This window comes from Gossypium raimondii, chromosome 8 (genome assembly GCF_025698545.1).
Source record: "Gossypium raimondii isolate GPD5lz chromosome 8, ASM2569854v1, whole genome shotgun sequence".
Taxonomy (NCBI): domain Eukaryota; kingdom Viridiplantae; phylum Streptophyta; class Magnoliopsida; order Malvales; family Malvaceae; genus Gossypium; species Gossypium raimondii.
In genome coordinates, this window is record NC_068572.1 from 13,024,180 (window position 1) to 13,096,268 (window position 72,089).

The 72,089-nt window shown below is 33.7% G+C and overlaps 1 protein-coding gene and 2 non-coding genes across 3 annotated transcripts; 1 reads left to right on the top strand and 2 right to left on the bottom strand.

Annotated features, from left to right (window-relative positions):
• Positions 1 to 4,735: 4,735 nt before the first annotated feature.
• Positions 4,736 to 4,842, bottom strand: LOC128032335 (small nucleolar RNA R71). The gene has a single exon (XR_008188462.1). It is a non-coding gene; the product is annotated as a small nucleolar RNA R71 (small nucleolar RNA).
• Positions 4,843 to 26,054: 21,212 nt separating this feature from the next.
• On the top strand, positions 26,055 to 56,565 carry LOC105790855 (callose synthase 3). Its single transcript, XM_012618643.2, has 44 exons — positions 26,055 to 26,177; positions 26,298 to 26,335; positions 26,588 to 26,833; positions 27,625 to 27,725; positions 28,775 to 28,899; positions 29,015 to 29,108; positions 29,268 to 29,378; positions 29,455 to 29,571; positions 29,678 to 29,770; positions 34,715 to 34,806; positions 34,987 to 35,113; positions 38,463 to 38,600; positions 38,737 to 38,813; positions 38,892 to 38,979; positions 39,531 to 39,656; positions 39,744 to 39,861; positions 40,657 to 40,991; positions 41,077 to 41,129; positions 41,219 to 41,279; positions 41,567 to 41,648; positions 41,735 to 41,784; positions 41,882 to 41,968; positions 42,353 to 42,487; positions 42,593 to 42,687; positions 42,770 to 42,854; positions 42,930 to 43,090; positions 43,221 to 43,344; positions 43,441 to 43,541; positions 43,640 to 43,784; positions 44,155 to 44,306; positions 50,136 to 50,245; positions 50,328 to 50,453; positions 50,570 to 50,638; positions 50,799 to 50,985; positions 51,076 to 51,226; positions 51,789 to 51,908; positions 52,063 to 52,181; positions 52,261 to 52,344; positions 53,843 to 53,955; positions 54,043 to 54,272; positions 54,353 to 55,150; positions 55,239 to 55,289; positions 55,412 to 55,597; positions 56,070 to 56,565. Exons 3-44 carry the CDS (start codon positions 26,647 to 26,649, stop codon positions 56,316 to 56,318), a joined length of 5,853 nt encoding a protein of 1,950 aa, XP_012474097.1. The 5' UTR covers positions 26,055 to 26,177; positions 26,298 to 26,335; positions 26,588 to 26,646; the 3' UTR covers positions 56,319 to 56,565.
• Positions 56,566 to 70,630: 14,065 nt separating this feature from the next.
• On the bottom strand, positions 70,631 to 70,736 carry LOC128032142 (small nucleolar RNA R71). The gene has a single exon (XR_008188271.1). It is a non-coding gene; the product is annotated as a small nucleolar RNA R71 (small nucleolar RNA).
• Between the last annotated feature and the right edge of the window lie 1,353 nt (positions 70,737 to 72,089).

Consider the following 72,089-nt stretch of genomic DNA (forward strand, 5'->3'; position numbering starts at 1 on the left):
TAAAACTTATGTGTAAATAACTTTACCTGTGCAATCTATTTATAGGAGAACTATAAGAATCTGGTTGAATTAGTAAAATACATATAATACTTATATGAAGAAAAACAATCCCTAATTCTACTAGGAGAGAGAGAGATTAACCCTAATTAATTAAACTATGGTTACTACCACTCATACATATTATGAGGGGTTTTGGGCCTTTCCTATATTGGATCTAATTATATGTGCTTCTTAGACTTTTAGCACTGCACTTTATAATTTAATCCAGCCTAGTACATGTTTTTCTATTTCTCAAAATAAATATTATTTATTAAATTAATTTAAATTAATAAATTTTCTAATTAAATAATTTTCTCAATCCAAGTTGAATCAAAGAAAGACTGGGTTAAACAACTGTTAGTATCTATTAATGTTGAAAAGTCGAAAAAGGATGTAAGTATTCCAAACTATGGCTTTGTGGTAGGAAGCACATAAGTGAATGCTGGAAGAAAACGGGAGCATGTTTCCAATGTGGATCTTTAGAGCATATCACTCGAAATTGTCCAATAAGTGTTAATGATATTCCTATTGTTATCTAGAGATCTGCTCCTGCAGCTAGAGGTCGGAGAATTGACTGTGGTGGTTCAGTTGAAAAGGGTAGTTAGTGAGGAGAAACCGATTCAATAGTATACCTTCCCCATCACATTTTAAGTAAATTTCGGGGGGAGGAATTGTAATGACCCGAAAGTTAGTGGTGTCGAAAAATGTGGTTTCGAAATCTCATTTCCTTAGTTCAAGTCTGTAAATATTAAATATTAATATTTACGAGGTTAATATAGAAATATATTAAAGTTTGGTCTAGTAATTTTGTTGAATTGATAGTTAATTAAGGCGCAAGGACTAAATTGTAAAAGTCTTATCACTATAGATTTTTAATTAGCGAAAGGACCAAATTGGTAATTAAACCAATACTTATTAAATAGATAGTGGAATATGATGTTTGAATCCATTTATAATTGTTAATGAAAAATTAATTTAATATAATTAAAATTAAGTTAATTTAATTAAGTAATTAAGGTTTTAATTATAATATAAAAGATAAAATGGTGGAGAATTATCATGTTCTTCTTCACCACCATTCGTGCATAAGAAAAAAAGAAAAAGAAAAGGGTTTTGAGTTTCAAACTATTCGGCCCTTTAAATTGCTAAGTTTTCAAGTCCTTATAATTTTTATGTTTTTGATGTCGTAGGAGCTTGATTTAGCTAGCCTACTTACCAATTTGCAAAACTGTTGAAAATTTTGAAAGTTTCCATTGTTGATTTCTTAAATAAATTGGTGTTAAATTGATAGATTTTAAGCTTAGATGTGAAAAAGAACTAGATTGTAAAATTTAATTGTTAGTTTTGTTCATAATAGACCTGTCCATGGACCGGGCGGCCCAGCCCGGCCCGACGGCCCGCGCGAAATATGGGAGGGTTCAGGTAAAAATATAGGCCCGAAATATGGGCTTAGGCAAAAAAAAGAGGCCCGTTTAAAAAATAGGCCCCGAGCCCGGCCCGAATATAATAAATATATATATTTTATTTTTATCTTTTAATTTTAAAATACTTTAAAAATATTTTTTTATTTTTTTATTTTTAAAATATTTTTTTGTGTTTATTAAAAATTGGGTCGGGCCGGGCCGGGCTCGGGCTTATTATTTTTTTCCCGAGCCGGGCCTAAGAGTCAGGCCAAAATTTTTTTCCGGGCCCGGCCCGACCCATGGACAGGTCTAGTTCATAAGGACCAAATAGAATAAAATGTAAAATTCACTATAGGAATAAGAAATAGGAGGTTCTGTAACGCTCAGTTTGTGCAAGTGTACACAATCATTCAAATAATAAGTAAGTAAATGAGTTATCGTCTCCATAGGGACTGTGTATGTTAATTGGCTAGTTGTAAAATTATAAGTTAATAATTTGGTGATAAAAACACAATAATTTGATTGATGATGATTAAACTAGATTAATTTAACTAGATGCAAAATTAATCCCTAATGCAATTTTAATCTAAGTATGCAAATTATCTAAATGTATGAATGGATTTAGCAGCACAAACACAACTTCAACAATCAATAACATGAATAGGCTAGGATAACTACATTAGTCAACTTGATTCATTTTCATCATGCTTAACAATGTTCGGAAAACATTCCATGACAACGCGATCTTTCATAAGTTTGGAAACCAAATTAATTCCTTTCGGAATCTTTTACTTAGTGAAACATGCATTTTACTGATCATATTAAACTAAGAGTTTCTTAGTATTTATGTGAAGTAACAGGGACGGGTTATGTTTGAAACAGTTTAATCACATAAACCTAAAAACTATGTAAGATAATAGCGCTCGTTAAAGTTATTATGAACCTTCAATTTAGAATAAATTTACACAAATTTGGTTTATTTTCGACAGTTTTACACAAAAGGTGAAAATTGGCTCAGTTGACACCTCGAGAGGCTTGAACCGTTAGGACAATGTTATGCATCAAGTGATCAAGAGTAAGGCCAATAATATTTTCCAACCATGGATGGTCCAAAAATATATATTAAAAATATTTTATAATTAATTTTGATCCAAAATTAATTGGGTTAAAAATTAATTATAAGCTTAAAGATGAACAGAGGTCTAATTATGCTAAGTAAAGAAGACTGATCCACTTAACAAACGGGGAAGCCCAAACCGTCCATAGAGCTAACCCAATCAGCTGATTTTAGCTGATTTCAACACTTGCAAAACAACCCTTGAAGTTTCCTTAAAATCCTATTCAAACCCCTTCACTTTTCGTGCCTTTAAATTTTTGCCCCTAGCTTAAAATAGCAAGTTTGAGCCATTCAAACTTGCACCATATGTGGCTGGCCTAGGGAAGAGAAGTGTTTACTATTTATTTGCTATTTTTAGCAGTCATTCCCACCTATAAATACCCCTCTTCCCTTCCTCATTGAACACACCCTTCATTTCCCACACATCTTTCTCCATTACTTGTTTTTCTCTCTTCCATTCCCTTCCTTATTTTCCCATTTCCCTTGTCGATTTCCCTCTTGAAAAAGAGCCTTATTCCACCTTGAAATAGCATCATTCAATTGTTCATAGATGCCCCAGTTCAACACAATGAGAAATACTTGGCTTCAGAGAAATACTGGATTTGCTTCCTAATTCTCTTCTCTTTAATTTTCTTGTTTATGTTGTGATCATGAATATGAATAATTGTTTTCTCTTTTTTTTGTTCTAATTAAAATGGATTAAACTAATTCGTATTAGATTGATTGCATTATGTCCACTTCAATTATTAAAATCATGTTTGTGTTGTTATAAGCCTTGGTAAGTTCTTCAATTAAATAAAATCATGTTTATGTTATACTTGCATTATAAAATGTAAGGTAACCAATGAATTAATTATTAAATGATTAAAATTATAATTAATTGACACAATATTTAATTGGTGCATGTTTAATCTTCTAAGGTAGCTCAAGTTTAAATTAATGACGGTAATAAATCGTACATTAGCCTTGCATAACTTGCAAAATTATTGTGATTAAACTGTTTCAATATATAAATATATTGTTACCTCACTTAATCTTATATATGCTTATGAAGATTGATTAATTATTTGCATTGGCATTGAAAAATGTTCAAGAGATTGGTTAATTTAGTAAGTATGTATTTGTAGTAGTTAACAAATTACCAAGTTGTTGTGAAAATATTTGTAACAACATGAACATGGGTTTAATAATTCTAAGTTAACGAATGTAATCGATCTAGCACAATTATTTCATATTGATTAAAACTCCTCTTCTTGAAATCGTGCTTTGGAATTTTTACTTTTTATTTCTATTACTTAGTTAATTTTTAGTTTTTAAATCACTTCTTCACAACAAAATATTTTTTCTATAACCAAATTGTTTGATTTACATTTCATAAATATTTTTCATTGACAGTCCCTCTGGGTACGATAACTCGCATTTACTTGTCACTTTATTACTTGTTGCGATTGTGTACACTTTCACATTTCCGTCATTCCAAGTTTTTGGCATCATTGTCGGGGACTGTTTTAAAAGACATTATTTTTTAAATTGTTAGTTTTGCATTTTAGCCTTTTTTTCTGTTAAATTTTAATTCCAATATTTTTTTATATTTTTTTGTGTTTGTTTCAGGTGTTTATGAGTATTGATCAAATTATTGACTTACTCACGTAGACCCTGAAATTGAAAGGACTTTCAAACAAAAAAGAAGAAAGTGAAGAGATGAATTTCAACAATCAAAACCTAAAACAAGGAGGAGCATTCTCTTATAATACTCACAATCCAATTATTGTTGTCGATGACAGAAACTGCACCATTTGACAATATGCATTCCTCTCTTCAACGAGCTCAATTTGAGTATTGTGAGACCTGAAATTGAGGCACCGCAATTAGAACTAAAGCTAGTCATGTTCCAAATGTTGCAAAATACGGGTCAATATAGTGGGATGCCTACTGAAGGTCCACATCTTCATCTTTGACTATTCATGGAAGTGAGTGACTCATTCAAACTAGTCGAGGTGACCGAGGACGCATTGAGACTAAGATTATTTCCATACTCATTAAGAGATAGAGCACGAGCGTGGTTAAACTCCCTATCGTCAGGTTTCATAACTACACGGCAAGAGTTGGCTGGACGTTTCTTAATGAAATACTTTTCTCCATTTCTAACCGCCAAGATCTGAAATGAAATCACTTCATTTTCTAAAATGAAATCACTTTATTTCAGCAACTTGACGAAGAATCTTTATATGAGGCATGGGAGAGGTTCAACGAGTTCTTACGAAAGTGCCCTCATCATGGCATTCCTTACTGCATTCAAATGGAGACTTTTTATATTGGTCTCAATATTCATACTAGAACAATGGTGGATGCTTTAGAAAATGAAGCCCTTATTTTTAAGTCTTATAATGATGCTTACGAGATTATTAAAAGAATTGCTAGGAGTAAGTATTAGTGGCCAACCAACGGAGCAGCCTTAGAAGGACGAGTAGCAGGAGTACATGAAATAGACACATTGGCTTCTTTGGTAGCCCAGGTATCCTCTATGTCTTCTATGCTTAAGAAAAAAAATATTTTCAATGGTAATCTGACCAATCAGTAGCCAAACTAGTTCGAGAATATTTCTTGTGAATACCGTAAAGATAGCCATTTCTTTGAAAATTTCCCATCGAATCAAGAGTCAAAATATTACATGGGAAATTATAATTGGAATGGTCTGCAATCAAATTCTTACAACACTTCATGGCAGAATCATCCAATTTTTCCATGGAGTAATCATTGGGCAGACCATAGCGACTCTTCTATGCCCTCTCAACCAAATTATCCACCAGAATATTCTCAGCAAGTGTAACAAACCCTACCAACTGAATCTTCAAGTAATCTTGAGAATATGCTGAAGCCGTACATAGCAAAGAATGATGATCTAATCTAAAGCCAAGAAGCAACATTGAAGAATTTAGGAAACCAAGTAAGACAGCTAGCCAATGAGCTCAAAAGTAGACCCTAAGGTATTTTGCCGAGCATCACAGAAAATCTAAGAATTTCGGGTAAAGAACATTGCAAAGTAGTCACTTTGCCAAGTGGAAAGACATTAGAGCCCAAGGTGGTTGAGGTTTAAGATTAGCCTATTGTAGCTCAAGATGAAGAGGAAGTTCAACCAAATGTTGAAACTCCTGTTTCACAGAAGTCAAATTTGGTGATCCTTGATAAGGTAAACTTTCAACCAGTCAGTTCTGATAATCTAACACCTTTGTCAGATACAGAGAAATTGCCACATAAGAGCTATCTTGTCAAAGCTAAATTTCATCACCACTATATCCTTAATGAATCTAGAAGTAGTAACAGGATAATCAGTTGAAAGAAAATTTTGATGACAAGGTGACTTTTAATGACTTAGATGCTACTAAATCCCAAGATGTAGTTGAAGATGACTCAACTATTTCCTAGATGGAATCGCTGGCTTCTACAGAATTGGAGCTCAATTCTTTAGACGATCTGTTAGAACAAATTCTACTGGTAGATTTTCCAAGTGATGATGAAGACAAGGAATGTTTGGATTTGTTAGAAGCTAATCGAAGGAATTCACTCAAGAAGTTCCACTCGAACCATTAGAGTTATCATCTCAGGAGTATAGGCAACCAAAGTCATTGATTGAAGAGCTAGCTAAATTGGAATTAAAGATTTTGTCTCCTCATTTGAAATATGACTATTTGGGTCTGTCTTCGACTTGACCTATCATTATTTTAGTTGAGTTCACAAAAAATCAAGAAGAATAGGCACTTGTGGTTTTGGAAAGTCACAAGAAGGGTACTGGATGAATTATTTCATATATTCGAGTTACGAGTTGGAGGATTTGTAGGAATTACAGGAAAGATCATTTCGAGTTTTCTTTCCCTAATAAGATGTTGGGTAGATTTGATGGGAAAGAATATGATTACTTCCTAGATGGGTATGGTTGGTATGACAAATGACCATTTGACACCACCATGGTTCATGACGATCCAGAATAAAATGGAGGGAGTGATCTTCTCTTTCTCTATTGTTATTTTATATTTTTAGTTTTTTTTTCTCATTTGAATAAAATGGTAAACTTAGATAAAATTTCTTTTGGGTCATTACTTAATTAAAATTCTACCTAGGAGATTGGGGCTTAAGCGGGACCATCTGTGACCCCTCAAGTCTTTCCTAGGAGTTTAATTTAATGTAATTTTTTGAAAAATGTTTTTCTAAGTAGCCCAAAGAATTTAAGCATTTGTTTTGTTAAATAAAGGTTCAACTTTTAACCCAAGCATTAATTTCTCTGAGTTTTTTTAGTTTACTTTTAGAACAAGAGCTTAGGATCCAAAAATGAGCTACCATTGGGCTTAAGACACTACTAGGAAGGGAAATATTTAACCCTTTTCCACACAACCCTATAGCCCTTACCTTGCTCCACTGCCACTCTCAGGTAGCCCCATACACCCCTTAATGACGTAGTGCTTAACTCCCTAAAACACCACCCCAAACACCTTGGTTCGAAGCCACAAACTACCGCACCTAAATAATCCTTAAAACTACCACCCTTTCCAACTCTAAGCCTTACCATCGGCTACTCACCTAGCTACCCAATATAGAAATTTCCCTTAACATAATTTCTAACTCCAACACCAAGGGTCCCTTCATCTAGAACCATTCCACAAAGTGAATAGTCTACTATAAAGGCTATTATGCAACATATGTAGTGGTAGCAAGAATCTTATTAGAGATATTCAAAAATATGGGATGACTTAATGCTTTTAAGAAAATCTTTCACAACCCGTTTATTTTTGTGTCTAAATTTCCAGACTTTATATTCGATCCATAGACTCCAATGTCAAAGAAGGAACGAGGCGATTCAAGAAAAAACAAGGATGATAAAGCGAAAGATGAGTCAAATTCTGAGGGGTCTGCAAATAAATAAAAGGGGGGATCTTGTCTCTAATTTATTTTATTTTATTCCTAAGGATATTTTAAGTTTTTAGGCTTAGGTTCTTTTAGATATTTCAATTTCTTACAGAATAAAACAAGAGGTTGAAATCATAAAAATTAAACAAGTTGCAAAATAAGAAGTGTGGCAATAGATATGTATATGTCTAGGATTGGATTTACTTAGGAAAAGCTTGGTATTTAAGCAGTCAAACTTGACTCACCTCCTTTTCCTTAGGTCCTACCTGGTGTATACTATCTATTCACTTATATATTTTCATTCTCTCTATTGTTTTTAACAATGGGGACACTGTTCATTTTAAGTAGGGGGACCAAAAATTGAATTAGTTTTTTTTTTCAGAATACAATATTCTTATAATTATGATTAAGTTATATTTTGTTCAAAAATTTGATTTTTTTGTTAATTATGCTAAACTTCAATATAAATAAAGTTCTATTATTCTCAATATAAATAAACTTCAATATTTTAGCTGAACTATGACATAAATTTTATTCTTAATAAAGTTTGTAATTATACCATAAAATTTTTATGACTTTAGGAGAGCTAGACATGCATGAAAGTTTGTCTCTAGAATTGACTTAGTAATTTCTTGAGGTGAAATCCTATGAAGCATGGAATTTTGAAAATGACTTATGCAAACTTTTTTTTGGATCGTTTGAGCCTTTCAAGCTAACCTTAACGAATATTTATCCCTTGAAACCCAACTTTGAAACTATATGGCCTGATTTTATTTGAACCATTGCAATATTATGCCATCACTTCTCTCATAATTATCTCTAAATTATCCCAAACATTAGATTCAGTCTATCCAAAATATTCTCCGAAAATAAGTTTGGGGGAGTTGAAAGGAAGTATCAAATGCTCAAAATTTTTTTTACTACATATAATAATATGTAACAGCCCATTTTTAGTGAAATCAGAATAATGGTTTCAGGACCACAAACCCGAGTCCGTAAGAAAAATTATTTTAAAATTATTTTATGGTCTACCGTATGATAGAAATATCGTATAAAAATTTCTTTAGGAAAATTTTACCAGTTACATGATTAATTGATAAAAGGACCGAATTGCATAAAATAAAAAAGTTGAGTTCTAGTAGCTATAAGTATCAAATAGCTATGGAATTCAAAATTGGAGGTCCTTATATGGAAAATATACCATTAAGAGGAGTTAGTAGATAAGTAAGATGATTCATCCATGATAAATTAAGAAAAGAAAATTACTAAATTGGAAAGCAAAAATAATAAAAGATGATAAGTAATTAAATAATGAAAATATCATCTTTTTCATTATCTTTCCCAAATTATTTTATGGAAACCCTAGCTAAGAGAAAAGAACTCAAGCAAGCCTATTTGGCTTAATTGGGTAAGTAATCTTGTCTCGTTTCTAGTAATTTTTATGTTTCCTAGATTGTAATAACTTAATCTAGCTATCTCGGGGATTAATTTGCAAAATTATCAAAGCACTAGGGTTTTTCCAAGGATGAGTATGTATGAATTATGAAATTTATGGTAGTAAATTGTAAAGTTGTAAAATTCATGGAAAAATTCTAAATTTTATGAAATGCATGGGCTGTAAATGTTATATGTAAAAATTAGTTAGGTTTGGAATAAGGATTAAATTGCATGAATTTCATTTTCCGTGCCTAAGGACGAAATCGTAATTTATCAAAAGTATAAGGGCAAATGGTATTTTTGCCTAAAATGTGAATTGGATTGAATTGAATATGAATTGATGTTAAATTCATTTATATAGATCCGGATAGACCAAATACAGATTTAGAACGAGGAAAAGAGAAGATATCAGATTTGTAGATAACAAATACACAAACATTTGTCGAGGTAAGTTCGTGTAACTAAATTATGTATATTTATATGTTTGAATTGAATGTTGTATATGTGAATTGTATAAATTTCATAAATATATAAAATTGATCACATATTCGACAATACTCGATAAATATTAAGTCCCGTTTGAGCAAAAGAAATTCGATGGATACAGGGTTCCCGAAATGGTTGTGGTCTTACATATATTGCGGACACACCACATCTCGAAAGAGCGTTCCGATATTTTCCCTCTCGAGCTTCTTGTTATATGGTTCTTGCGAACTTCACGTTAATAGTTCTTCGAAGCATCACGATTGGTTGTGATTCTGCATGTGTTGTAGACACATCACAACTCTTATGAGCGTCACATTATATGGCTCTTCGTGAGCTTCCCGATATGACTCGCTTAAACTTCTCGACATATGGCTATCCGGAGCTTTTCGATTAATGGCTTTTCGGAGCTACCCATTATTGGCTCACATGAGCTTCCTGATTATGGATCTTATGAGCTTTCCGCTATACAGCCCGGATATGCTTCCCGTTACATAGCTCACATGAGCTTCCCGTTATATGGCTCGAGAGAGGGCTTCCCGATTATGTGCTTTAATGAGCACTCCCGAATATGAATTGATGGATTATAGATTTGATATTTTAAATGATTCAACTGGTAAAGTTTCGATATGAGATTATATGAATCTGAGATAAATTGTTACGAGTTTATACTTGAAATACAAGGATATGATTTGTACATGTTTCATGAATACTTGACGCGAAAAGTATAAGCATATGGAAATAGATTATTGATGAGCTCAAATAGGTTTCTTGATATTCATGTGAATTACATGACTTAAGTAACATGTTTGATAAGGATATGTGTTAGGGCTTTTGGCCAAATTGCTTGAATATGCTTTGAATACTTACCTTAATGTAATTGAATGGTAAGTAAAATTTCTCGTTATACGAACTTGCTACGCATAAAATGCTTACTCTATTTTATTTCCTCTATTTTATAGTAACTTGAAAGCTCGTTGGATTGGAAGGTTGGCGGAGATATCATCAAACTATCCATCGGCTCATCTTGGTATATTTAGTAAAACAACTTTAGTTATAATGGCATGTATAGGTTAATTAGTCAATGTTGACACATACATGTTTGGATGTAACTAGCCATTTGAAATGGCTTGAGATTGATATATATATTGATGTATATATGTACGTATTATCTAGTTAATGTGTATGGCAAAAAGATTGAAGTTGAAGTGAGTATGGATTATGTATATGAATATTTGATCAAGTAGGTAAGTAAGTAAATTTGTATACTTCGTTATATGAAGTAATATATAATGCATAAGACTTGGATTTGGCTTGGTTTAAATGTTTTGAATTGGCTAGGGAATGTGTTGAATTGTTAATGTAGGTGCAAGGAAAATTTGGGTGAGAAAAGTGGCCTTGGAAATGGCCTATTTTCGTCCATGCGAGCAGAGACACGGGCGTGTGTCTCAGCTGTGTCTGACACAAGACCTAGCACATAGTCATATGTTCTGGCCGTGTGTCCCCTATATCTTAAAATTTTCAAAATAGAATGCTCAGAATTGATCACATGGCCTGGCACACGAGCATGTGGCTTGGCCGTGTGACCCCTGCACCTATACACGGCCTAGCACACCGGCGTGTGACTTGGTTGTATGACCCAAGTCAGAGAGTTACACTGGTACGGACAAGGGTTGGGACACGGTCGTGTGCCCTATTTCGAATACCCATACAACGTGAGACACGGGCGTGTCTCTTGGCCATGTGAGCCACACGGCTTGACCACACTGGCGAGTGTCCCCTGCACCTTGGAAAAATTTTAAGATTTTGCAAAAATTTCTCTAAGTGCCCAGTCTAGTCCCGACTTGTTTCTAATGCATGTTTTGGGGCTTAAGGGCTTATATAAGGGACAATATGAGCGGTAATAATTAGTTTCTTATATATATGTTAAATGATACGAAATATTTATATTTGATTTGTATATTCTGGTAATACTTCGTAACCTTATTTTGGCGACGAATACGGGTTAGGGGTGTTACATAATATGCTCAAAAAAAGGAAAAAAGAGAGCATATGTACTCAAAAGAATATAGATGTACAAAGAGCATTTAGACTCAAAATGCAAAATAAGTTGGTGAAATTGAATGAATTTATTCCGAAGGTCCGATACAAGCTGAGTCTAGGGTTTTTCCTTATTGGACGTAATTATTCCCATAAGCTTTATTTCATTTCCAAAAATCACGTCTTTCAATATTCTTCTTTCACTCACTCTAAACCCTTCTTCAGTGTGCCGACTGTGAAACAACCAGGCAACCATTTTTATTAACTTTCTCTTCCCTAAGTTGATACCTTTACACCTTTAAATCATCTTCACCACAAAACAAAAAAAATATGACAAGAACGAGAGGATCGGTCAAGAAAGCTACCAAGCCTGTTGAAGAACACTCATCCTCTGCAATTGCAGTTCAGGAGTCAGAATCCTTCATGCTAAAAAAAAAGGAGTCAGTGATCTTTTAATTGAAAGCAGTCAAGGATCGATTTCAAAACAACATCTTAAAGCGAAATTTCCACCCATAACAGGGCATTCTCCTTTCGCAACAGCAAGACTTGGGCAAACAAGTTTCCAGAACCATCTCTAAGTTGAAGTGGGAAACTTTCTGCATGCATCCTAGAAGCTATTCTCCTTCATTGGTATGTGAGTTTTACACTAATCTTTATGACCATGAGTTGGAGTTTATCTTTGTTCGTGAAGGTTTAATCTCATGGGAAGATACAAAAATCAATGAGCTGTACAGCACTAAGGTGGATGTCGACAAACACTCCAAGTTTATTGAGGACATCACAGACGACAAAAGGGACCTCCTGGTGAGGGATTTATGTGTCGAATAAGCATTCTGGACGGGTCCACATCAAAAGAATTATACGATGCACCGTCGCTTCCTGGCACTGCAAAGTAAAATCTGGTTTCATTTTGTCAACTGCAAGTTACTGCCATCCACTCACAGCACCGCAGTCAACCTCAATAGAATGTGCCTCATACATTCTATTGTCAAGGGCAGAAGGATTGATGTCGGTCTAATACTCGACCAAGAAATTGCTGACTGCACTACAAAGCAAATTGTAATTTTGGTTTTCCCATCATTAGTGATGCTACTGTGCCAGTAGAAAGGGATCATGCCCCGTGATGATAAAAAAGTCTTAAAAAATAAGAGCCCGATCAATGAAGCATCTATTGAAAGAATGACTCGTGGCAAAGATACGTCAACAATAAAGGAGGAAAAGACTAGAAACACAATGAAGGGAAAAACCAAGGCAAAGACTAAGAGAACAAACCTAACTGTAGAGACATCGTTGTTGCGCAAAATGAAGGATATCGAAAAGTTGGCCAATTCCATCGGCAATAAGCAGATCAAGCTTGTCGCGATAATAGAGGATATGGACAGATCACAAATTTTGTTCTACACTTATACCAGGGCCTATAACAATTTTATTGTAGCCACATTACGTTAGTTATGCCTGACCCCACTCCTAGAAGTTCCAGTATTCCCACCGATTATCCGAAAGTATGAACCTTCCATCGAGGAATATGACCTAGGGGACCTAGATAAATCGAGAGAATACCTTTCCATTGTGCACATCTATGATGTTGAGAAAGAAGAGGACTCAAAGGACGTTGAGGAGTGTATGCGAAAGATTGATAGCCTGGTCGAGGGTGACTTCCTTGCTGGTCAAGAAATGCCTGCTGTTGAGGAGGAAGTTGATGTGGGAGAGAAGAAAGTCTATTTTTTCGTTGTGAACGAGATGGTTGAGGAAGAAAATATTGAGAAAGAAGCTATTGAGAAAGAATCTGCTAAGAACATTGACAATTCATTGGCGATAGTGGTCTATACCAGACCACTCAAGGTGACCCCTCCTACACTAGAAGTAGCCGATGATACCGGGGCAGCACCAAAAACTGAAGAGTGATCCGAAGACTGTGCGAAGCCCAAAGAAAAGAAGAGAAAGTGCTCCAAAGACAAAAAACACAAGAAGGAGGAGAAAAAGAGGAGAAAGAAGAAACATCGTGCAACCACATTGATGGTCGAGGAAAATTGAGTTAGTTTATTTTAAGTTTTAGCTATAGTATTCATGCATTACATGTAGCTGTAATTTTCATTTTGTTAATGAACAGTGTAGTTGTATTTTTATTATCATCGCATTTTAATCTTAGTGCGTTGGGGACAATGCAAACTTTAAGTTTGGGGAATGCATATGGGGTTTAGAAATATATCCGCATTTCAAAAAATATTAATATTAATGAAACATACAAGGTTTATTTGTGGTCAATACAAATGTATTGAAAATTTTTGTTACATTCGATGCTTAATTCTTGAATCATGTGAACTATCAATAAATGAGTTGGATAAATTTGACTGAATGTGGTATCTTCAATTCTTTGATGAATGATTTAGGTAGCATTAGTAATGGATGACTAGTAGCATTCCTTGAATCTTGAATGAATCTGCCTTTTATAACTACTCATATGTATATATTTATGAATAAGAGACACTCCAAAGTGGGTGTATTGTGAAATGTTAAAAAAGGACACTCCAATGCAAGCGTTAGAAAAATGAATCTGGCCAAAGGCTCTCGCTACATAAGTGTGTGTCGGTGTAATTACGTATTCTCTGGGGGTTTATTGCACTCCATCGTCACTTCTCAAGAACAAGGGTATGGTAATTCAACGATATCCCTTATTCACAAAAAAAGACATATACTGTACAATAAATGTTGTATTGGTAGATAGAATTTAAGATTTAAAGCATGTACTGGTTTTAATGTAGTTGCAATCTTATTCATTCATACTTATGTATTTTCGATACAATATTCTGTAATCTGAATGTGACTCATTCATTTGGATTTTAGGTGATTCAAGTTTCTAGAATGAACATTTGTCTTAGTGAATTCTTGTGTAGCCTTGCTAGTTTCTATTTTAATTGAAGACAAGTAAAAACTAAAGTTTGAGGGTGTGATAGTACTAGAAAGAACATAAGTTTTCTCTCTACTTATTGGTTAATTTGTACCCATTTAATTATTTTAGCACATATTTTAGCATTTTTAGTTCAGTAAATTACATTTTATAACTTAGGGGATCTCAGCCTATTTATCCTTAATTTTGTCATATTTTGGTATTGATGTCGCTGCATGACTAATTTCAGATTGTGCCCAGAATTGTCGCTGCACCTGACAGCTATCCATTATGGTACAACTAACTTGTACGTACAGAGGCAGCATGATTCGGATGAAAGGACACCTGGGGTATTTGGGGAAAATATATAAATATTCGCAAAAGAAAAAAGATAGAGCTTTTTTTAGATTATCTTCTTCAACTTACCTCTTGAAGCTTTCGACTATGGCGGCTTAAGCTCCGACGGGTGAATCGACGTGAAAAGGATGCAGACTAGCTCTTAACGAGGAGCCCTAAGTGCGACACAAGGAGGAATAGACATATCCAAGTCGAGTTGTCTAGGAATAGTATTCTCCACTTGTTTCTTTTATTTTCCTTTTCTAAACGCTGGTGATTACTTTCTATTTCAAGTTAGTTTGGAAGTACACATGATTTCTGGGTTAAATGTTATTTTATTCAATATTGCTTCTACGATTTAATCTTTGGGTTTGAATATTTTTAGCATGGAAATGTTATTACGGTCACTGACGTTGGAAGGTGCAGTGACAGTTCAAGCTAAAAAGCATGAAAACAGAAGTTGCTTGAGGATTAGAGGAATTTAATCCATTTTGTTCTTAATAGTGTTCCATTGCCAACATCGGAAGGTGGGGTTAATGTGCATGTTTAAGTCTTAGATTAAATATAGAAGTTAATCTTGGTAAGATATTCATTACAGTTTAATGCATCAACCATCATCTATCCTTTTTACCTTGTGAGCACTTAGCATTCTTTTGAATATTCACGTTGGGGATCCTAGTTTCTCACTATCATATTTTATCTTATTATTTTCAAGTTATTGCTCGAAAACTACTCTCACAATTTATCTCATTTTATCTATTTATTGCACTGACATTAATAGACAAAAGACAACCATCCTCGTATGATCAATATTCCACAGACTCATATCTATTTACTATACTTGCATCAGTAGTGTATGCTTGCACATTATTGTTATGACGTTAAACAGTCGATCATTGACATTTTTGGTTGATTATTATTATGTCTTAAATGGTTGATATGATTTTGGACTTTTAGGAATTGATTGATATTTGATATTATGTTATTGGTTCTGTCTTGGCTTGAATTATTGATGATGTTTTAAACTTCAAATATGGTCATTTTGTTGTTGAATATTGAGTGGTGGATGCATGTTGAAGTGATAAATGTTTGAATATGTTAAATATCCTATTTTGTTGTGATTTTGGGTGAAATGTACAGAGGTATCGATAATCGGGGCATTTGATGTTGAAACAAATGTGCAAGAAGTTAGTAGCTTAATTTGGTATCGATGCCCTTCTTCGAGTATCAATACTCCGGATGAAAATGTAGATACTTTTGCTTTGTATTGATAATTTTGCTTGGTTATAAAATTTGAGGAGAAACATAATGCTAAAATGGTATCGATTTTATTAATGGTTCGACAACTATCTTCGTAAATATCGATACCTGCGATTTAGTATTGATACCGACGTGATTGTCTTTGAAAATTTATTAGATGGTTCCTAAGCACATTTTTAAATTGTTCCTAATGTTGATTAATGGTTGTTAAGTCATTTTGGATGCTGCCTAAAGCGATTTACATTTAATACTCCTATAAATGTTTGAATGTGACGACTATTGTACGTAATTGAGACTATGTAAATATGTATGAGTTTAATGTTTGATGTAGCATCCTATTACTTGGGCTCGGCAACCGAGTCGAGTATAGGGTGTTACAAATATGTTCCTATTTTATGTCATGCTAACCATTACATCTGTAACACCTCGATACCCAACCCGATCATCGGGTTTGAGTAACTGAATGTCACATTTGTTGTTGCAGCAACTTCCATTAAGATCGCTTAATTTAAGATCGTTTAAACACTCAAACAATTCATAATACAGTATTACACATTAAAAAACCTTTCCGAGACTCAATTGAGCATACGAAAACCCAATTACTAAACCGAACATGAAAATAGGACCAATTTGCACAAATTTTAATTTTATGAACATGTATCGATACCCTTTATAGGTAATGATACCATTTTTAGTTTCGATGTTCAGAAAAATCAACTTAAATCAAATGGTATCAATACTAATCTTATAGTACTGAAACTTAACTCTAAGTACTGATATTGACACCTTTGTATGGATAGCATTTTATGGTTCGATGTTTTGCCAAAATTTAACAAAAGCCAATTGTATCGATACTTTTGTAAAGTATCGGTACTCTAATATAAATTATTGATACTTTAGTTCGGTATCAATACCATTTTGAGATTCTGTTTCTTGAAAAAATTTCTTGAAAAGTGCTAATCGATATCTTTACAAAGGTACTGATACTTTAGTGTCGAATATGTCAAAATCCTCCATTTTGGTACCCATTTCATGTCCAAAACAAACCTATTCAATTTGGTGCGTATATGAACACTTAAAACTTGCACAAACCAATTGAAAAGGTACCTCACATTCAAACTCAACCATTTCTCAATCAACCAAAATATACAATCTTCAAATAAGCACCTAATTCCCACCATTCAATTTAACATTTGATCATACTAACTCATTCATTCTATATTCCCATTTCAATCATGCATGTTCCTAATTTATCAACCTTCAAAATTTAACATAAAAACCAAGACATACCACTTTACAGACCAACTTGCAAAACATAGTTATATGTCATTAACCAATTCTAAATTAAACATCACAACATAGCAAAATACAAGAGACTTCACTAGGTACATGTCAATTAAATAACAAAAGAAAATCACCAACTTTCTTGAGTTCAGGATTTCGTCTAGATGCTGATGTCAATAATCAAGATCTCATATTAACCTAACCTGCGCACATAAAACAAAACTGTGTGCTGAGTAATAAACTCAGTTGTATTTCAACAAATCAAAGATCAATGCAAGTAAAGCTATTGTATGCAAATCATGTTATCAATTACAACATTTATATTCTATGAATCAATCCACACAACAAAGGTTAAGTTGGGAATATTCACATTAACATATCAAATTTCAAATAGGGTCATTTGATTCATTCACTATGTACCAATCTTCTGGTTCACATAATATTTCACAGTAGTAGTTCATTTTAAATACCATTTTCACATTTTTATTTTGAGTCCCTATTAACCTGAGTCGGACTCGAACGGAAACGCGGATCCAACCAACACACTAAATTGGCACCCAGTGTCTCATTAAGTGATGCCAAAGTAATTAAATTGTGCCCTACGCTCATCGATATAACCGAAGTATAAATGTGCCCAGCACTCATCGACTCGTAGTCAAAGTAACTCGTACTAACCTGTACTCGATCTATTCTATTGCATACCAGTTATATCTAACTCTGCCCGAACAATTAACAGGGTAACAACCATTCAATTTACAATTATAATCAATTCACAATTTATCATATTCAATTCATTAATCAAATGATCATTTCATTCATATAATAGCATGAATCAGTCCAAATCCAATTCAATTTCACATTTTAATCAATTTATATTGTTTTTCTTTTTATTCAATTTAGTCTTTCATTTCAAAAATCAACATTTTCATGCCAATAAAAATCAACTTATCAATCCCAACTCCCCTCAATATCTTACTATGTTATACTATGCAGTTATGCAACAATTTAAACAATTTGAACTGTAGAAATACAAACTTAAAACTCCGAGCTATTCGTTGACGGCTTTAGCTTTTCCCTTCCCTCTCGAGGAATCTAGGTCAACATTAGCTACGGATTAACATAAACATACAATGTCATTAATATTCAATCAATTTCACAATCAATCATCATTTTATACAAAGTTTGTATTGTATTCAAGTCAGTCCTTAAAACTAGGACTAACATATCTTTCAATTTAAAGCTCAAATTCAACATCTGATTTCATTATTTCTCATTAGGGACCCCCTATTCCTCATTTCTATAAAAAATTATAGTTTGTCCATTTTAATCCCTAATGTACAAAACTATCAAATAACTTCACAGTTTAGTCCCTTTTCAAATCTAATCTTAAATTCAAGCAATTTAACACCTAAAACTTCAAGAAATCATTAATGGTAACTTTCTAAAACCTGAACAGTTTCACAAATTGATGCATGGGCTAGCTAGATTAAACTCTCATAATCTTAAAAGTATGAAAATTACAAGAAAATGACTAAATTGCACTAACTATTTTTTGATTGAAAGTTTTGAAACCCTACAATTACATTGAGCTCTTGTTTCTTTTATTCAATTTCAATTTTGAGAGTATGGAGAAGATGAAGTCTTCTATTTCCTTCCACTATATCTGGTTATTTTACAAATTATTATTTATTTCATTTTTACCAAAATTATAATGAAATTAATCAACCTATCATTCCACTATATATATTAAAATGGTATATTTGTCATTTTAATCTTTATTCCATGTTTTTAATTAAAATCTATAGTAATTGAACTTTTACCACTTTTACAATTTAGTCATTGTACCTTAAGTAGCCACTAATTTTACAAAATTACCTATCCAAAATTCAATTCACCCATACAATAACTTTGTAAATATTTAATGTTCGATTTACAAAATTGGGGTCTCAAAATTAAATTTTTTGACACCACTGAATTTAGGGTTGTTACAACATATTCCTTTATGAAAAGTCAATTACTATCAAATAGTAATCAGGTCGTTCATCAAAAAGAAAAATGACCCGTGGCCACGTATATTTTCATCTATCATGTAATGGCAATGAGAGGATATCATTTACCCATTTCTTGGGTTATGAATTCCCGTATTGTGAATGATGCTACATACTGTAGAAGTCGTATACCCAACATACCAACTTTTGATTCTTTATATATTCGAACTCAGGCTTTTATTTATATCAAAGTATACGAGTCACACATACATTGTCAATCATTCACTGAGGATTAAGGTATGTCACACTATGAACGTCACAAGTGAACAAATCTATTAACAGATTTAGGATCTATTCTACTTGGGTCATATGTAATGTACTGTCAATCTAGTCAGTCACATCTATGTCTCTATCTTTTGGGAGTCATTTACTTTGATGCCCAAGATAAAACATCTCCCCAATTGGACTTGATACACGGCATATTAGTCTTTCAATTGATTTCTGATTCTCGATTAGACTAAGGACATGTTTAGATTCAACTACGAATATAAGTTGTTGTTTTTTTGTATTAAGATCCTACTACATAATACTGCTTAGTATTAGTTAAATATTAGACAATTGGCAAGCTAATATTTGCTTCTATTTTATTTTGCGTGCAAAAACCATTGAGGACAATATACAAAAGGAATTAAAGTAATTCATGAGTAATTTTATTAAACCAGCATGTTCAAAAAAATTACAAGTATACAAAAAAATATACTATACTTAGGGCACCTGATTCAAAAGGTAATACTTCAAGCCGATTTTACCCTAGACACACCCCACGATAAGTATTATAATGCAGGACTTCACTAGGGAGATTTCCTTAAGAGGATAACTACTCATATATGTTACTCGTTGAGATTGTCCCATGATGATTCATATGTAGTACATATTTATGATGGGTGTCTAGTTTATGCTTATGCACTAAAGATTATTCTAGTTAAGCAACTTCCCACGAAGCTCTACTTAAGTTAGAATAGTGACCAAAAGTGAAACGATTATTAGTATGTGTGAATGTCTAATGAATTAAGTTCACGTATTAATTAGATGGAAATCCATGTTCTTACTAGTTGGTTAAGATTGCCCTACAATAACTTAATTTAGTGAGTGTATGAATTATCATTGTAATAGCTTACAAATGTTTTCAAGGTTTAATGCATGACACATGCATTATTTAAAAGCATATGTATGTTGCAAAATTTTGGAATATTTGCTTAAATACATGATAATTAAGGGATGGACATTTTATTTTTCAATTCAAAAATTACACCAACTCCCTCAATTAATATCCTAACTAAGAACAAACTGAATGGAAGCTGTTGACACCATTTTTTGGATGAAAATGGGGTCGACTTGGGTTTTGGAAAATGAAAACGAAAATGGGAGTCGCCACCAATCCTTTTTGATAAGGTGTGATTGGGTCACCTTGAAAAGTGGTTGTTTTTAATAAATGATTTGATTTTATTAAAACAACAAGTTTGGTCCACGCAATTCAGAAAACGGGTTCGGGAGTCGGTTACGCACGAGGAAGGATTAGTACCCTCGATACGTCCAAAATTGGTACCTAGTTGATTACTTAATGTCTTAGTGTCGAAAAACTGAAAACTTTAAAGAGATTTAAAATACGATCCTTAAAAAAACACGAATGGCATGGATTAAAATTCAAGAGGATATTTGGCAATTTGGTTAAACAAGAAATCGAAACCCAGCACCTTAGGGTACGTTCCTCGAATTTCCAAACGCAAAACATTGCCTTATTTTGAAATTTTTTGAAAGGATATTTAACTATTTGGTTAAACGAGAAAAATCGACACCCAGCACCTTAGAGCATGTTTTCTCGAATTTCCAAACGCAAAACATTGCCTTATTTTAATATTTTTGAAAAGGATATTAAGCCATTTGGTTGAACAAGAACAATCGACACCCAGCACCTTAGGGCATGTTTTCTCGAATTTTCAAACGCAAAACATTGCCTTATTTTAGAATTTTTAAAAGGATATTAAGCCATTTGGTTAAACGAGAAAAATCGACACCCAGCACCTTAGGGCATATTTTCTCGAATTTCCAAACGCAAAACATTGCCTCAATTAGAAATATTTTCCTTTTTTTTTGAAATATGATATTTATATGCATGATGGAATAATAAACATGATTATGTAAAAAAATGAACAAAAACGAATACTAAATCAATCATACATATATCATAGCAAATAAATAAATAAACAAATTATAGCATAAAATGAACATATAAATAAATACATAAAAAATAAAGGAAGATATAAGAAAATTATAAAATATGAAAAATGAGCATGTATATATTATAAAATATGTATATTTTAAAGTCATTAAAATAAAATAAAAATGAGCATGTATATATATTCGTGAAGAAAATGAGTACATAGATATATGTAAATAAATATATATAAAAGTAATATATATATTAAATAAATTATATGATATATATATATATATATAAGCACTTATATACATTTATTATAATATAATACGGCACATATATTTAAAATATAAGTAATTATTAATGGAAATATAATAATAATAATAATAATATTGATATTAATAATAATAAAGATGATAATAATAATAATAATGGTAACATTAAAATAATAAAGTTAACAAAAATTGACTAAATAATAAAAAACGCTAAAAAAGGGATTAAATCGAAATGAAATAAAACATATAGGGCCAATCTGAAATAAAGGAAAACGAAAAGGATCCAATTACGGCGCGCGTAAAAAGGGAAGGACTGAAACAGAAAATAAACCCAAAGTTCTAAAACGCAGCGCCTCAATGGACTAAAATGAAACAAAAGTAAAATCTTAGGGCTAAATCAAAATAAAAGAAAACAACAAAATAGGACCAAATTGTAATGCTTTGAAAAACAGGAGGAACTGCGCGCGTAAATAAACCATTTTAAGAAAACAAGCGGATCTTCCCCTCTAGGTCGGAAACATCAGCTAAATCAGGCCAAAAGCAGGCGTCGTTTGGCACCGACCCTAAGGGTAAAACGGTGCTGTTTTGTTCAAGGTATTTAAACCCTATTTTTCTTCCAAAAAACCATTTCAACCATTATTTTCTCCAAAAAAAACCAAAAAATCCCTTCCTTCCTTCTCTCCTACATCCGGCCTTTGGGGATCGTCGGCCCACCGCATCACCATCGGTGGCCGAAAAATCAAAATGGTAAAATTTTTATCTTTTTTTTATATTTTTCGCAAATATAAACTGTATTTAATATATATATGTATGTATATATGTATAAAAATAATATGAACGAGTATAAAAAAAAAGTAGAGATGCGAAAAAAATGAAAGAAAAAAAACCACCTTTTGATTTTTTTTTACTTTTATTTCCTTGAAAATGTTACAAAAAGAAAAAGAAGAGCATCCCCCCTACGTGCGGCGCGGCGTCAGAACGGTGGCGGCGACAGAATGGTGGCGGCGCCGGGCTAGAAGACCCTAGGTGCGGCGCACCTAGGGTTTGAAATTGTTTTGTTTTTTCTGTTATGGGTTTTGGGCTAGGGTTTGTTAGTTTAGGTGGGTTTTGGGTAATGGGCCTAGTTTGGGTTTGTTTGCTGGGTTAGTGTTTTTGGCTATTGGGTTATTTAATTTTGGTAATGGGCCCGAGCAAAAAATGGGCTTGTACAGAAACAACTATAAAGATTGGAAAAAAAATCTCGATATTGTCCTAAGCTATGATAAACATAGGGTAAGAATTTGTTAGAAGGAATATAATAAGATAGCTCGTTACTATATACTAGCAAGTGTGACAAATACCTTACAAAAACAACTAAAGAGTTGTGATTCCACTAAAGCGATGATAGACAAAGTAGAGCACACGTTTGGAGGCCAAACTGTTTTGGTTTAATAGTCTAGGATAATTAATTTGATGGTTGCTCAGTAGAAACTCGACACTCTGATCAAAAGGTCATATGTGTTAAAGTATGCTCAAAGACCAATTATGAGATGGTTGTAATTACATACTCATTTTACCTCGTTATTAATATAAGCAATGCCATTGTTATTTCAATTTCTTTTTCTATGTATATAAATAAATTGATTAATAATAAAGTCTTGAGAATAATATGATTATTCTTAAAAGGTCCTTAGCCAATTATTATTGTGGGCTTAGACTATAATGATGCATTAAGACTAATGTGTAGTTGATTGATGACAAAGTGTTGTCATTGACATAGGGATGTCAAAATCAATACATAAGTATGTGTTAGAGAACAACATACTAGCCTGACCCACCATGAATATGTTTCTTGGATTATTATGCAATAGTCACAAACATTACTCATAGTGATAACTATGTATATGATCTTCAGACTTGAGATCATCATTGTCTCGACATCGTGGGTTATATATTTTGATACAGTCAAATGTCTACCGTAACAGGTTATACTATAAATATTGATGTTGGGTATACCACAGTCCATGTAATGAGATATGATTGATCATCTCCTACATAATGGGAGTAATATATTAGGTCACTTGATAAAGTGAGACTAGAAATGTATGACCATACTCAAATAAATTGATATGATATATCACACTTATTTGTTTATTGTAGTCTATTCAGAATATCAAGAAATATGAGGTTGGACTATATAAGTGTGACTATATCGTGACTTGTGTCCAATCTAGGTATAAAGGATAAAATGATATGACATATGAAAATGTTTATCATAAAAAGGTTATGTCGAATCACGACTTCTTATAACTTGGATAACAATGATGCATTGTAAATAATGGTTAACTTTATATTAAACAATCCACTAACGAAAGCTGCCCATTTTATTGAGGTTTAAATGCGTGGAAAATATAAACTATGAAAATTATAATTGTAAATAGTAATTAACTTTATATTAAACAATCCACTAATGAAAGGTTCCATTTTTATTAAGGTTTAAATGCGTTGAAATATTTTTGTTTTTTAAAATTTAAAATTTAGTTTCTATACTTTAATTTTTGAGATTTTGAGTTATTGTAATTTTTATTTAAAATTATTGATCTCTTCATGTAATTTTGTTATTAAATTTAACGGCGTCAAAGATAAAATAAAATTTAACTCTCAATATTTATATTTTTGTCAATTTGATCCTTACCCTTTAAAAGTACATAAAAAGTTGTAAAAATATTTTTTATATTTTAAATAAAAACAAAAAAATTATAATTTTTAAAAAATAAAAAAAATTATGAAAAATAAAAACTGTTTAAAAATAAAAGAAAAATTAAAATATAAAAATCCAAAATTCAATGTTATCTAAATTGGATCGGACTGGCCAATCAGATCAGTTGGACCAAGAACCAATCGGGGTATCGGTCTGGAAAGGTAAAAATTGGTTGACTCGCGTATCAATATGGATTGATTGAACCAAGCTAAAAAATTGGTTGAACTAGTAGTTGAACTGATTTTGAATTAGTTTGACCAATTGGTTCCCAAAATGACTAGTTTGGTTGGTTCAAAGCAAAAAAGTTATTAAAAAAAATATTAAAAACTGTTTGAGCTGGTTTTTTTTAGCTCGATTCAACCAACTGGTACGAGTTCATGGGTCAATCGATTTTTTTACTTCTCATAGGACCAATAGCCTGACCGATTCCTGATCTAATCGATCTTAATTTAGATAATATTGAATATTGAATTTTTTTATATTTTTAAATAAAATATTTTTATTTTTTATTTTTAAATAATTTTTGTGTTTTTTTCCATATATTTGATTTTTTTAAAATATAATTTTTTATTATATATATTTTTAAAATATATATAAAAAATAAATTTAAAATTAAAAAAAGCTTTACATACTTTTAAAGTGCATGGACCAACTTGACAAAACATATAAATATTGAGGGCTAAAAAAGTTTAAAATTTTAAAAAACCTGTTGAGCCATAATCTAGTACGAACTTGTTGAGTTGAGCTAAAAAGCCGTTGAACTGATTTTTATAATTTTTTTAATAATTTTATTTTAATAATTTATTTACTTTGAATCTGTGAGATCGGTCATTTTGAGAACAAATTGGTTAGACTAGTTAGAAATATGTTCAACTGTCGGTTCAACCGATTTTTTTGGCTCGATGTAACTAGTCTTTATCAATTTACTAGTCAACCAAATTTTTACCTCTCACTCAACCAATACCCAACTGGTTTCCAATCCAACCAGCCCGACTGGCCAGTCTGGTATAGATAACATTAAATTATAAATTTTTTATATTTTTAAAATAATTTTTGTTTTTTCAATTTTGAAGAGTTTTAAAACAATTTTTTTAAATTAAAATTTTTTTAAAAATAAAATTTTAAGTTTTTATTTAAAATATGCAAAAAAGTTAATTTTTAAAATCTTTTAGAATTGTTAATGTGTTTTCAAAGGATAAAAATTAAATTGACAAAAAAAATTATAAATGTTGAGAGCTAAAAATATTATTTTACCTTTTGCATCATTAAGTTTAACTGCAAAAGAATTTCTGTGTGATTGTGGGGTCCAGTTGGAAACAGAAGGACAAAGCAAACAGACAATCATCTCCAACCGTTGGATCTGATCTTATGAAATTTTTTCTTTTTAAGATGCTTACCTCTTTCTTTTAATCAAACTTCTAATTTACTACCAATTCAATCTTTTTCGCGCTACCTAACAAAAAGGGGAGAATTCTGAAATTACTATACATTATCTCTCGTTGATTTTCCTTTTCCTTTTCTAACACCGAGGATGAAATATAGTATCAGTAAATATTGAATAATAATGAATTTACTGAGGATAAAATGGTCCTTTCATGGTTTTGAAACGGCTACTTTTTCTTTTTTCCCAATAACTTTACTTGAGATCATAAAGAATCTTACCACTTTTTGGAAATTTGAATCCACTTACCAGAAAGACCTTAGGTGTGGGTTGTAATGTAGACTTGTGTTTTTTCTTAGCTTCACTCTCTGCTTTGCTTCCATTGAGGTTAAGTAGCTTAAAGTAGCCGCCCTTCTGTTTCTCACTCTAGAATGCAGTTTTTCTTTCTAATTTTCTCCTCACATTACCTTTACTGTTCCAGTGTTTAACCTGTTCCTATTTATGCAGATGGTTTAGTAGCTTAAAATCTTCTTTCTAGTGATCTGGTACTTCACTTTCTTTTCCCAGCTACTTTATTTACCTTTGCCTGCTCTGTTAATTTTTACTTGGCGTTACTGTAGTTTCTTTGCTCTCACCCGTCTTTTTCTTCTCTTTCGAATGCTAGATTTACTTGCTTTTGCTTTCTTGGCTTCTGAATTTTTTGTTTTGTTTTGTTTGTTTAAGTTGAGCTAGGGGTTAAATTTTGGTTCTGATGTTGTACTTATATGTTTCTAAAAGGATGTTTTTTTATGTCGCAGGGAAGTGAGTGTTTTCCTTTTTACTCTGTTGAGATTTTGAGTGGAAGACGAGGGCAAAAATGTCCTCTAGCAGGGGGTCAGATCAGTCACAGCTGATGAGGCGGATCACCCGAACGCAGACTGCTGGTAATCTAGGAGAGACCGCTTTTGACAGTGAGGTGGTGCCATCTTCTCTTAGCGAGATTGCACCCATTCTCCGTGTTGCCAATGAGGTCGAATCAAGCAACCCAAGGGTGGCTTACCTCTGTAAGTTTTTTATTTAGTTTGCTTTCATATATGATTATGGTTTTTGCGTGATTTTTACTTAATGCTGTTACTTGCAGTATTATTTTAATGTCAGTTTCTAGCTGTTAGTATGAGCTAGGTTTATTCTGGAGCAGTTTTGAATAACAATAAATCTAACCAGCTTTGTTAACCCTTATTGTGCTGCTGGATATACATTCGGTGTTTTTTGCACATACCTGTGAAGATATACATAATGTCTTGTCTCTTGACATGTTGGTGCATGCTGTTTTCTACTTCACTGAGTTAATTATTTTTGTAGTACTTTTGCTTTTAGTTGCATCACTTTCTTGTTAAGATACTTACTCTGGTTAGGAATATATACCTAGCTAGCTTTTGGCTGTTTTGTTTAAAAATGGATTTTTTGGACCTATTGTTGCTATATTAGGAGTATCTAAAAAAATATAAAAATGTGATCTGTTATTTCGCCCAAATGGTCAAGAAATAATACTTTTTCCCGTCCTCAAGATCTTAATCATACTTTTTTAGAGTGTCGGTAATTTAGTGGATGTTTGACATCACTACATAGTTTTGCTTTGGGGCTGATATATAAAATTCCTTATTTTATGTTTGTAACATACTTTTTACATCTATAAGCATGTTTATTTATATGTCTATTTTCAGTAATAAGCATCTTGGAATAGCTTATTTCTTTTCATTCTTGCTCTAATCTGCTTCTTACTTCATGGTTACGAGCTGTGTGATTCTGTTATATTGTCTGGAGTTTTAAGTAGAATTTATGGTATTCTTTGTAGGCCGATTCTATGCATTTGAGAAAGCTCACAGGTTGGATCCCACTTCTAGTGGACGTGGTGTTCGCCAATTTAAAACAGCACTCCTTCAGCGTCTTGAAAGAGTGAGTATAGTTGTGTTTTCATCTAAAGATTTTTCTTAGCATATATTTGAAGGGCCTTTGAAATGTAGAAATGTTTTTGCAATTTGGGTAGATTAGTGTGACAATAATGGTGTGCTTTATAAGCATTGGGGTTTAATTATCTGTGGGCAAATAATGAATCATCCGTTCACTTTACTTCTATCACACCGTCAAAAAATTGTATTTTGTTAAACATGTTCTTGGAGTAAGAGTTATCATACAGAAATTATAATGCTTTATACAAGGGAGGGAGAACATAGACTGTTTTATAATAAATTTTGTTGTTGTTGTTAGAATTGTTCTTTAGAACTTTGGGATCACTTGAAAGTCGGTTCCAGGCTTTTGGCTTCTTTCTTATGAATGTGATTTACCATTCCTGCAGTTTGTTTCTGTTTTTTGGGAAATCTAGGCACGCCAGAAGGTTTTTCACAAATTGGCTAATTGAGAATGAGCTTATCTGCTTGTTCAATTTCACTTGTATTAGAATTCCTCTGAGGCTCTATGTTAAACTAGCTCTAAATTACTGTCTCTCTTCTTCCTTTCTCTCATGCATGGGACGCATCTGTTGTAAGCTTGTTTGTCCTTTTTGCTTTATGAATTTTTGTTCTTATCTCTTTTTATGGAAACTTATGTTAGCTCATACATAACTTTGCATTAGATGCTTTGTGCTGATAAGCCCAAGGGTGATTATATTCCAACAGTGATTTGTGACGTGAGGCTTAGTTGTGACAATAGACATTTATTGTTCATGAATCATGACAAATTGCTTATATTTCCCTGGAACATAGAAAAGGACATGCAATATTTGTTTAAAAATCATCATGAGCTGGAATTTTCAAATTAATTTATCTGATACTTAATGGCTTTAGCAAAGCATATTATTTTGTTTGATCTTATGTAGTTCTTAGAAGTTTCCAGATTAGACTATCAAAGCATCCTTGCATGTTTTCATTTGTACATGTTTATACTTCTAGTTTCACATCCCTTTTTTGTTATTGTTCTCATGAGGAGATATGATCTTGTTATTACAGGAGAACGATCCAACTCTACAGGGAAGGGTTAAGAAAAGTGATGCTCGTGAAATGCAAAGTTTTTATCAACACTATTACAAAAAATACATCCAGGCCTTGACAAATGCTGCTGATAAGGCTGATCGGTAAGTCATCAGATTACATGGTGATATTTTTAATATTCAACTTATTTGGATGAGTTTTTGTGGAAATTTTATTCGAAGTTTTTCATTTGATGGTAAATTTTTTGTTCCTTTGTAGGGCACAACTCACTAAAGCATACCAGACTGCGAATGTTCTTTTTGAGGTTTTAAAGGCTGTCAATTTGACACAATCTATTGAAGTTGACCGTGAGGTACTCTTTTAGATTTCTTGACTTGTTATCATTTTTTGATGGTGTCTTGTTTGATGTAGATATCTTTCACTAGCTAAGATTAATTTGCTAGAAAATTATGAACTACTAATTTCAAAATTCTATATGTGAAGGAGGTTATAATTATTAGGGTTTATGCAGATTTTGGAAGCTCAAGATAAAGTTGCAGAACAAACACAAATTTTGGTCCCCTACAACATCCTTCCTCTTGATCCTGATAGTGCAAACCAGGCTATTATGCAATACCCTGAGGTATGTTTTGAATTTGTATTTTTGAACTAAAAATTTACTTCTCCCTTTTCTCATATTGTTATTTACCAAATTGCAGATCCAAGCAGCTGTTTATGCTCTTCGTAACACAAGGGGTCTTCCATGGCCCAATGATCACAAGAGAAAGAAAGATGAAGACATTCTAGATTGGCTTCAAGAAATGTTTGGGTTTCAGGTGAAAAACGAACTAACTAGAGTAAATTAACAATAGAATATTGTTTAAGAGTCGGTTTAATATGTTTTTTGGACCTATACTCATATCTCAGTTGTGATTTCTTCAGAAAGATAACGTGGCAAATCAAAGGGAACATCTGATCTTATTGCTTGCCAATGTCCACATAAGACGATTTCCGAAGCCTGATCAACAACCCAAGGTGTGTTTGTTAAGTGGATAACTTTGTTTTCTTTTTCTTAATGAGCATGAACTTTCTATAACATATTAGAACGGTGATGGTTATGTTTATCCTCTTTTTGTCTTACATATTGCCAATTTTAGCGTTGAATTTTTATCCAAAATATGGCTCTCTCTCTCTAATATATTTGATATTTTGGTTAAATATATTGGTGTGGTGAAAAATTGACCTATATTAACCGATATTTGAAAGTTTTCAAGAGAGCACTTAAAAAACTACTATATATTTTATTAACTAAAAATTGAATTTAAATAGAGAAAAGAGTCATAACCTAATTGGGAAAATAATTCCCTTATTGTAATAAACTACTAAAAGATAAGGAAAGTAATTTTCTTATTCGAATAAACTACTAAAAGATAAAATAAAATAATCTTAGAATATCTCAAATGATTTATTCTAAGATTTATTCCAAGATTTATCTACCTAAACACCCTTCCTGAAGTTGGGGCATATATATCAATCATGCCTAACTTGCTTACAAGAAAATCAAATTTAAAGAAGCCTTTGGTGAGTATGTCAGCAATCTGTTGTTTTGAAAAAACAAATGGCATGCACACTTGGCCTTCTTCAATCTTCTCCTTGATGAAATGTCTATCAATCTCTACATGCTTAGTTTTGTCCTGCTGGACTGGGTTGTGACTTGTGAGCAATACTAATCGCAGCTTTGCTATCATAGTACAACTTCATTGGTGAAATTATTGGTTTTGTGCTCTTCCATAATTCTTTTTAACCACTTCATTTCACAAATTCCTTGAGCCATTGATCTAAACTCAGCCTCTACACTACTTCTTGCTACAACACTTTGTTTTTTTTCTTCAATCTTCTCCTTGATGAAATGTCTATCAATCTCTACATGCTTAGTTTTGTCCTGCTGGACTGGGTTGTGACTTGTGAGCAATACTAATCGCAGCTTTGCTATCATAGTACAACTTCATTGGTGAAATTATTGGTTTTGTGCTCTTCCATAATTCTTTTTAACCACTTCATTTCACAAATTCCTTGAGCCATTGATCTAAACTCAGCCTCTACACTACTTCTTGCTACAACACTTTGTTTTTTGCTTCTCCAAGTCATAAGGCTTCCCTAAGCAAATGTACAGTATCCTGGTGTAGATCTTCTATCTGTTATTGAGCCTGCTCAGTCTGCATCTGTATAAGCTTCAATTCCTCTTTGTTCGGATTTCTTGAAGAATAAGCTCTTTCCAGGTGAACTCTTCAAGTATCTCAGAATCCGAAACACTGATTCTTCATGTTACTCCATTAGGGAGTGCATAAATTGACTCACTAAGCACACTGCAAAAGCTATGTCTGGCCTTGTATGTGATAAGTAAATTAACTTACCAAATAATCTTTGGTATTGCCCTTTATCAATTGGTGTGTTAGTTGGGCGGCAACCACTCATCCCAGTCTCTTTTAAAAGACCAATCACATATTTTTTCTAAAAGACCACAAGACCCTTCTTTGATTTGAGCAATTTCCATTCTAAGAAAGTATTTCATTGGACCCAAGTCTTTGATCTCAAACGCCAATGCAAGATGCTCCTTGAGACGTCTTATTTCTTCCACATCATCTCCTATAAGAATGATATCATCGACATAAACTATAATAACTGCTGTTCTTTAACATTATGTGATCAGCTTGCCTTTGTGAGTAACCTTATTTTTTACAACTTGAGTGAACTGTTCAAACCAAGCTCGAGGAGACTGCTTTAGACCATACAAAGATTTCCTGAGCTTACATATTCGAGTTTCAACTTTTTTTGCAAAACCTGGAGGAGGATCCATGTAAACTTCTTCAAGTTTCCCATTTAGGAAAGCATTCTTCACATCTAGCTATTGTAAAGACCAATCAAGATTAACAACAATTGATAAAAGAACTCTAACAAAATTTAATTTGGCTACTGGAGCAAATATTTCAAGATAATCTATCCTGTATGTTTGAGTGTACCCTGTAGCCACCAGCTGGGCTTTGTATCTATCTAAAGATCCATCTTGTTTGAATTTGATTGTGAACACCTATTTACAGCCCACTAATTTTTTCCCTACAGGTAATTCCTCTGTTTCCTATGTACCTGTTTTTTCAATAGTACGCATCTTCTATAAAATAGTCTCCTTCCACTCAGGAACCTGTAAAGCATCTTTCATATTTTTAGGTATTTTCACAGTATTGAGACACGAAACAAAGGCTGAGAATGTCGAAGACAAGGCTTTGTAGGACACAAAATTAGACATGGGATATTTGGCAACATTTCTAACACTTTTTCTTTTAGCAATTGGAATATCTAAATCAGAATATTCATTGGTTGGAATATGAGCTTTACCTGGACTTTTGACTAGATCTTGCGGTCGAATTCTTGATGATGAATTTGATGATTCTACTTTTTTGATTTCGGTTTCTTCTCGAGTAAACAATTAACTCCTTTGTTTGTTCTTTATTCTAATGATCAGACTCTACTACACCTTCATATTTCTTTTTATTAACAACATTAACATTATTAATTTTTGTGTTAATTATAAATTCGTCTTCCCAATTATTAGAATCTCTATGTTGTATATTCTTAATCTTTTCTTGATCAATTATAGAATCTTCTTTACTATAATTCCCTCCCTGAAGATTAGAATCAAAGTAAGATTGTGTTTCAACAAATGTGACATCCATGGTAACAATAATCTTCCTATCAATTGGATTATAACATTTGTAGCCCTTTTTATTAGAAGCATAGCCAATAAAGACGCATTTTTGCTCTAGGATCTAGTTTACCTTGGTTGTGAAGATGAACAAAAATTCTACACCTAAAAACTCGGAGGGATAAATTTGTGATTAATTTAGAGTTAGGAAAGTTATCTTTAAAGGGACGGAAAGGAGTTCTATAGTTTAGAGTTTTACTGGGCATTCTATTAATAAGATATGTAGTTATTAACAAGGCTTCACCCCAAAGATAACGTGGTACTTGACTAGTGAACAACAAGGCTCTAGTTACTTCCAATAGATGTCAGTTTTTTCTTTTTGCAATCCCATTTTGTTGTGGTGTATTTGTACAAGAGCTTTGGTGGGCTATTCCATGTTTGGTTAAGAAAACACCTAATTGGTCACTACAAAGTTCTCCACCATTGTCACTTCGAAATACTTCTATTCTCACACCAAATTGTATTTTCACCATAGCATAAAAAGACAGAAACACATTTTTAAGTTCAGACTTATCTTTTAATAAAATCACCCAACAAATGTGAGTATGATCATCAATAAATGTGACAAGTCATAGTTTTCCTGAAAAAGTTGAGACTCTTGAAGGTCCCAAACATCACTATGAATTAATGAAAAAGGTTTGGAAGCTTTATATTTTTGAGGTGGAAAGAATGACCGATGATGTTTAGCTAATTCACAAAATTTACAGTGATATGAAGGACTTTTATTTTTAAATAGATCAGGTAACAAATATCTTAAATAGTAAAAATTAGGATGTCCAAGCATATAATGCCAAATCATAACCTTATTAAAACTAGGAACAGAATTTAAATTAAAATAGTTGTTAGTTGATTTAGATAGTCGTCGTCAAGAAAGTAAATTCCACTAGATTTTTTAGCATTGCCAATCATCCTCCCCTAAACCATGTCATGAAATTTACACATAGAGGAGTCAAATATGACAATTCGAGGACTGAGATAATTTACTGACTGATATGAGATTACAAGCTAGATTTGGCACACGTAAAATATCATGTAAAACCAAGGAAGGCGAAATTTTAACAGTGCCTTTCCCGGCTATTGCCGAGAACGACCCCATCTCTACTTTCATCTTTTTGTTTCCTGCACAATGTGTGTAAGTTGAGAAACGAAAATGACTACTAGTCATATGATCACTAGCTTCAGAATCAACGATCCACATGTTTATTTTACAAGGCTTGACACTGAAAAAACAAAAAAATTAGTACCTGATTGGGCAAAAATTAGTATCAGAAAAATTCATTCGAAACTGTGGTGATTGAAAAAGATTGTGTAGATACTCTAATTGTTCCTTAGTGAATGAAGACCCTCCTAGAGAACTTTGACCCTCATAATTTTCATAAGTTGTTTGCAAAATGTTCTGCTATCCCCTGATTGTGAACTACGACCATTGCCACTTTTCTTTTTTTTCATTCGTCGGTTCTCCATGGAGCTTCCAACACTTTTCTCGAGTTTGCCAATATTTTTTGCAGTGATCGCACCAAGGTTTTTTTCTTTTTTCACTATCATCATTATTTTTAACAGTTACAAGAGCAGAATTATTATCATTAGCTTCAAATCCTGGCCTTATCATTACTTTTCTCCTTATCTCCTCTCTTCTAACCTTAGAAAAAATCTCATGAAGTCTTGGAAGCAATTTTTTTCCTAAGATCTGAGATCTCACTTCATCAAATTCTTTATTTAAACCAGCTAGAAATAAATAAGCTCGTTCATTCTCTTCTTTTTTCATAGCTTTTACACCATCTCCGGGACGCTCCCATTTATCATTATAACACTAATCTAGTTTTTGCCAAAGAGACATCATCTCATTATAATAAAAAGTAACTTTCTTTTTCCCTTATCTAGCTTTCCAGAGTTTTATTTTTAACTACAGTAAGTTTTTCTACACTTTTTCATCTTACATCTTTCATTAAGTCGTATCTAAAATAAGTTATAAATGCATCGAGAAAATTTATTGAAAATTTTAATTTGCAAAGGTTTATCAAAGCTGTAGTGATGATTTATGAACTATTATGGGAAAGCATAAAACAAGCAAATCCTTCGGACATAATCTAACTTCTCGAAGAGTAAAGATGCAAAATTCTTGATCTGGGTCGGTTAAAAATGTTTTGGATCTTATCTACTTGCTTGAATTTTGGTGCTTTTATGTGGATAAAAATTGTGACTTTTTTTTTCTTGTACAGTTGGATGACCATGCACTGACAGAAGTGATGAAGAAACTTTTTAAGAACTACAAAAAGTGGTGCAAGTACTTGGATCGCAAAAGTAGTCTTTGGTGAGATGCTAAACAATTATCAAGAAATAATATTTGGCTGGACTAGTCATCAATGGAAGCTTTTATGCTGCTTCGAGGATATTTTTAAGAGAAATGCATGCTATGAAATAAGTTAATATCAGCATAAATAGGTTTCTCATATTTTTCTGTCTTAATTCTTCTTGATATTTAAATGTGCAGGTTGCCCACCATTCAGCAGGAAGTGCAACAGAGAAAATTATTATACATGGGTCTGTACCTTTTAATATGGGGTGAAGCTGCAAACTTGAGGTTCATGCCAGAATGCCTTTGCTACATCTATCATCATGTATGCTCTAAACACTCTACCCCCCCCCCCAAAAAAAAAAAATGTGCCTACTCGTGTAGTTCTAAATAAGTGGGGTCAGGTTTGGCTATAATTGTATGGAGATAATAGTCATTTTCTTTGACCTTACTTCTCTTTCTTGTATTATTGGCATTATTTAGATTGACTTCCATAAGAAAAAATTAGCAACTGATATGAAGTTTGTTTTTTTACTCGTTAGAAATCTTGTTTTTGTGGAATTGGACATTATTACACTTGAATGTTTTCATTGGTGCCCTGGATGGTAGATGTTAAATTCGAATAGGTCATCCTTTGATAGTATCGCATTGCTCTCTCGCTATTTACAAGAGGTTATCAGACTTAATGCTGATGTGAGGTTGATAAAATGTTAGTTCTTTGTAGCCAAAACTGGTAATATGCTATTGGGGTTTTGAATTGCATCCGGTGCTAATTTCTATTAGTTTGAATGATGATTGCTGATAACTGATACATTTGTAAAATTGGTTAAGTCATCATGCTACACTCAAGTTTTCATGCATATGAAATTGCCATTATAAATGCATATAGCAGTCATTTTTAGTGATGAATTGAGTATTGTTATTGCAAATTGGCTTGCAAATTGGCTAAGTTTGGGTAGTGGTGTCTTATATTTAAGTTAATTCTTTTTACTTAGATCTAGTTGTTATTACTATTTCAAAGCCTATTTTGGTTGTTGCCTTGCTTGTTATGTTTGTTGTTACTACTCCATATTTTAATGATGCAAGATTGTTTAAATTGCTAATATTGGTAGTATACTTATAAGCGAGCATGTAAATAATATGTCACACATTGGCAAAGTTTCGAATTGTTGTATCTTATATTTAAGTTAATCCTATTCACTTTTATCTAGTTGTTGTTAGTATTTCAAAACCCATTTTGCTTGTTTCCTAGTTTGTTATGTTTGTTGTGCTACTCTCTCTATTTTTAATGATGCAAGATTGTTAAATTGCTAATATTGGGCCTACTACATATAAGAGAGAGTGTAAGTAATACTTCACATGTTGGTAAAGTGGTGTTTCATATGAGAGTACAAGTAATATATTTGCAAAATTTTAACAAAGTTGTCCCCCCATTATTGACCTTTCCAAGAGGGATTCTTTTGCCTATGCTTTACATTGATGCCATGAAGTAGGAGATAGGTTTTGTCCCCTTGTGTCTTAAACATCAAGTACTTACAATTGCATAGGCCTATCATTCCTAAATTTGAGGCAAATGAAGGTGGTGCTAAATACAAATTTATGATGATTAAATTTTGGAAGTTTTTGGGATTTTTAATTCGAATGAGATTGGTAAAAAGTGAATCTTAATGATTATGTTTGGGATCTCTTAGGGATTCTTTAATATGGTTGAGTTCTCATGTCATTCCTAAATTTGAGGCAAGTGAAGGTGGTGCTAAACACAAATTTATGATAATTAAATTTTGGATGTTTTTGGGCTCTTTAATATGAATGAGATTGGTAAGAATTGAATCTTAATGATTAAGTTTGGGATCTCTTGGGGATTCTTTAATATGGTTGAGTTCTCATGTCATTCTTAAATTTGAGGCAAATGAAGGTGGTGCTAAACACAAATTTATGATAATTAAATTTTGGATGTTTTTGGGCTCTTTAATATGAATGAGATTGGTAAGAATTGAATCTTAATGATTAAGTTTGGGATCTCTTGGAGATTCTTTAATGTTTTTGAGTTCTTATGATTCATTTTGAATTGGTTTTAAGTTAAATGCCATGTTATTATGATTGGACAAACTAATATAAGTTTTCTCTGCCCATATTTTAATACTGTTAGTGAAATGACGTTGTTTCCATCATGTAGACATAGGTGTCCAAGGGTTTACTGTTTGCCCTAACCGTTGGCCTGGCTTGCTTTGTGTGTTGGGGCTTGGGCATAGATATTTAGATTTGAGCTTATTCAAGATAGACAATTACATTCAAAATAGAAATAAGATAAAAAAATAATTTTAAACAATTTTAAACTAGATAAAAATTAATCATAAGATTACCTTAGTATGCCCTGACAAGTAGGGGTGTTCAAATAGTTAACTGAACTGAACTGTATAATAATTTAACCGTTAACCGAACCGAAATATTTCTTTTAATTCGGTCGGTTTTAATTCGGTTCGGTTAACTGAATTAACGAAAATTTATATGTTTCTGGTTTTTTGGTTAAAACAAGTATAGAACATATAAAAAAAACACATTGATAATGTTCATTTGTCTTTAAAGTTAACCGAATTAACGAAATTAACTGAAAATTTAAGTCTTAAAACACTACATAATTAAGTTTGGTTAATTACCCTATTTTGAACCGAATTAATCGAAAACCGAACTTCCAAAAAATCATTAATCGACTTCCGACCGGTTAATCGACCAGTTAACCGAATTAGATCGGTTCGGTTGGTTAATTCGGTTTAACCAAAATTTGAACACCCCTACCTGCAAGCTTGATGGCTGGTAGAGAAGCAATCTTAGATTGATGATGAAAAAAACTCCTAAGATTACGTTATTATGTCTTTGCAAGATTGATGGTCGGTAGATAAGCAATCTTGGATTGACTATGACAAAAAAAGTGCCAACAATTAATGGTAATAAGGTGGATTTTCTACTGAGAGTGTTGTGATGTGGCCTTTTCTGAGTTACGGCAGCGAAGAAGTGAATGGAGAATATTGTGATTTTGCAGAATATGTGAATTGTAATGTAGTATCAATTGGGTAAGGTCCCTCAACCGACTACCAAGATAGTCGGGCATGAACCTTTCCACTTTGAACTAATAGATTGGAGCCGATGATTGGCTGGTGATAAAGAAAGCTGATTGGTTAGCTTTGGTGAATAAAAGTAGGCCTTGTTTCAGTCGAAAAAAGGTAAAAAGTTGGAGCTATATGAAGATCCAAGAATTCATTTTAGCGGAAGGGTAAAAGAAAGAAAAAAAGTCATTGTTATTAATAAGTAATAACATGTTTATTTAATTTTAATTCGAAAACTTCTGTGTAAATGTTGATAATACAATATTTTGCTGTTGTACATAACCAGTATGTAAATTGATAAGCCTGTCTCGATCTTGGTTTTTAAAATGAAAGGTTCAGTATATGTGACCTAGCCTGAGCCATGGACACCTCAACATGTGGCTTGTCAATGTTGATAAATGAAAACTAGCCTTGTAATTTGTTTCCTTACATAGTGGCATTTTCAATGTTGTTTCTTCTACTCGTCTTGGACTGAAGTTATGTAATTTCTGTATGATGCCTGGTTTGTGCTTTCACATATCTATTTTAATTTTGTAGATATTAAATGCTGCTACCCTTTGTTTACTGCAGATGGCATTTGAACTTTATGGTATGCTGGCTGGAAATGTCAGTCCACTGACTGGAGAAAATATCCAGCCAGCCTATGGAGGAGAGGAGGAAGCTTTTCTGCAGAAAGTTGTTACACCCATCTATGAAGTTATTCGAAGGGTACCATATGCATTGCCTGTCTAATTTTTGCATCCATCTCTCTCTCTCTTATTGTATGTGTGCCATTTTACTAAAAAAGGTGATGATGTTGGAGAATTCGTCTTCCCAACCCTGAAACAATTGACTTTCACTGCAGGAAGCTGAAAGGAGTAAACGAGGGAAATCAAAGCATTCACAATGGAGAAATTATGATGATTTAAATGAATACTTCTGGTATGGATTTTTTATTTATGAGTTTTATCTCTCCACTTTTTTATACTCAGCGATTTATTTACCTTTGTTTAATTTTAGGTCTGTTGATTGCTTCCGATTGGGTTGGCCAATACGTGCTGATGCTGATTTCTTTTGTCTGCCAATTGAGCAAATTGAAAAAAATGGAGTGAGCATATTTTTGGATCTCTAGTCTTTCTCTTTCCCACCTCCGATTGTTGCAGAGCAGTTACACCTCCTCGCATTTGTTAAATATAAAGAAGAATGTTCAATTGGAGTCAGGAGTTTGTTTTATCTATGGTTCCTGCTCTTGCATCCGGAATTTTTGGACTATTAAATCTATTGTGACAATTCAAGTAATTTTTCAAATTGTCCTATTATTGGTTCTAGCTTGCATGTTTTGTATTTGCTTGATTTACTTGGGTCATTTACTCTGTAGTGGACATTAGAGTTGAATAAATGCCAATCTCCTGTCTCTAATAAGTCTCAAATGTTCTGTTTCCTATTTTCCATAATGGTATACAAGTCATTATTTTGATGGTATTGTGGTTAAGGGAATTGATGTAGTCTATAACTCCAGCTTACTGTGGAGATTTCAAGTTGTGTTGATTGCTAAAAACAAGTTAGGAGGTAGCAATAATTGCACCTGTCTAATTGTTATTTACCAAGAATAATTTCTCTTATCATATTTACTGTTCACACTTTGTGGCATGCGTATAGGATAACAAGCCACAAGCTACTAGGGACCGATGGGTGGGGAAAGTTAACTTTGTTGAGATACGCTCGTTCTGGCATGTTTTTAGAAGCTTTGATCGAATGTGGAGCTTTTTCATTCTCTGCTTGCAGGTAAAACTTGAGAATTTTGCAAATCATTTTATTTCTTCCTCTGAGAATTTTTTGGCCATGGTGTTGATATTGTCTGATTCGTGCAAGGTTATGATCATTGTTGCTTGGAATGGCAATGGTCAACCAAGTTCCATCTTTACGGGTGATGTGTTCAAGAAAGTACTGTCTGTCTTTATTACTGCTGCTATATTAAAGCTTGGCCAAGGTGAGTGAATCCGGTTAATCTTACGGTATTGTCTATCATTATAGTTTTAGTTGTTGGCAATACAAGTTTTCTTGATTAGAAGGAACAAACCTTTTAAATGGTAGAGAAGCCATTATTAAGATAGAAAGAAAAGAAAGCATCCTGCTGCATTCTGAATTCTGTGGTTACTCTGGTGAATTATCTTCAAGTCCTTAGCATGAAGCAATTTTCTTTTTAACTCTAAAACCTTGTTCCTAGATCTCATGCATGGGTGACAATAAATATTTGTAGTTAGGAAACATTTACTGAGCTGGCAGATTTGCTTCAAGTCGATAACTTTTTCTGCATGCTGAATTGTAACTTCAAGTAGATCACAATTCTTGGGTGTATTAATACAATTCCTCCTTGGTTATATATTGTAGATAACCTATTATTACTGTGCGGACTGTTTCTGGCATTCGAAGTGGCTAACCTTATGTTGTTTACATGCATATTGTTGGTTCACCCTTTTCATCTTTTTCATCATCACTAATAATATGACTGGTCTTGATCTGTTTTATACTTTTGGTTAATGAAAGCCTCCGATTTAAGGTGCCAAATACTATTGGGGCTGTTTTGAAGTGCCAATTATTATTGAGCGTTTTTTATTATGTCTGGCGTTTTAACCTACATGCTTGTGTATCAGTTAAGTTGGAATTCTCTTGTTTTACTGTGGGTCTATGCATAGATGTTTAACGCTTATTTGCACAACCTTTTCATCTTATTGCATACCAGCTATGTTGAAGTTTCTACTGATATTTATTTAATGTTTTGCAGCTGTCCTTGATGTAATCCTTAGTTGGAAAGCACAGCAGAGCATGTCATTTCATGTTAAGTTAAGATACATATTGAAAGTTGTTTCAGCAGCTGCATGGGTGATTGTTCTGCCCGTTACTTATGCTTATACTTCAGACAATCCTTCAGAAATTGCGCGAACAATCCAAAGCTGGTTTGGCAGTACCTCAAGTTCACCTTCCTTGTTCATTTTAGCTGTTGTGATTTACTTGTCACCAAATATGCTGGCTGCAATATTGTTTCTCTTTCCGTTTGTTCGTCGATTCCTTGAAAGTTCACACTACAAGATTGTGATGCTTATGATGTGGTGGTCACAGGTAGAGATAACTTCTCTTATATCATCATCTTCTCTCAAATTTGTTTCTTCTCTGGTTCACTTATTCCCTTGCTTGAATCTTTCAGCCTCGTCTCTATGTTGGTAGGGGAATGCATGAGAGCACATTTTCTCTCTTCAAGTAAGAGTTCAATGCTTGTTGGACCTACCAATTTGCTTTTGTGACCACTATTTGAGATACTTGATTTCTATTTGTATTTGAACTTTCAGGTATACAATGTTTTGGGTCCTACTTATCATCACTAAGTTGGCATTCAGTTATTATATTGAGGTGTGCCCTCCATTCATTTCATTCTAAACTGCCACGTACAATCATACTTCTTTTCTTTTCTTTGCACAGATCATTAATCAATCAAAATATTGGTACCAAAAGGCTGGCCATGATTAAGATTATTATGATCCTATGCTTAAGGCTACCCAGAATCACTTCCATTGGTGTTTCTCTTGTTTTAATTCTTAAAAAAATCTTTTTGTATCTTCCTTCTTTGATTAGCATGTCAGATTTGATGTGTTTTTAGAGACTGAATAATCCATCACTTCTTCCTTTTGGTGTTACAGATAAAACCTTTAGTTCGTCCCACAAAAGCTATTATGTCTGTTCGGGTAAGGCATTTCCAATGGCATGAATTTTTCCCCCAAGGTATGACTCTTAAAAAAATGTCACTCTATTATCTTTTTGACTTTTCGAGAACATGGAAGTTCATTTCTTGATTTCATTTATTGCAGCAAGGAACAACATAGGCGTTGTGATTGCTCTCTGGGCTCCAATCATTCTTGTATGGCATATCTCTTGATCATAATTAATCCATGTTTTTTTGTCATTACTTGGCTCTGATAGTTCAAGGTCTAATTTGCTGGTTTTTACTTTTCAAGGTCTATTTTATGGATACCCAGATTTGGTATGCAATATTCTCTACATTATTTGGAGGTATTTATGGTGCATTTAGACGCCTTGGAGAGGTAAGTTGAGCTCTACATAACTAGTTAATTATTACCATTGTTTTTCTATAACCTTTTCCTAGTGTGCTTATTTTTCAAATTTTCCAATGAAAATGTCTTGGTTTTGCCAAGCATTTTCATGAAACATGCACCATGGTGGTGGTCAACCATTTCCTTGCTCTGTTCACTTGTTTTATGCAGATGATGTAGCACATATGACATATTTCTATTTTGTAAACTTCACCTAATGAAACGTGGCAGTTTCTTCTTAAATATATCGAAAATCCTCTCATTCTCTGCTTCTTTATAATTATCATAGAATCTCTTTAGATTCTATATTAGTTGTTTTTCCTTTCCAGTGTTTGTACATTTATATTGTTTCTATATATTATTTTTGAACTCCAGATTCGAACATTAGGAATGCTCCGGTCTCGTTTTGGATCATTGCCTGGTGCTTTTAATGACTGCTTAATTCCAGGGGATAAGAGCGAGAAAAAGAACAAAGGATTTTGGCTTTTTTTCTCTCGCAGTTTTGGGCAGGTCAAATCTCTGTAATATTATATACTATAAACTTTTATCTGTCTGAGTTTTTGGCTGAAGAATGACAAAAATACACTTTCCATCTAATACTGTTCTATTTCTCAGCCACTGTCTAATAAAGAGAAAGAGGCTGCAAAATTTGCTCAGTTGTGGAACAAAATTATCAGTAGTTTTCGGGAGGAGGATCTTATAAGCAACAAGTATTTACACTCTGTGTTCCATGTTATATATGTGTTACATTCATGTTACTGTTTCTATGTATTGAGCTTGTTTTATTTTTAGGGAGATGAATCTGTTGCTTGTTCCCTATTGGGCAGATCGTGATTTAGATCAAATCCAGTGGCCACCTTTTTTGCTTGCTAGCAAGGTTTGCTTCAGCCTGTTCTTCTCTGGTGATCTTTAGAGTTGAGTATCTTGATTTTAGCTGTGAATTTTCATGTAGATCCCAATAGCGTTAGACATGGCCAAGGACAGTGATAGCAGGGATAGAGAACTGCAAAAGCGGATTGAAGCTGACCCTTACATGTTCTGTGCAATTCGTGAATGTTATGCTTCATTCCGAAGCATTATTAGGTTTTTAGTTGAAGGGAAGCGTGAGAAAAGGCAAGCTTCTCTTTAACTTAACTTTTAGCCATATATTTAATTAATCTGCAATTTTCTCTTGTTGGAATTATTATTTTGTTAAACATATTGTTGCTTAATTTCATTTGTATTGATCCTAATGTGTTTCCAGGGTTATAGATGACATATTTTTCAAGGTTGACAAACGTATAGCAGATGGTAGTCTAATTAAGACTTACAAAATGAGTGCTGTTCCTAGTCTCTGTGATCATATTGTGAAGTTGATAAAACTCTTGGTAATATTTGAAAATTAATTTGGTTCAAGAAGATTTTATACCTTTTGCATTCGGGTGTAATAGAAAGTTCCTATATAACCATGTTGATTTTTGCAGTTGGAAAATAAGCAAGATGAAAGGGGTCAAGTGGTACTTTGTTTCCAGGACATGCTGGAGATTGTGACAAAGGACATAATGGCAGAGGAAGAATTCTCCAGGTTTGGCATCTTCATGTGATTGTCTCCTCAAACACATGTATGTTCTAGTGCCATAACTTACTATTATTTTATTTTATTTGATCCTTTTTCCTCTCAAGCTTGGAACATGGAGGGTCTGGGCATGATGGGATGAATCCAGATCCACTTCATCAATTATTTGATACAAAAAAGTTAGATCAATTATTTGCTTCAACTGGAGCTATCAAATTTCCAACTCCTGTTTCAGAAGCATGGAGAGAAAAGGTGAGCTCCTTCTTGTGCTTTTCTGATTATTAAATGGTTTTATCCCATATTAGTGGAGTATTAGGTTCCTTGTGGTTTTATATTAAAGTTGGGCTCTTGCACCTCTTGCCAATTGGTTTTAGGTTGGATGTTGAACATTGTATTAGTGCCTTCACCTACCTTCTGTGGTGTTGACGATCCTTGGTGAGGTTTTCCATGTGTTGGCCCTGTGAGCTACACGTGAGTGGGAGTGTTAGTGGTGTTAGCCCACATTAATTAAGTATTGGGTTCCTCTATGGCTGTGACTTATATTAAAGTTCAGTCCCTTCACCTACTGCCAATCAGTTTTAGGTTGGGTGCTTAATGTTACTATTTTTTTTTTTTTTTGTAGATCAACCGGCTCTATTTATTGCTTACCACAAAGGAATCTGCAATGGATGTACCCTCTAATATAGATGCTAGGAGGCGAATTTCTTTCTTCTCAAATTCTTTGTTTATGGACATGCCTGCTGCACCTAAAGTTCGCAATATGCTTTCTTTTACGTAAGTTTTCTCCTAGATTCATTGGTTCATTCTAATACTATTGTTTACTCTTTCTTATACATCAAATTGGTTTTTAACTAAAAGCATATCACGTTGATTGGATAGGAAATTGGAAGAACTTTCTTGTACTACTTTTTTATGCAATTATTGATATATAAATAGGATGTTATGTTGCAACAGAGCCATTTGTTTTGTTTGTTTTAGAGTAGAAATCTCCATTTTATTTGTATATGGGTAGTTCTACCTGAAAGTTTTTAAGAGAGTACAATAAAACTGTTCTAATTTTATTAAGCAAAATACTGAATATAAATAGAGAAAAGTTTCGTAACATAACTGGGAAAGTAATTTTCTTATTCTAGTAATCTACTAAAAGATAAAATAAAATATTCCTAAAAACTCTTAATTGCTTATTGCTTACAAGAAAATCAAAGCTTGTCTTAGAGAGCCATTTGGTGAGTACGTCAGCAATCTGTTGTTTTGAAGGAAAAAATGGCATGCGCATGGCCTTCTTCAATCTTCTCCTTGATAAAGTGTATCAATCTCAACATGTTTAGTTCTGTAATGGTAGACTGGGTTGTGAGCAATACTAATGATAGTTTTTCTATCATAGTACAACTTCATTGGTGAAGTTATTGGTTTCCTCAGCTTTTCCATAATTCTTTTTAACGACATCATTTCACAAATTCCTTATGTCATTGATCTAAGCTCAGCCTCTGCGTTACTTCTTACTACAACATTTTGTTTTTTACTTTGCCAAGTCATAAGGTTTCCCTAAACAAATGTACAATACTTGATGTAGATCTTTTATCTGTTACTGAGCCTGCCCAGTCAGCATCTGTATAAGCTTCGATTCCTCTTTGTTTGGATTTCTTGAAAAATAAGCCCTTGCCAGGTGAACTTTTTAAGTATATTAGAATCCAAAACACTGCTTCTTCATTTTCCTCGCTTGAGGAGTGCATAAATTGACTCACTAAGCTTACTGCAAAAGCTATGTTTGGCCTTGTCTGTGATAAGTAGATTAGCTTACCAACTAGTCTTTGGTACTGCCTTTTATCAACTAGCTTTCTTTTTTGGTTTTGAATTTTACATTTGGATCAATTGGTGTGTCAGTTGGGTGGCAACCACTTATTTCAGTCTCCTTAAAAAGATCAATCACATTTTTTTTCTGAGAGACCACAAGACTTTTTTGTGATCGAGCAACTTTCGTCCCAAGGAAGTATCTTAAAGGACCCAAGTCTTTTATCTCAAACTCCAATGCTCGATGCTTTTTGAGACGCCTTATTTCATCCACATCATCTCCAGTAAGAATGATATCATTAAAATAAACTATAATAACTATTATTCTACCTCTTTGTGAAGGTCAGTAGAACATTGTGTGATCAGCTTGCCCTTGTGAGTAACATTGTTTTTTAATAACCTGAGTGAACCATTCGAACCAAGTTCGAGGAGAGTGCTTTAGACCGTACAAAGATTTTCTGAGCTTACATACTTGAGTTCTAAATTTTTTTCAAAACCTGGAGGAGGACCCATATAAACTTCTTTTTCAAGTTTCCCATTTAGGAAAGCAATCTTCACATTTGTCTGTTGTAAAGACCAATTAAGATTAGCAACAACGGATAAAAGACCTCTAACAATATTTAACTTAGTCACTGGAGCAAACGTCTCAAGATAGTCTATCTCGTATGTTTGAGAGTACCCTTTAGCCACTAGCCGAGTTTTGTATTTGTCTAAAGATCCATCCGGTCTGAATTTGGTTGTGAACACCCATTTATAGCCCGCTTTTTTTTCCTATAGGTAATTCCACCGGTTCCTATGTACCTGTTTTTCAAGAGCACGCATCTCCTCTAAAATAGCCTCATTCCATTTAGGAACCTGTGAAACATCTTTCACATTTTTGGGTATTTTCACAGTATCAAGACACGAAACAAAGGTTGAGAATGTCGAAGACAAGACTTTATAGAACATAAATTTAGATATAAGATATTTGACAATATTTCTAACACCTTTTCTTTTAGCAATTGGAATATTTAGGTCAAAATTCACTGGGTAGATTACGAGATTTACTTGGACTTTTGACAAGATCTTGCGGTTCGGATTCTTGGTGATGAATCTGGTGGATTCCACTTTCTTGATTTCGGTTTCTACTTGAGTAAACCAACAACTCCTTTGTTTGTTCTCTATTCTCATGATCAGATTCTACACATTCATACTCCATTTTATTATCAACATTAATATCATTGAAGTCCTTTTTATTAACAAGATTAACATTATTAATCCCTGTGTTAATCATAATTTTTCCTTCCCCATTATTAGAATTCTTATGTTCTTAATATTTTCTTGATCATTTATTAAATCTTCCTTACTATAATTCCCTCCTTAAAAATTAGAATCAAAGTATGATTGAGTTTCAACAAATGTGACATCCATGGTAACAAGAGTCTTCCTATCAATCGGATCATAACATTTGTAACCCTTTTTATTAAAAACATACCCAACAAAGACACATTTTTTTGCTTTAGGATCTAGTTTACCTTGGTTTTGAAGATGAACAATAATACCTTGGACCCATTTTTAGACCGTCTCCTGAAATACCTGCTTATCCCGCATGTGCTTTCGGAGCCCCCCACTCATTCAATCACTTGCTTGTGATTGCAGCCATTCCCCGAAAAGGGAATTGTCCGCTCCCGTTCATGGGACGAACCGAACATCGTTAGGTCCCGAATTCTGCGAACCACCGGATCTAGACCAAGATCTCCATTACGTCGTACGAGATATTGATCTGACCCAAAAACTCGAAGAGGTAAATCTGTGATCAATTTAAAGTTATGAAAGCTAAGGAGTTATATGGTTTAGAGTTTTGATGGATATTCTATTAATAAGATATATAGCTGTTAATAAGGACTCTCCCCAAAGATAATGTGATACTTGACTAGTGAACATCAAGGCTCTAGTTACTTCCAAAAGATGACAATATTTTTTTCTATAATCCTATTCTGTTGTGGTGTATTTGTACGCTTTGGTGGACTATTCCATGTTTAGTTAAGAATACACCTAATTGGTCACTAAAAAATTCTCCATCATTGTCACTCCGAAACATTTTTATTTTCACACCAAATTGTGTTTTCACCATAGTATAAAAAGACTGAAACACATCTTTAACTTCAGACTTGTTTTTTAATAAAAACACCCAACAAATACGAGTATGATCATCAATAAATGTGACAAACCAACGTTTTCTTGAAAAAGTTGAGACTCTCGAATGTTCCCAAATATCACTATGAATTAACGAAAAAAGTTTGGAAGCTTTATATTTTTGAGCTGGAAAAAATGATTGATGTTTAGCTAATTCACAAAATCTACGGTGATATCAAGGATTTTTATTTTAAACAGATCAAATAACAAATGCCTTAAATAGTAAAAATTATGATGTTTAAGCCTATAATGCCAAATTATAACCTTATCAAAACTAGAAACAGAGTTCAAACATAGAGTAGTTCCTGGTCGACTTAGATGATCGTCATCAATAAAGTAAATTCCACCAGATTTTTTAGCACTGCCAATAATCCTCCCTGAGACCATGTCCTAAAATTTACACATAGAGGAGTCAAATATAACATGACAATTCGAAGACGGGGATAATTTATTGATAGATATGAGATTACAAGTTAGAATTGACACATGTAAAACATCATGTAAAATCAAGGAAGGAGAAAATTTAATAGTGCCTTTCTCCTCTATTGCTGAGAATGACCCATATGCTACTTTGACCTTTTTGTTTCCTGCACAAGGTGTGTAAGTTGAGAAAAGGAAATGATTCATGTGATCACTAGCTCTAGAATCAACGATCCACGTGTTTGTTTTACAAGGCTTGACATTGAAAAAAACAGAAGAATCAGTACCTAATTGGGCAAAGGAGGATTATTGAATGAGTTAGGAATAGAAGAATTCACCCAAAACTGTGGTGATTTAATAATGTAGTGTAGATGCTTTAGTTGTTCCTTAGTGAATGGAGACCTTTCTAGAGAACTTTGTTGCTCACAATTTGCACTTTCGGTAGTTGTTCTAATGGCAAAACTTTCTATCTCTATTTGGTTGCTGGATCTATTATCTCCAGTGAAGGCTGTTTTTAACCTAGCTTAGATGCCAAAGTTTTTAAGGGAGTACAATAAAACTGTTTTAACTTTATTAAGCAAAAAATTGAATATAAATAGAGAAAAGTATCATAACATAACTAGGAAAGTAATTCCCTTATTCTATTAAACTACTAAAAAATAAAATAAAATATTCGTAAAAAATTGTAATTATTTATTTTAGGATTTATCTACCTAAATAACATTTAAAAAATATCGGCTTCAACACATATTTCAACACTACGTATGGAAATAAGTAAATTGGTTCACTTGAAAAGAGAGAAGATTTTTCTATGTTTCTTTGATTTTTTTTTTTTTTTTTGTAAATAGGAGTAGATTAGACAAATTGGGCATGCCAGCTATCATCTACAACATTGATCAATGCCTTGCAAATGTGTTGTTCTAACCTTTATTTTGGATATTCATATTAATATAATTGCCATTTATTTTGGTTATTCATAGTTAGCATGAACTACCTAAAAGTTAAATATTTAAAATTACTATTTATAAACCTTAAGCTTTGCCCTACCTATCTGTCTATTACTCTTCCATGGAATGGAAGGTCTTTTGATGTATGTTTTTCCTTTTATTTTCTCCCATTTCCATTTTATTTTCCCGATTCTTGTTTTGTTGCTATTATTTACACCAACTGTTCTATAGTAACACAATAGAAAGATCAATAGAATAACGAAGTAAAACTCTTTTTATTTTTCCTATTCTTGTTTTGTTGTTATTATTTACACTAACTGTTCTATAATAAAACAATAGACAGATCAATAGAATAACGAAGTAAAACTCTTTGTGGTTTTACTTTTGTAGTTTCTGTCTTTTACCTCTTTTAGAGTTGGCTTTGTGTAACAAAGTGTTGTTATGGGCGTAAGGCGCAAAAAGAAGTGCTAGCCTGAGTGAAGTAAAAGCACAATATGTTTATGTGTGTGTTTTTCTATGTTGATACAATATGTTTATGTGTGTGTGTGCTTTTTATTGGTCAATGTACATGATTTCTTATGGTCCATGTTTGCTGTTGAATACTCAAATATTGAGAAGCAGAGAGTTTAATACTATCCTTTTCTTACTAGTAAAGATATAATTGATGAAAAAAGTGAAAAATAAAGGAAATTAAAAAGACCTCAATGACACGGGCTTTTTATGCCTATTTCCTTATCAAAGAAAGTGCCTAGGAGCACCAGGCATGCACCTGATTAAATGGGCCTTGCCCGAAAGGGTTTGAGGCACTTTTGTTGTCGGGTGCTGAAGCGCAATGCTGGCATAGGCATGTCTAAGGCACATGACTTGACTAAACTGCATCAAATAATGTAATTGAATTAAAAATAAACAACTTGACATATTGAAATTTATAAAATTTGAGAACAACCTAATCGATTCCTTTTCTGTCTTAAATAATGTAATTGCATGAAAAATTAAATAACTTAGCAAAATGAAATGTATAAAGTTTAAGAATAAATTAATTTTCTTAATTATTAATATTCATTTTGGCCATGCTTATCAAGTGGGTTAAAATTGTTTTCCTCTGCAATTGAGTTGACCTTCATAAATTGCTGTAGATGTAATTCTTGAACCGCTGGTTAAGTACCTGAAATGAGTTATTCTTCCCTATTTATCTGGTAAAATTTTGTACTTATCATTATATCAATCTATTGAATTGTTGAACCTCTGTTTTTTTTTTTTTTTTTTGTAGTGTTTTAACTCCTTACTACACAGAAGAAGTTCTCTTCTCCTTGCAAGAATTGGAAGAGCCAAATGAAGATGGTGTTTCCATTCTGTTTTACTTGCAGAAAATCTTTCCAGGTTTACACTCGCTTGTATGCCGCAAATGTTAAATCTTTGCACTGTTTTTAAGTTGTGGCTGATTGCCATTAATAATTTCCAGATGAATGGAATAACTTTCTTGAAAGGGTGGAACGAAACAATGAAGAAGAACTTAAAGAATCTCCTGAATTAGAAGAAAAACTTCGTCTGTGGGCATCATATAGGGGGCAAACTTTAACAAGAACTGGTCCTCTCTCTCTCCCTATATATATGTGTGTCTCTGTGCCTGCTTGTTCTGGCACCTGTGGTTGTGTTTGGATTTGTTTCCATTTTTTTTGACTAATAGATCACTATAAATGGCAGTTAGAGGTATGATGTACTATCGAGAAGCATTGGAGCTTCAGGCTTTCCTTGATATGGCCAAACATGAAGGTATATGTTTCTGTTTCCTGTAAACTTCCAGTATAATTGATTGTACGCTGCTAATCACTAATTAGTCATACATATTGATTGCAAATTTATCTGCTTGTATGAATTTTTAGTGATATGGGATTTGTTCAATCTTACATTGTTTTAATTTCCACCTGCTTAGATTTGATGGAAGGCTATAAGGCCATAGAACTAAATACAGAGGATAGTGAAGAGAACAGATCACTGAAGGCACAGTGTGAAGCTGTAGCTGATATGAAATTTATGTATGTGGTGTCTTGCCAACAATATGGCATTCAGAAGCGATCTGGTAGTGAGCGTGCTCAGGACATTCTGAGGCTTATGACAAAGTGAGCATGCTAACTTCCATTAGTAGTAATTGAAGATTTCAGTTGCTTAACAAGTGTACATATTTTTCAATAAGTTAAGTTTATTGGCAGATATCCATCACTCCGTGTAGCATATATTGATGAGATTGAACAACGTAGTGAGGATAGGTCGAAGAAGCTTAATGGCAAGGTTAACTATTTCTCAGTTCTGGTGAGGGCTGTGCCAAAGTCCTTTGATTCTTCAGAGCAAAATCTAGACCAGGTAATGCAAAACCATGGTTTCAATATCACATGTTGCTAGCTATTTAGATTGTTGTTGTTTGTGTTCCTGGGGATTATTTAAGAACAGTTGAACTGTTCAGGGGTTTCTTAGTACTTTAGCGTATTTTGACATATGGCCATACATGTAGAAGTTAAGAAGCCGTTTCAACATTTTGTTAATAGGCCCCCTTTGACGGATCTGTAAGAAGATCAATGACCATACTAGAAAGAAATACAATATTGGCATTTAAACTGCATCTTGCCGGATGTTTCTTTGGTTTATCAAACATTGGTTAGATAACAGAGAGGTATCATCTAATAATATGCCTTCTCTTCTAGAGGCAGCTTTAAAAGATTGGATTTGTTGCTTCTGGTATGCATTTTGTTCTTGAACTTTCATCTTGGGTATTCAAAAATTCTAAATTCGGTGCATGAAATCACTTGATTGTTCAGAGTACGCTGTTTTGAATATCCACTTTCAATTTGGATATCTATCACTTTTTCAGCATCCTAAAGCTTTTCATTTTTTAATTATCTATTCATTGTGATCATTTTCATAACAGGAAATTTATCGGATAAAGCTTCCAGGACCTGCTATCTTGGGTGAAGGAAAACCAGAAAACCAAAACCATGCTATCATCTTCACACGAGGAGAAGGGTTGCAGACGATAGACATGAACCAGGTTGCTAGTTGTGTTTTTACTAAACATCATTGTTCATGATGCTGCCTTCTATTATTTTATTGCTCATTCTCATAGGATAAAAATACCATTCATTTCTTTGAATGCATTGCAAAGGATAATTGCCTTTTTTATCTTTTCTTAATGAATCACATAGGATAATTACATGGAAGAGGCCTTGAAAATGAGGAATTTGTTGCAAGAATTCCTCAAGAAGCATGATGGTGTGAGATACCCTACAATACTTGGGCTCAGAGAGCACATATTTACTGGAAGGTAGACTGGCAGCCTTATTTCTCTAAGTTATAAACTATTTCTTTTTTTTACGTTGTTGATACTCTACTGTTTGGTGCAGTGTTTCTTCTCTTGCGTGGTTTATGTCAAATCAGGAGACCAGTTTTGTTACTATTGGTCAGCGACTGTTAGCCAACCCTCTAAAGTAAGCTATTGTGTTAGACCTTTTTTCAGAGCTATAATACTTCTATATTTCTTCAGTGGGGTGGTTGTTGGGATTTTAATCTCTTATTGAAAAAAATAAGTGTCTATTAATTCTTAGATCTGCTTGTTCCTTATTCATACGTGATCAACTTACTTTCCCCCCTCTTCTAGAAGAAAACTAAGGAGGACTTTTTTGAGCTATTGTGATTAGTTTTTTAAGTTTGACATCAGACAAGGTGTTAGTGCCCATGTTGTTGTTGCTCTCTCTATTTCGTGATTTGTTGTTTCACTTTTTGTTCTTTTTATATTCATGTCCACATTGTAGGCCTTTGTTTTCATGTCAGTGGTGTTGAGCCTAGAGAGATTTTGTTAAATGGTATTTCCAAAATTTGATCGAGTTTAGGAGTTGGTGTTTATTGGACGCGAAGTGTTAAAATGGCCATATCCAACATTGATTGAGTTTGAGAGTTTGTTGTTTGGGCTATTTTATTTATTAGTTGGTTTTGGAATTGATGTTAACAATAGACATGAGAACAATCCTAAATAGATTTTTTTTTTAGGGTTTGCTTAAATGGATTTTGTGAAGCATCCTACCTAAAACCAATTGGTAATAGGCGGTGAGTTCGACTCTAATATTAGTTGGTTTTGGAATTGATGTTAACAATAAACATGAGAACAATCCTAAGTAGATTTCTTTTAGGGTTTGCTTAAATGGATTTTGTGAACCATCCTACCTAAAACCAATTGGTAATAGGTAGTGAGTCCGACTCTAATATAAGGCCACAAGAAGCCTAATATTTTGGGGGATAACACCACTTAATGCTCCCCTTCACGTGTAACTCAACGAGGGTCTACATGTGCACAACCTCACATGGGTTAGGCAGAACACACTTGGGACTCTGATACTATGTTAATTATAAACCTAAAATCAATTGGTTATAGATAGAGTAGATGTGGGGATAACACCACTTAACAAATCCTAATTCTAGAGCTTAAACTGCATGCACTAATAGTTAACATGTCATTTGTAATTATCATTGTTAATTCTTACCTAAAATTTGTGCATTCCTTTTGGAAAAACCTTGAAATTGATCAAAGTTTTGGGAGCCTGTTTTTGCATATGATTAAATCTTGATTAGATTTGAACTAAGTTATGGACAATGGGAAAATCTATACTTAATAGATGTGGGATAACGCCACTTAATACATTCTAAATTTGGAGCTCATCAACTTCGTGTTTATCTACTGTCAAATTATTATATATATTGGACAACTTATTCCACTTATTGTTTCTCTACTCTCAAATTAGATGTCATAAAATACCATCAATTTTTTTTCTCATACTAATGGATCTTCCCTGTCCATGCTACTATGGTACTGTGGGTTTTACTCCTAGCAAACAAAAAATGTTCTTTCATTCCTTTATCTCTGGCTCTCTTACATTTTAGTACATTCTGTTAACCAATGCTAGATCACTTATGTGTTTGCTGTTTGTATAGGGTTCGATTCCATTATGGTCATCCAGATGTATTTGATAGGCTCTTTCACCTCACAAGAGGAGGTGTCAGTAAAGCATCCAGAGTCATTAATTTGAGTGAAGATATTTTTGCTGGTAGGAAGGCCTTGATTTTTTTTAACTGGGTTTTGATTTTTTGCCTGACTTTGATTTGAAACTTCTGTGATTTGATTGTGATTACAGGCTTCAGTTCTACACTTCGTGAAGGCAATGTGACTCATCATGAATACATACAAGTTGGGAAGGGAAGGGATGTGGGTCTAAATCAGATATCTATGTTTGAGGCCAAAATAGCTAATGGCAATGGTGAGCAGACATTGAGTCGAGATATATACCGGCTGGGACATCGTTTTGACTTTTTCAGAATGCTGTCTTGTTATTTCACTACAGTTGGTTTTTATTTCAGTACTCTGGTAATCCCGCAAACTTTCCCCCTTTGACTATAGCTTTAAAATGTCATACAGACCAAACATCATTCTGTGTTCTTTGGCAGGTAACAGTGCTTACCGTCTATGTGTTTCTTTATGGGCGCCTCTATCTTGTACTCAGTGGTCTTGAACAAGGATTGAGAGAGGAACCTGCAATCCGTGATAATAAGCCTCTTCAAGTGGCTCTTGCTTCTCAATCTTTTGTTCAAATTGGATTTTTGATGGCACTACCCATGTTGATGGAAATTGGCTTGGAAAGGGGTTTCCAAACTGCATTGAGTGAATTTATATTAATGCAACTGCAACTGGCACCAGTATTTTTCACATTTTCTCTTGGAACAAAAACCCACTATTATGGAAGGACATTGCTTCATGGAGGTGCTAAGTACAGGCCTACAGGCCGAGGGTTTGTGGTGTTCCATGCAAAGTTTGCTGAAAACTACCGGCTTTATTCACGTAGCCATTTTGTTAAGGGTATTGAGATGATGATCTTGCTTATCGTGTACCAAATCTGTGGTCATACTTACAGAAGTACAGTTGCTTATGTATTGATCACTGTATCCTTGTGGTTTATGGTGGGCACATGGCTTTTTGCTCCCTTCCTATTCAATCCTTCTGGTTTTGAGTGGCAGAAGATTGTTGATGATTGGACTGATTGGAATAAGTGGATAAACAACCGAGGTGGTATAGGTGTACCTTCAGAAAAAAGTTGGGAATCGTGGTGGGAAGAGGAGCAAGAGCATCTTCAATATTCTGGCAAGCGTGGTATTATTGCTGAGATATTGTTAGCTTTACGTTTCTTTATCTACCAGTATGGGCTTGTCTATCACTTGCATGTTACAAGGGAAACCAAAAGTTTTTTGGTAGGTTCCTCACTATTTCCATGGCCATTTTTCCCTTGATTTTCATCCTGAAAAATTTACACTGGGTATTTTCATTCTCTTGTCACAGGTTTATGGTGCATCATGGCTTGTGATTGTTCTAATATTGTTTGTAATGAAGGTAGGTGACTAGTTAATAATTCCTTATAATCTTCCTGAAGTTATTAGACTATGCATAAGTTGTCATCAGGCATTTATTTGGAATTGAACCTTATATCTTAATGATTTTATGCTTTTTCATAGACTGTATCTGTTGGAAGGCGAAAGTTCAGTGCAAGCTATCAGCTTGTTTTCCGGCTCATCAAGGGATTAATTTTCTTGACATTTGTGTCCATTCTGGTTATTTTGGTCACACTTGCTCATATGACAATTCAAGACATTATAGTGTGTATTTTTATCTTCATGCCTACGGGTTGGGGAATGCTTCTGGTAAGCTTGTCTCCTCTGTCTCTCTTTAAGTTTTACAATCATATGGCAATGGTTAACTTGCATAGTTCTCTTTAGCTCTCAAATGCACATTTTATATATTGAAGCCCAAAAGATAAGCTATTATGCACTGCTGATTTCTCAAAACATTTTGCCCTCCGAATTAGAAATGCTTGTGGTTAGCTGATCTGGTATTTGTTGCTTTGTTTTTCAAGATTCCATAGTGATCTGCTGCCACCTAAATGGTTCTTCAAAGCTATATTGTGGTTTGCACCTAGAATTATTGTGCTTTTAAATGGTAAATGCAGTCAGTCATAGTGCACCAGTAGCAGATTTCTTTTCTCTTGGCACTCATTTTATAAAAGTCAACAAATTGATGAATGCTTGTGGAGACTAACAGGAGTTGGCAATCTAATCATTTGTGGTAATTTTACTTCATAATGGATGTTGATGCTGTTTTCATATCTGTCATCAGATTGCTCAAGCTTTGAGGCCTGTTGTAAAGAAAGCTGGTTTTTGGGGATCAGTTCGAACACTTGCTCGTGGATATGAGATTGTAATGGGCTTGCTTCTTTTCACTCCAGTTGCATTCCTTGCCTGGTTTCCATTTGTCTCTGAGTTCCAGACTCGAATGCTTTTCAACCAAGCATTCAGCAGAGGTCTGCAGATTTCTCGTATTCTAGGTGGACACCGTAAAGATCACGCTTCTCGTCACAAGGAGTAATATACTAAGTGGCTGCAGGTTGTAATTATATTGATGTTGTCGATCCCTCACTTGAATTCAATCTTGAAAATCTTGTCAATTGTTGTAATTATACTGTGGTTATTGATGGAAGGGGCTTGGCAATTTTGGCATTTTGAATGGAACAGTCTTATGATATGGGTGCCAATGTATTATTCTGCATACCTATTACTTTTGTCGGCTAAACACTGCTGGGAAATGGGAATGGATGTCATGAATTACTTTTTAAGGGCAGAGTCTTAGGCAATTCAATTTCCTTGCACCCTGCATTAACAACTAATGTGGAGATTGATTTTGTCATACATTACTCGTCCGAGTATAGTAGTTGATTAATATTTTGATTTGTTAGTGCTATTTGCATAGGTACAAGCCTATGTCGAGCAACTATGGGACGAGTGAAACCTGATGCATTGAAAAAAGAATAGGAAAAAGATTTTATTGTCTGTAAATTATTATTATTTTCATTATTTTTTTTTCAAGTGCTTGAATGTAAAATGAACACGGAATAAATCGATTGCCCTATTTTGTATGAACTGCCTGAATGAACTAATTGAAATAATAGAGATCATTCTACTCAGGTTTTGAGACGTAGATAGCCGTTAAATCAATCGATGATTTTCAAGGGTTGTAGTCCAGTGACAAATGAAAAAAGGTTATACTAAAAGCATAAAAAATTTTAAATTAGATGATTAAAGTGATCTTTCGCAAGATACTTTTTTTGGGGAGGATAGTATTGTGGAGGATTATATCATATTAGTGCGGTATCTCATGCTTGACAAAATGTCTTATATTGGGAGTGGTTCCTAGAGTTGTTTGAGGCGTGTGTAAATTATGTGCAATATAACTAATTTCTTTATTTTTCGATTTTGTGCAACTTTGAATTAATGAGGGGTCATATATAACAAATTGGTTGGAGAATCAAATGGTTTATTAATGATTGCTTTCCGAGCGGCAAGCATTGATTGATACTAAATTATTGTGTTTTTTAAGCTTCTACCAAATGTGTTGATTATGAAAACCATTGTTAATCATTTTAAAATGATCTTTCTTCTTAAGATTATTGTGAAGGAGCAGGCTGGATTGTTGGAAGAAATATTATTGACAATATCTTTATAATCTAGGAAGTGATTAATTTCATGAAAGATAAACATACCAATAAGTAGTGGATACCCGTTAAAATTGATTTGGAGAGCCTATGATAGGGTGCGTTGGGAGCTCATTGATGCCTCTGTACCAGACTTTCTTAGAGAAGTGATTATGTCTACAATGTCGAATTTCACTATGCAAGTTTTGTGGAATGGTGTCTCAATACAGAAATTTAGGCCAACCAGAGGGGTCCGTCAGGGATGTCCTTTGTCATCGTATCTTTTTGTCTCGTGTATGGAATGACTTGGGCATAGTATTCGTGCTGCGATTAATAATGGCAAGTGGCACCCTATTCGGCTCTCTAGAATGGGTCCGGCTCTATCACACCTGTTTTTTTCCAAATGATTTGGTCTTTTTCTGTAAACCAAATATGCAACATGCTCGTCTACTTAAAGAAATATTAAAGCATTACCATGCTCTTTCTAGCCATCGAGTTAATGTTTTAAAGACTAATATTTTCTTCTTTAGTAGTGTTGATGATGCTTTAATAGATTTGATCAATAGTCTTCTTAGATTTCAAAGAGTGCAAAATCTTAGGACTTACCTAGGAGTGCCTCTTTTTCATGAAAAGGTCACTGACACCACTTTGCAGTTTGTAGTGGAAAAGGTTAGCAACAAGCTACAAAGTTGGGATGATATGGATTTCTTCTTTAGTAGTGTTGATATGCTTTAGGATATTTGATCAATGGTCTTTTTGTATTTCAAAGAGTGTAGAATCTTGGGACTTGTCTGGGAGTGCCTCTTTTTCATGAAAAGGCCACTAACAACACTTTGCAATTTTTGGTGGAAAAAGTCCGCAACAAACTACAAAGTTGGGATGCCATGCAATTATCTCTAGCCAGTTGAGCTACTTTAGCGCAACTAGTTCAATAGTTTATTTGGGATTCTTCAAATGGTAGAAGGAAGATGGCTTTAGTTGGTTGGAATCTATTTGTCAACCCCGTTCATGTGGTGGTCTTGGTTTTAGGCAGATGAGGGATCAAAACACTTTTTTTTTGGTTGCAACTTAGCTATAATATAACGTCAAATTCCAATGCCTTATGAGTTCATGTCTTACGCTCGAGTATGGTATGAAGGAGGATATGCCTGAAAATATTTCACGAGTCGAATTTTAATTTCTTTGGAGGGCCCTCTCTAAGGTCTAGCCCCTACTTCTAGATAATTTAGCTTGGTCGGTGGGAAATGGAAATAATATTTGGTGTTGGGGGGACTTTTGGGTTCCGAATGTAGGGCCATTGATCTAGAAAAGTCCCTATCATGCTAATCTTGTCTCGTATTGTTTACTTAATGAAATTGTGACAGAATATGGCTATTGGAATCTCGATATATTTCGTGTTTGGTTAACTAAAGATATTGTAAGGAGAATTGTTGACATTCCCCCTCTTCATCTTACAGCTTGACCTGATAGGATTGCGTGACTTCGTTCCTCAATGGGCTCTTTTTCCATTAAAAGTGAGTATTGGATGCTAAAGGATAGATCTTGGATTCCAAGATATGTGACTTGGAAAAATTATTAGACGTTTAAAGCCCTCAAAAAGTTCGTATCTTTATATGGATTCTCTTTAAACAACGGTTACTCACTAATGTGGAACGAGAGAGGCAAAGTATTGGACATGATAGCTCTTGTTTGTTTTGTGGACATGAATCGGAGGATGTTTTGCATGTGATTAGAGATTGCTTTGCAGTGAGAGAAGTATGGTTGTAGGTTATTTTGGTAAGTCAAAGCAGTAATTTATTCTCGGATGATCTCCATGAGTGGTTAGCTTCAACTATTCAGAACCCCTTGAGGCAAACCATAGGAGAGGTAAACTGGTCTTGTCTATTTGGTTTGGTGCTAGTGTATATGGAAGAATTAGAATCTTTTCACTTTCTAATGTGTTACTTGGAGTCCCTTCGAGATTGTTAAAGTCTCTTATGGTTGGGCTAAACAATATGACTTAGCTTACAATAAGGACTTATTAGTGTGTTATGAAACTGGATTTAAGAATTCTCTACCAGGTAATTGGGTCCATTTAAGCATTGATGGTGCCATTAAGACAAAATCAAGAATTGCATCAACTGGGAAAGTTTTATGTGACAGAAATAAAGATTGGATTCTAGGGTTCAATTGTTATTTGGGGTAGTGTTCAGTCTTTGATTTGAATTATAGGGTAGTCTGGATGGTTTGGTTATTCTTCAAGGCTGCGGGTACGAAAAGGTTATGATTCAAGGTGATTGCTTGGAGATGGTCAAGGTTCTCCAAGACACTCCATCGTCAGCATCAGGTTCTGCTTTGATTAGGCATATCCAACAACTTTTGATGCATGCCGGGCATTGACATTTACATCACATCTCAAAGAAGGATAATCAAGTTGCTAACCCTATAACTAAAGTGGCCTTAGATGGTGATCTGCCGTAATTCGGTGTAGCAAATTAAACTAATTTTCAAAAGCAAGCATTTTCATTAAGTTTAGTTATGTTTTCGTAAGTTTCTTTAATGTTAATAAAATGTGCAAATAGAGTCTTTTATTGACCTTAGGGGCTGGATGAGGCCTAAGGGTAAGATAATGAACTTTATAAGTGTGTAGGAGACCATTAATGGGCCTACTAAACCAATACTGGTAATTCTGTCGCAACACAGAATGATCAATGTCGCAACATAAGGACCAGAATAGAGAAATCACGAGATTGCCTTTGATATCTAGACACAATATAAGGGTGTTGCGACATACCCTGAAGATATCCTAAGAGGAGTATACTGACTCCTATGTTGCGGCACAGGTCCTGATGTGTCTTGACATTGACTCTGGATGGAAATTAACACGAGTTAGGGGGCGTTTTGGTCGGCACAATCAAACTTAAAGCTCGGGAACATCAACTAACCTAGGGTTAAAGACGACAACCACATGGAATCTATAAATAGGCACAATTTGTCACATATTATAGACATCAATTACTTAGTTTAGAATTATTCTTTTACTTTCAGTTTAGGTTTTCTTTCTTCCTAGGTTTTAGATTTATTTTCAAGTTAATCTTTGTTTATCTCGAGAGATCTAATTTGTGGAGATAATCAAACTTGTGGATTCACTTAATTCTTAATAAAAATTAGACATTTTCTTAAACTCTATACTTTGATTCATTTATCATGTTCTCTTTTTATATAATTTCTAAATTGTTTATGAAAACAATGAGGAACTAATCCTTCTATGGGGGATTAGCGAGTGGAGGTATGATTTGTTAACTGTTTTATGGGATTACTTAGTAGGTCAGCTTTTGGGGAAAGGAAGAACCTAAACCCTAGGCCTGACAACCCTAGGAAGTCATCAAGGTGGGAATTAACCCACAATTGGTATGATCTATTTGTGAACACCTTCACCCCAAGCTGATCTGGACTGTGAGGTTAGAATATAAGTAGTCATTGCCGACTCGTTATTTTAGTGGAAGATCGAAAGATCTTGCTGGGGTAGCGACTAGTTGATTGACAAGGAACCCAAATCGACAGTTGATGAAGATTACGAAAGCGAGCTAATTACCCATAATCATATTTGATTTATTCTATTTTTTGATATCTTGAAATTTAGTTCTTTATGTTATTATATATTTTTTTATTTTTATAAAAATATTAAAAACTCCTATTATTTTTACTTCCATACTATAACTGATTTAGAGTAATAATTAGATCTTTCGATGTTTAGGTTGATCTAGCACTAGCCTCCTCTGGGTATGATCCTAGGAGTACTCACCTACTCCGTTTTAACTATATTATAACTGGACTCGTATACTTGCGAATATAGCCTCATATATATATTACTGCAGTATTCACAATCTGGACGTTAGTACGTCCGGAGGCAATCTAGTTGTTGGCATCGTTGCTAGGGAGGCAACGTCACTAGTTGTTTTTAATTTTTACACTACAAAAAGAAAAATTAGGAAACTTTTAGGTTATAGGTACGATTTATTTAGCCATAAGTAAAACTACTAATATTATGCAAGTCTTAGGGACATTGTCTGATGTAGACTGTTTACAGTCTAGCATTTCTCGTCCTGTCATTCAGAACTCACTCTTGAATTAAATCTTTCTTTACTAATACGAATTTTTGATAATGTCAGATCCACCGATCGTAAAACTGAGGACCCTATGACATTCTTACGGAGATTTAATCATATATGTAATATCTTTGCCTACACAAATGTTCCACCAGATACTATCAAATTGTTATTAATTCCATTTGCATTGGATGAGAAGGCAAAAATATGGTTAGAAGCACTTCTCCCAGAAACCATTACTACTTGGACTAAGTTTGTACAACTATTTCTTCACCGAGAATTACCCATGACCAAGGTACTAAGTACTTATACAAAATTATTTTATTTTAACCAAAGTACTATTGAAACATTGGGACAAGCATGGGAAAGGTTTAAAATAATCCTAGAATCCATACTAGGCGGGGGAATACACTTCATAGTTCAAATACAACATTTGTATTACGGGTTGGATAGTCAGAATAGATGAAAATTTGACATTATGACTAGTGGAAGTATTTGGACTAAAACTCAGAAGGAAGTAATGGAAATATTAGAGAAATTTAGCATTAATGAATCTACTTGGGAGTAATGTCAAGAAGTGGAAATCTAGGGACTAGAACATGAAAAAGAAAAGAACAAAAATGTAACTAGTTGGAGTTAATTATAGAAGAATCAAACGGTTATGAAAGGGAAGAAGAGAGGGATGGTGCTGAGCAATAGAATGATCACATGGTGTCTCGATTTAATTAGTAGAGGCAGAGTAAGGAGTAGTCAGAAAAAATCATCCTAAACTCAAAAAAATTGGTGCCATTTGTTATTAAACCTCATGAATTAGGAATGAAGTAGTTACCCGCACATTTAAAATATGGCAATCTAGGAGAACAAAATACTCTGCTGCTAATTATTGCTACAGGCTTGAAGTAAACCAAGAGAAGGTTCTAGTAAATGTCCTGAAAATGCATAAAAAAGTGATGGGATGGGCGATTGTTGATATCAAAGGAATTCATCTTGTATTCTGTCAATATAAAATCAAATTAGAAAAAGAGAGAAAGCATGTATTTGATGTTCAGCGTAGACTTAATCCAAGTATGAAAGAAGTGGTAAAAAAACAATTGCTTAAGTGGTTGGATGCATGTATTGTTTACGCCATTTTCGATAGCGAATGGGTTAGCCCTACACAGTGTGTTCCAAAGAAAGGAGGTCTAATTGTTGCTAAGAATGATAAAAATGAGTTAATTCCAACAAGAATAGTTACTGGTTGAAGATTATGTATTGACTACTGGAAACTGAATGATGCAACAAAGAAAGACCATTTTCATTGTCTTTTATTAATCAAATTCTTGATTAGCAGATAAAGATTATTATTATTTTCTTGATGGATACTCAGGGTGTAACACCCCTTACCTATGTCAGACGCTCGGACAGGGTACGAGGCATTACCAAACTTTAACATAGTCAATCATACAAAACCGAGACTTGAAATTTCATCCAAATTAAAACTTTCATATTTTATCATAAAGTTTCTAATATGGGTTTACGAGTCCTCATACATACTTTGAAAACGATTCAGGACTAAACGAAAAACTTTTGAAAACTTTGAAAAATTTATTGAAAGCAGGGTCACACGCCCTAAGCGCATGGCTATGTGGCAAGCCATGAGTGTGAAAATTAGGCTATCTACCAAGCCCTTTTCCATCCAAACATGTACTTACTTACATCAATTTATCAACACAACATGTAAATTTTTATACACGTAGAACTTAGACAATAATAGCCAATATCGATGGCCTTATACAAAATGAACTATCAATTAACATAGGTCGAAACAATTATGACACATAACAAATTAACCAAATCCACTATACATGCCATAATTCCAAAATAATATTTTTAAAATACCCAAAAGAAGGTTGATAGTGTGATTTGATCTCTGACGATCTCCGAGTCTCGAGCTGGCTTGGTAACACTATAAAATAAGGGAAAATAAATAAAAGTAAGCATATAGCTTAGTAAGTAAGTATATAAATAAATAACAAATTACCATCATGCTTTCATGATAATACAATCATAACTACACTTAGATTCACCAATTATTCAAATTCAAATAAGTTGTCTATTCGAGTCATAGTCACTAAATTATTTTTCCTTGGAGCTACGGAACTCCAAATGAAAGATCCATAAATTTTACATGAAACTAGACTCACATATCTTCTTATCATAAAATTTTCAAAATTTTGGTTTATCCAAAAGTACACTTTATTCTTTAAAATTTCCCTATTTTGATGTCCCATAGCCCAACCACTCTTCACTAAAAATTATTTATCTTAGTGTACAGAATTTGAATAATGTCATTGTTTATTTATTTTTAAAATAGACTCATTCTTTATTCTAGACATATAAAGTTTAACTCATAATTATTTTTGTACAATTTTAAAGATTTTCCAAAGTTGGAATAGAGGATTCTAAAATCAATCCGACCCTGCCTCACTAAAATTCAAATATCTCAAAATATATAACTCTTTTGCTTATTTTGTCTCTTTTTATGAAAATAGACTCATTAAGCTTTGATCTCATATCTCATTCAACCACTAATTAAATTTCTATCATTTTGGGTGATTTTTCTAAAATCACACAACTGTTACTATCAAAGATTTTTTTTTAAAATTTTCGCTCATTCACAGATCATTATAACAATATGCTCAACATTCAATAACATAATTCAATTTGCATGCATGGTACAAAACTTTATCACTCCATTTCCTCTTGCAACTTTACCACATTTCAATCATATAGTCATATTCGTTTACAATTAGTCATATCCCGTTGAACACATTGGAATAGTAGCGAATATTCAATGGCCTGCAGATAGTACCACCCTTATGATCAATGCTATCCGGTACACATAGTAGCCTGCACATAGTACTACACATGTGACCATTTCCATCCAATACACGTAATAGCCTGCACATAGTACTACATACATGACCAAGGCCATTCGGTACACATAGTACTACACATGTGACCATTATCATCCGATACACGTAGTAGCCTGCACATAGTACTACACACGTGATCAAGCTATCTCATTCGTATCTTTCCTATTTCGACGGTCCAACGGGGATTTTCACTTTTCAACATTTTACTACTTCATTCGTAATCAATCACAAATTCCAATATCAACTTTCAATTCTAATTATCAAATAACTATTCCATATTCAACCATATCTCACATAATATAACAAAATATTAACACATGAATAAAAATGATGTATTATTTACATACGACTTGCCTCGGTGCAAAATATAGTAATTTTGCAATTTTAGTCCAAAATCTTTTCCTTTCCCCATTCAAGGTCGATTCCACGTCTTTCTTGATCTATAATAACACATTTGACTTATTCAATGCTCACATTATTCAAATCATTCCAAAAGTATCCTATGATAAAATTACAATTTTGCCCCTGAAGTTTCACAAAATTAAGATTTTGCCCCTAGGCTCGTAAAATAATTTTATTCAATTTTCTTGCATTTTAGGCCTAGCTGAACCATTTTCATAACTATACCAGTCCAAAATTTTCACTTATTCACATACTTACATACATTTTACAACTTTTTACAAACTAATCCTTTTATGCAATTTCATCGAAAATCACTTAGTAGAAGTTGTTTATCACACTCAAAATATTTATATTCTTCCATAAAACATCAAAATACATGCATGTCATTCATGGGAAAATTTTTAAACACAAACCCTAGCTCAAAATAACGGTAAAAATAGATAAATCGAGCTACGAGGATCTTAAAAATGTAAAGAACGTTAAAAATGGGGCTTGGATGTACTTACAATCAAGCTTGAAAAAGGCCAAAACCCTATCTATGGAGAACTTCTAAGTTTCAGCAATGGTGGAAGAAATATGAGCACATTTTAGCTTTATTTTCCTTTTTAATTCATTTAATTACTAAATGACTAAAATGCCCTAACTTAAAAATATCCTATTTCACTTATCTCATGTCCATTTTTGTCCACCAACTTGTCTAATTACTATATAAGGACCTCCAATTTATAATTTCATAACAACTTGACACCTTTAACATATAGAACTAAACTTTTGCAGTTTTTTACAATTTAGATCTTTTGACTAAATTGAGTGCTCAAACATCGAAATTTTCGAATGAAATTTTCACGAAATTATTCCATGAAATTTTAGACATTAAAATAAAATAAAAATAAATTTTTTCTCGTCAAATTTGTGGTCCCGAAACTAGTGTTTCGATTAGGCCCTAAATCGGGCTATTACACAGGGTACCATCAAATCCCAATTCATCTAGATGACCAGGAGAAAGCAACTGTCACATGTCCTTTCGGTACATATGCTTTTAAAAGAATGCCATTCGACTTATGCAATACTCCAACAACCGTTATGAGATGCATGACCGCTATATTTGTTGATATGTTAAAAGAGGGGTTGGATGTATTCATGGATGATTTCTCAGTTTACAGAGACTCTTTTTAAGAATGCCTGGGTAACCTTGAAAAAGTTCTAAAAATGTGGATGTTTGCTCAGTTTACGGAGACTCTTTTCAAGAATGCTTGGGTAACCTTGAAAAATTTTCGAAAAGTTGTGAAGAGACTATCTCGTGCTTAACTAGGAAAAATGTCATTTTATGGTAAAAGAAGGATTGGTGTTGGGACATCAGAACTCAGGAAAAGGGATAGAAGTAGGTAAAGATAAATTTGAAGTTATAAAAGACCTTCCCAATCCAATAAATGTCCGGGGTGCTCAAAATTTATTAGGCCACACAGGATTTTATCGGAGATTTATAACAAACTTTGCTCACATCTCTAAACCATTAAATCAACTTCTTCAGAAGGGGACACCTTTTATATTTGATCAAAATTACGTTAAAGCCTTCAAAGAAATAAAAGAGAAACTCATATATGCATCAATAATCATTATCTCGAACTAGTCATAACCTTTTATTGTTATGTGTGATGCTAGTGACTATGCAGTTGGTGTGGTTTTGGGACAGAAAAGGAATAATACGTTTGGGGCTATTCATTATGCAAGCAAAATGCTAAATCCAGCGCAATGCAATTACAGTACAACTAAAAAAGAATGCTGGCAGTTGTTTTTGCTTGTGAAAAATTCTGATCCTATTTAATGGTGAATAGAGTATATATTTATATTGATCACTTTGCATTAAAATATGTCATGAAGAAGAAATAGACAAAGGTTAGGTTAATGAGATGGATTTTACTACTTCAGGAATTCGATCTATGGATAGTAGGTGGAAAAGTGACTGATACCCAAATTGTAGATCATTTATCCAGAATAGAGAATCACTTAGAAGCGAGCACTACTGAAGAAATTAAAGAAACTTGCAAAGGTGAAAAATTATTTAGAGTAGACATCCATCAGACAGGGCCTAGTAAACACATAATACCATGGTATGTAGATTATGTTAATTACATTGGAAAAGGTGTATTTCCATCGTAGGCATCCTGGAAACAGAAGAAGAGGATAATTCAAGAGCCAAAAAATTACACTTGGGAGTATTCGTATGTGTTTTAGTAATGTACTTATCAATTGGTCAAAAGGTGTGTAGTCAAGGAAGAGATACACGACATTCTACAAAGATGCCATACATCTCCATGTGGAGGGCATTTCAACGAAAAAAGGACAGCCCAAAAGGTACTACAATCAAGTTTTTATAAGCTGACTATGAATTGAGATGCTTAAGAATTTGTACAAGTGTAATAGATGCCATCGAACTAGGAGTATTTAAAAAAGGGACGAGATGCCACAAATAGGGATAATCGAGGTGGAAGTATTTGATGTCTGGGGGATTGATTTCATGGGACCTTTTCCATGTTCTTTCGGGAATCAGTACATCCTTCTAGTTGTCGACTACATTTCAAAATGGGTCGAAGTTGTTGCCTTGCCTACCAATGATACAAAACCAATGGTGATATTTCTAAGAAAAAACATATTCGCTAGGTTTGGTACACTGTGTGCATTGATTAGTGATGAAGGATCTCATTTCTGTAGTAATGAGTTTGTTTTGGCTAAATATAGTGTAAGATATCGAATGACAATGGCCTCTAACCCGCAAGTTAATGGGCACGCAAAAGTGTCTAATTATGAAATTAAACAGATTTTAGAGAAAACAGTAATTCTAAGTCGAAAGGATTGGGCAGCAAAGCTAGATGATGCATTATGGGCTTACAAAACAACATATACGATTCCTTTAGGTATGTCCCCATATAAGCTAGTTTACGGTAAGAATTACCACTTACCAATTGTATTGGAGAAGAAAGCATATGGGAAAATCAAAGAATTAAATTTAGATCTAGAACTAGCCAAGAAAGAAAGACTATTTCAACTACAGGAATTGGAAGAATTTTTCTTTATGGCCTATGAAAACACTAAAATGTATAAGGAAAAGAGCATACTTCGACATGATGCAAAGATCCAAAAATGCAAATTTCTTCCTGGAGAGAAAGCTCTAGTATTCAACTCAAGATTAAAATTATTCCTTAGTAAGCTTAAATCAAGATGGACAGGACCATATACCATACATCAGGTGACACCTCAAGGAACAATAGAGCTGATCGGCTAAGAAGGGAAATTCTTTCTTGTAAATGGCCAAAGAGTGAAACATTATTTTGGAGGAATGACAAACACAATAATTGAGTGTGTAGGAGACCTTTAGAAGGGGCACTAAACGAATATTGGCTGCTATGTCAAAACACAAATGACTCGATGTCGTAACATAATAAACAAAATGAAGAAAACTTAAGTCTGTCTTCAATGTCGCGACACAGACTGAGGGTGTCTCGACATACCCCTGAAGATTGCTACAAAGGAGCATACTGGTTGCTATGTTGCGACATAGGTCTTGGTATGTCCGACATCGACTATGTAACAAAAACTGAACACGAAGCAGAGGAATTTTGGTCTGTATAATCAAAATTTAAAGCTCAGTAACATCAGTTAACCTAGGGCTAAGGACGATGACCACCTGAAGGCTATAAATAGGCTCATTTTTCACCTGTTATAGACATCATTCATTTAAGTTAGATTCTTTGTGTAAAATTTAATTTGGTATTTTCTTTCATTCTTAGGTTTCAGTTTTAAGTAGTTTTTATCGATTTCAAGAGATCTGAATTGTGGAATCATTCAACTTTTTGGGTTGGCGCTTAATCTCAATACAATCAGGCTCTTTCATTTACTCTATCTTGTCAATTTAATTAGCATGCTTTCTCTTTGCATCGATTATATATTGTTTATGAACGCCATGGGGAACTAATCCTTCTATGTGGGATCAGCGAGTGGAGGTATGATCTGTTAACTATTTTGTAGGGTTACTTAACAGATCAACTGTTTAGAAAAGGGAGAACATGAAACAAACCCTAGGCCTAACAACCACAGAAAGTTTTCAAGATGGGAATTAACTCAAATTAGTATTTCCCATCCGTGAACACTTTAACCCCAGACCAATCTGGACTATGAGGTTGAAAGATAAGTAGTTCTTGTTGACTCTTTATGTTAGTAGAAGATCGAAAGATCCTGTTAGGGCAACAACTAGTTGATTGACGAGGAAACCTGAAACAACAGTTGATGGAGATTACCGAAGCGAGCTAATCACCCATAATTAGATTTGATTTATTCTTCCCTTTTAATCTTTTGAATTTTATCTTTTTATGCTTATAAAAACCCCAAAAATCCTTTTTATTCTTAGTGTTGAGGTTAAAATTGATCTAGCACTTGCCTCCATTGGGTATGATCCTCTAGCTTTTTTGAAATTGAATCGGTAGCCCCTTACTCTATTCCTTGTAGAAATAGTCGGGGATCGGGACGCTGAGGCAAAAAAAGGAGACTTAAAGCCACTTTGAACTCTTTTTTGGGTGAAACCCTAAAAAAAGTTTTTAAGCCGCTTTTGAGGCTTTTTGGTACCTTTTCTGATCTTTTTAAAAGAAAAGAAAAAGTACCAAAAAGAAAAGAAAAAGGGAAGTTTCAGATGGTGTTCCAATGCTTTGAAATGCAATAAAATTGGAACGTCAGAAGAGATATTTTTTAGGGAACGCACCCCAAAGGGGGAGATTCCCCCTTTTGAAAACCCGATTTTCTCTCTGCTTCACCTCCCAATTTCAAAAAAACTACCATACTGTACCCAGGAGGTGAAGCAGAGAGGATACAAGGCCCTAGCTACAGTGCATTCAAGAAATTGAGCTCCGGGGGAGCCCATCTTCAGACCCATTGGCTAACGTGATCTCCCTTCAAGGGATATCACTAATAACTCAGAGTACTCACCTACTTCGTTGTAAAACTATATTACAACTCAACCTGTATACTTGTAGATATCGCAGTGTCTTTCCATATTTTTATTGCAATATTCACACTTTGGATGTTAGAATGTTTGGAGGCCGTTAAGTTTTTGGTGTTGTTGCCGGTGAGGCAACGTCACTAGATTAATTTTAATTTTTACACTATAAAGGAATAATTAAGAAATTTATAGGTTATAGAAACGATTTTATTCCATTTATTGTCACTAATCTCGTCTTTCTAGGTTTAGTGTATGACTCGCAATAGGGGCACACCTATTGTAGTAGCCATAGATCTAGAGGGAATAATTTGAAGAAATCACTGATCACAATAGAAACCGTAGTAGCAGATGCAAGGTTCACCACCACCAACTACAGGTAATGTACCACGTGAAAATCCATTGTTTGACGACACCGTCAATAACGCTCTAGGAAACCCACCAGCACCACAGCTTCCTGCAAACATTCAGATGGCTTGAAACGAAAGAACTTTAAGGGGCTTTATGACAGAATCGACGATTATAGCTAATAATTTAAAGATAAAATCGTCTATCATTCAAATGATATAGAACAATCTATAGTTCAGGGGCACTATGACAGAGGACCCTAAACAACATTTAAAGCAATTTCTTCAACTCTTTGATACTTTTAGGTATAACGGGGTCACTGATGACACTATTCATCTTCGGTCGTTCCCCTTCTTCTTGATTCATAATGCTTTTTCTTGGTTAGACTCGCAGGCCCCAAGATCTATCACGGCATGGGATGACTCGTTGGAAAGTTCTTACAGAATTTTTTTCCAATTAGCAAAATAATGCAACTAAAAAGAGAGATTGTTGTTTTTAGACAGATCGAGGGAGAGAGTTTCTATGAGGCATAAGAACGGTTCAAAATGTTGATTAAAAATGCCCGCACCATGGATTTCCTGAGTGGATGCGACTACAAGTAATTTATAATGGGTTAGATGCAAATGCACGATTTGGATTAGACGAAGCAATAGAAAGAGCCCTTATGAACAGAACGTACGAGGATGCGTACGAAATCATTGAGAACATGGCACTAAACTCTTGTCAATGGCCAATTGACTATTTCACATATGGCTAGAAACCTGCTATGGTCAAAGCTATCTAGGAAGATGATAAGAATTAGCAAATAGTGGATAGACTTAACAGTATAAAATCTGCTTATACACCGTTTATGCACTGATGAGATAAGCCACTCTTCCATTATATCAATAATCATGCTGAAGATATCAACTACTTGGGAATAGGTGTGGAAACCATTATTCAAATACATAAAATCCTGGCTGGAGGGATCACCCAAATCTAAGATGGGGAGGAAACCAATGAGGAAGTAACAATTCAAATCAAGTTAAAAATACTAATTACCAACCTCCTTATTTGCAGAAACCCCAGGATAAGGTAAACCCAAATGACCATACTGCATGTGGTCACTGGAAAAAATTGAGGGAGAAATGCAGTCAATGAGAATTGATGTCAAACAGGTGCAGTCTGAGTACACTTATTGAACAAGAAAATTGACTAAACTTGAAGATCAAATGAAGAAATTGATGAGCATGGTGGGTGGCATCAAAAGAAAAAGTGACACAGGTATTCCCAGCAACACAGAAGATAATCCATGGAGAGAAGGTAAGGAGCATGTAAAAGCAATTGCACTCCGATCGGGCAAAATACTGAGTAGCCCATAAACCATTACTCTAGAGAAAAATTGCGGAGAAGAATGACGAACCTCAAGAAGTAACCCTAGAAGTGGAAGATGAGCCAAACTTAGAGGAAGTAATCACACCGACAGTAGAGATAGAGAAAAGAATAAGTAAAGATTCTGTCGGTACAAAAATCTCATTCCCTTCAAGACTAGAAGAAAAATAAAAATGGGATGAGGATGAATTTGTAAGTTTCCTATACCTGTTTAAAACATTAAATGTTAACCTGCTGACCGCCTCTGGACGTACTAAAGTCCAAAGATTGAATACTGCAATAAAATATAGAATTACACTGTGGTATCTATAAGTGTACGGGTTTAGTTGTAATATAGTTTTACAACAGAGTGGGCGATTACTCCGAGAATCATACCTAAGGGAGGCAAGTGCTAGATCAATTCTAACCTAAACACTAAAAGGTAGAATTAGTACTTTTAAATTTAGTTATAGTACAAAGAATATAAAATAAATGATTTTTGGGGGTTTTTATGATAATAAAAATAAAACAACATAAAAAGATACAATTCAAGAGATTAAAAAGGAAGAATAAATCAAA

Bases quoted from the DNA above. Each gene is read 5' to 3' on its own strand.
- LOC105790855 (XM_012618643.2), top strand. From the start codon at position 26,647: ATGTCCTCTAGCAGGGGGTCAGATCAGTCACAGCTGATGAGGCGGATC. The intron at 29,379-29,454 runs GTATGTTTTGAA...ACCAAATTGCAG, and splicing joins CTATTATGCAATACCCTGAG to ATCCAAGCAGCTGTTTATGC. The intron at 55,151-55,238 runs GTAGGTTCCTCA...CTCTTGTCACAG, and splicing joins GGGAAACCAAAAGTTTTTTG to GTTTATGGTGCATCATGGCT.